The 72089-nt window shown below is 44.2% G+C and overlaps 2 protein-coding genes across 2 annotated transcripts in view; one reads left to right on the top strand and one right to left on the bottom strand.

Annotated features, from left to right (window-relative positions):
* plk3 (polo-like kinase 3) overlaps positions 1-14926 on the top strand; it is a 19322-nt gene extending 4396 nt beyond the window's left edge. Inside the window, exons 7-15 of the mRNA XM_084327324.1 lie at positions 326-524; positions 1174-1300; positions 1589-1704; positions 3145-3265; positions 3807-3890; positions 8667-8829; positions 10377-10506; positions 10933-11043; positions 12449-14926. Coding sequence (XP_084183450.1) covers positions 326-524; positions 1174-1300; positions 1589-1704; positions 3145-3265; positions 3807-3890; positions 8667-8829; positions 10377-10506; positions 10933-11043; positions 12449-12646 — 1249 coding nt within the window. The 3' untranslated portion in view covers positions 12647-14926. The remainder of the gene's footprint in view (positions 1-325; positions 525-1173; positions 1301-1588; positions 1705-3144; positions 3266-3806; positions 3891-8666; positions 8830-10376; positions 10507-10932; positions 11044-12448) is intronic.
* A 4448-nt stretch (positions 14927-19374) lies between these two features.
* dynlt4 (dynein light chain Tctex-type 4) lies at positions 19375-70277 on the bottom strand (the record flags this gene model as incomplete). Its single annotated transcript, XM_084327724.1, has 6 exons — positions 70138-70277; positions 69543-69595; positions 54488-54709; positions 54079-54276; positions 43981-44158; positions 19375-19568 (listed from the first exon to the last, which is right to left on the bottom strand). The coding sequence occupies exons 2-6, from the start codon at positions 69570-69572 to the stop codon at positions 19375-19377; spliced, it is 822 nt and encodes a 273-aa protein (XP_084183850.1). The 5' UTR covers positions 69573-69595; positions 70138-70277.
* Positions 70278-72089: the final 1812 nt, after the last annotated feature.

Here is a 72089-nt window from a genome sequence, read left to right as displayed (position 1 = left end):
CATAATTTTTTATTTTAATTTTTTTTATCTATCAACTCAGTAGATCATCCTCCATGTGTGTGTGGTTTTACAAAGTCTACACAATGGGAAAGCATTAAACCAATCATCTGTCTAAACCTCATAACTCTATTCGCCCTCAAATCTGTGTTTGTTTTTTTCATCTGCTGAAAAGTTGGGTTTTTGAAGTTACAAGGTTTTGTCCCGCCAGCAGCGATATGGTATAAATCTTATCATATTGTCCTGACTCCTGATTGAGTCATAGTTTTAAGGTTAGACTGCATGGTCTTCTCAGCTGACCTACCGACCCCTTCTTGTCCATGCCCAGGTACACGCTCATGTGTGGGAGCCCTCCCTTCGAGACGCTGGACCTGAAAGAGACTTATAAGTGCATAAAGGAGGTTCGGTACAATCTGCCCTCGACCCTCTCTCCCGCCGCCCAGAAACTCATCTCTGGCATCCTGCAGAAAAACCCCTGCGAGCGACTCACCCTCGACCAAATCCTCAGCCACGAGTTCTTCACCAAAGTATGTTCACTGGTTATTCCCTGTAATGCTGAATGATATTTCCTGAAGAATTAAGAGAACGTCTCTGTTAAGCATGAGATGTAAGAGGTCCGTGTGCGTGATTGCATGTGGAAAGCACAATTGGAAAAGGATTTGTCAATGAAATCAACTTAACATGATTCAAGTCAACAGGCCTATGATCATTAAACATTTATTTAGTCCAAGGGAGGCCCCTAGTACAGTACCTTTTTTATTTCTAAATATATTTATGATAGAGTATAAGCTCGACTCAGATTTGACATCTTACTCCAGCCTTTCATTATTAATAGCTCTCGGTCGGTTGTGAATGACGGTCCTTGCCTCTCCGCCTTCTCCGTTTTGGGACATCATGCATTATCCAGTCAGGCTCCTGTGGACGCCGCGTTCCCACTGATCAGCACTGTGACGTTGCACCTGGATTCATCATGCTAAGTGTGGTTGATTAAAATGCAGACCTTGCACCAGCGCTTCTCCATCCTAAACCTCTCTCTCTCTCCACTTTCTTTGATCACCCTTTCCATCTTATCTCTTGCTCTATTTCCATCTGTTCTTCTTTCCCTTCCTCCCTTCTTTGGTCTTCTATTTCCCTCCTATTTATTCCTCCCCTCATCTCCCTCCTCCTTCTATTCAGGGTTTCACCCCAGATAAGCTGCCCCCCAGTAGTTGTGTGATGGTGCCAGAGCTCCACCCTCCCAGCCCTGCCAAGAAATTCTTCACCAAGGTGGCTAAGAGCCTCTTTGGCAAGAAGAAAGCCAAAGGTAAGCAGCAACACTGCTACTGGTTTATATACCTGTGTACATATATTATTTTTCTCTATTCTGTCTCTACTCTGTATCGTCACATAAGCTTGTAGAATATAAGGGTGGGTCGACTGACCTTAAGTGTTTTATACTTATATTTGTTTACCTTTTTGCTGAGCAAAGGCTGTCCTTAAAAAAATATAAAATGTAAATGAGCCAAATGTATTTGTCTGAGCACATCTCCACAACCAGATGGCATTTCTCCCAGCTTGTGTTCATTGAGTGTACGCTGCTTGTTGTCAACAGTGGAGAAAATTCCATGCGAGGAGAAGGATGAGAAGGACATCTCCAAGCTGGTTTCGGGCATCGTCAAATGTTCCATCAGTCGGCAGATCAGCTATAAAACAGTGGGCCCCAACGAAGTACGTCATCTCTATACACGTTTAAATTATTCTTAAATTTAAGAATGTTATCTCCATAGCCTAAAGAGCTAATCAATGTTTGTGAACATGAGCTACTCTCTCCCAAAGCCAGAAACAAGAGATGACTGGATGACTATTGATGAAGTCTGGAGCTGCTCCATTGACTGATGAATGGGGGACGGATTTTGTGGGACCCGCAAAATGGTTTTTCTTCTTTTCATATCCAAATTACCACAAGTGGTCACATGTTCAAAATGGAACATGTACCTATGAACCTCAGTGTCGTCTATGAATTATTTCTCAATTCATTCATTGTAGATATTCCACTGTATCATATGGAGCAGCTTCAGACTTTATACCCAACATCATAAATTAGAGTTTTGGCACTCTATTTTTCGATTTGGATGAGATGTGTTCATTTTCACATTTTGGGACTGTCTTAGACCAAAGGAATAATGTATGAATTCAGAAATGGGGTGTTCCCCTTTGTGACAGCGTTTCAGTATTTCAGTTGGATAGGGTAATCTTTCTGATGACGCTGGCAGATGATGCACCATACTAGAGAGATTTTTTTAATGCAGGATTATAGTCAATCACTGAAAGTCATTGTGGAGTCGACATTGTTTTATTTAGAGAAGGCATTTCTGTAAATTGCATACAGGTATACAATTGACTTTGATGTAAAGGAGAGATTTACTTCATTATTATTCTTTTTGTATTTAACTATCATTGAAAAGGAGCCATTATGTCCCATTCAGGCAACCTTTTAAGGTTTTTAACTGCTGAATTGTATTTCAGTTAGATTAGTTAGTGGTTGAGTCATTTGGATTTTCATCACAGTGAAATTCACTAAGAGTCTATTTGAGGGTAGTACACTGGAGGTCTGAGAATGGTACTGCTCCACGTTTGGCAGAATCCTATTTTCTAGCAACTAAGACTATCTGCATGGAGTAAAGCTCGCTAAGTTAGTGAATGGTCTGACCCATCTTTTTTATTTTATTCTAAATGTTTTTAATAAAAGTTTATTATTCCGGCCTGAGAGCTTTGAACGGCAGGACGTTTATCTGCCAAATCCTTAATCACAATGAACTCGCCTGTTTAGTTAACTATTAAAGAGCTGAATTGATTCCAAGAGGAACTACATTGTTTTCCCCCGATTTTGTATGACTATTTCCTCATCACCACTGAACACCACTAGCGGCGGGGAAGCATGGGACATTGTCTGAAGGACTTTTTTTTATTTACACGCAAGGGACAATTTAGCAGAAATGAAAAGTTCATAAAGTCAAATAAAGATGCAAAGATTAATCTGTAAACAATTCTATCCTTTACATCCAGTATTCTAAATGCATGGAAGGAAGCTGGTCCCTTTTTTTTTTTTTTTATTATTTTTCAAGTCATGCGAAACTGACGTGAACTCTTTCTCTTCTTCCTGTCCAGGTGCCATCGCCGACTGGTCAGCTGGTGAGCTCGGTTCCTCTGGAGGCTACTCCTGCTGAGGAGGAGTCCAGGAAGTCCATCTCGCGCTCCTTCAAAGTCACTGTGGCCAGCAGCACTGAGCGTAGGTTACGCCCAACAAAATGACATTGTACACTCAGCAGTATAACACACTTTGAAAAAATGTACAGTGTAAATGTATTATACTGTAGGGCTGGGTATCGACACTTGATTACCTGATTCGATTTCAATTCACAAGAAAGCGGGTGTTGATTTTGTTCAAGCCGTGATGTGACTTTTTTTTAGCATGACAAATTCTGCTCTTCCACGGTTGGATCAGGGTTACCCCGTCCTCTGGATCTTAATTTCGTTGCCTTCTATTTTAAAGTCTAGCTGCGCCTAGTGTTTGTTTTGGTAAGGGCAGATGTCCTGGGTCTGACTCGTGTGGTTGAGTCATTACTGTAGACTGTCTCTGTGCCTTTCAGTGGTGTAATTCCACATGTGATTTATGGCCTCTCTCTCTACCCATCTGTTTCTCTTGTGCTCTCCCTTCTTTCCCTCCTATGTGCTCCACTCCCTCTCTCCATCTGTTTCTCTGCACTCCTCTTTTTCCTCTACCTTCCAATTCTCGCTCCCCCTCTCTCAATTTTATTTTCTCTCTCTAGCATGTGAAGATGTCCTGACCCCTGCAGCTGTTGCTGAGTCAGCCATGAAAGTCCTCAACAGCTGCCTGGCTACCATGCCTGCAGGTAAGAGTTGGTGAGGCCAGCAGTATCCACCAGTTACACTGGAAACCCAGTCATCGCACAATAAGATCGGCGTGATTTTGCGACAATGGGGAAATTGGCATTCTTATCTTATTTTGACCTATGGCTGTTTTGGATGGCTGTGGTAACAATGTAACAAAGTTTGGAGTCAACAGAGTAGCCATAAAAAAGTGGTCCATGTGACTTTTTTTATGTCCTACACCTGTAATTACAGTAGAGGAATTGCAGTGCTATAGGGCCTCAAATGGGAAAACTCTGCAGCTCTGTTTATACTAAAGATGTACAGAATATGGCTTCAGTTAAGGGCTTTTGTTCTACCGAAGACTTTGTTCTTAAAGGAACACGCCCAAATTGAGGGAAATTGGCTTATTTGCCATCTATCCTGGAGTTAGACAAGCAGATGCATACCCTTTTCTTCTCTGTGCATGAATTAGGCTTAGGGAACAGCCTCATTCACTGGAAGTAGTTGTGCCAGTGTAGCCTAGTTCCCAATAGTCACAAAATACACTCCAAATACAACTCCAAAACTTTCCTGTAAACATGTTGTGACCTGTGTATTTACCATGTGGGGGAAAAAAATTATAATTAGACATTTTCTTTTCTAAGCAGATATATACTCGGAACAATCTGCCTGGGCGCAGTGATTTCATCGCCTCAAATGTCCTGTTTTTTGAAAAGCGGGGCTTTTGAGGTGATGAAATCACTGCGCCCAGGCAGCAGTGGTTCGGCAAAAAAAAATATATATAGAGTATTAGAAAACAAAAGTAAATACAACTTTCTCTTCGTGGTAAATACACGGGTCACAACATGTTTACGAAAAAGTTTTGTTGTGTATTTCGTGACTGTGGGGAACTAGGCTACACTGGCACACCTACTGGCAAATATGCTAATTTCCCCAAAAGTTGGCGTGTTCCTTTAACACTTTCAGTGCCCAGCAGGGGGCGCACATTTAGTGCTTGAATGCCCACCATCCACTTCAATGTTGGCATTAATATCACCTAATCTATGTTTTAAATTATGGCTATGTGTCTAATCTGCCCGTCTCTTATCAATGACTCATTTTCCAGTCAACATTGTCGAAGCGATTGTTTTTTTATCTGTTCATTTCCGTTTTTATAGCATTTTGAAAAGCCCTCGTTTTCAAGGGGGAAAAAAAGAATCTGTGATAAACGCCCTGTACTGTAATATTCTAGAACGTTGTAATTTTTCTGCCTATTTATGAATCGTTTTCAAATAAACGCTAGATTATCGATAGTATGTGTACGTATGCACGCTGGTGACGCAAGCTGAAAATCGATTCTCTTAGTTCCTGATCGCTCGCACAGTCAAACAGCCATATCACATATAGGGGAAAAGCTTATATCTCTGTGAAAACAGGTCTAATTATCCTAAGACTGGTAACATAGATTCCTTACCTGAGATCAGATGGTATCCAAATGGATTATTCCAATTCCTGATCACCATTCCAAAAATCGATCATTTTATTGATCCAACGCGTATACTGTAAAACACATATTACACGCTGTGTTGAGGCTCCACAATGACTGGGATCATCTCCGGTAGGGATGCCCCGATCGATCGGCCACCGATCGTCATCGGCCGATAATCAGTATAAAAATGCGATCGGTGATGCTTTATTTTCGCCCATCGTCAAAACCGATCGAAAAACATGATCCAATTCTGAGCGGAGATCTCACTCGCTGAGTTCTCTCAGACACATGGAAAGAGCTGCGGCGTCTGCTCCTCCTCCAGCCCCTCCCGCACCCGTGTGTAAACACTAGTCTAGTGGGACACTGGGACCTCCGTGAGCTAACGTTAGCTACCGTTACAAAATGACCCAGTCAACTATTCTAATACATGATAAGGCATTGTCTAACGGTATCTAGCCGGCTAGCTACTGATGGCTCCTGATATCAACAAATGCTCCAGCAATAGTCTAGTACTAGTGTATGATACCTCCGTTAGCTCACGTTAGCCCACTGTTCAAAACGAAATGTCCCATTCAACTAAATAGTTCACTGAGGCGTTGTCTTAACGTTATATAGCCGGCTAGCAGTAGCTACAGATAGCTCCTGATATCAATGTCTTATAACAGTGATTCGATGCGTATTCGAGCCCCGGCTTGCATCGCAGTCACAAACGGGGCTAGCTGAGGGAGTAGGGTATATCTGCAGAGCCGCAGATATACCCTGCTGAGGGCATGCTGAATGTGATTTGACCAAAGCAGAGTATACACACAGACAGTGGAGATAGCGAGCATTTTGACTTGTTGAGTGGTGGCGATGTCTCGCAGATAATACAACTACAAGTATAATTATATAATATATATATTTTATATATATAAAAAAATTATATATATATATTTTTTTTAATAAAAAAAGATCGATATCTGATCGGTATCGGCCGATATGGTTCAAGACGATCGGTGATCGGTATCGGTGGCAAAAAACATAATCGATGCATCCCTAATCTCCGGTTACATGCGTGAGAAGTAAAATGTGGATTCCGGAGTTTTTTTTCTCAAACATTTTCATTGAGTCCATTCCAAAAGGGTGCATTACCATCTGGGAGACTATAGGGGGCGCTTTTTTCACATCTGAGCTCCTGGTGGAGCTGGTTTCCCAACGGTAGACTCGGTTGATGAAATATGAATTCAGATCGCTAATAAAAAAAAAATTCACGAGAATTCTCGTGATGGGCATTCAGGGGTCGGGCTGATAACACTTTGAATGCCCATCACGACATAACTCGTTAAGAACAAAGCCTTGGGTAAAACAAAAGCAAGTCTGTCCTAATACTTGATGCTCTCTTATGCTTGTATGCTTATTGCTCCAAATACATTCACCACAGGCCTATGGCTTCAAATAAACTGCATCTTTAATTGTACTGCAGCACTTTCTAAAAGAATGAGTCTGTTCTAGAAATGACTTTAGTTGTATAATTTAGCGCTCTCTAAGGAGACTGTAGATTGCGGCGTGCCGAAAATAGATTGCAACAGTACATTAGTATGAATGCTTTGGGCCAAATCCAGAATAGTGCTTGGCAAGTCGATTCTGATTCTGTTGGAATATAATGCAAACACTGAGCAATATCCTTTGCGTCTCAGTTAGGAGAGATCATCATACCATTGACACCAGGGTTAGAAATTAACATTTTTTTCAGGGGCTTTTTTTGCCCCCTTAATTGATTTTCGGGGGCTTTTTTTTGTATTTCGGGGGCACTGAATTTTTATGATAAACGGTAGGGACAGTTCACAAAATGGACGGTTCGGTTCGTATCACGGTTTTGGGGTCACGGTTTTCGGTTCGGTTCGATATACGTTAATTTTTATTAAAATCTAAACATGCTTCTCATTTATAAAAAAAAATAAATAAAAAGGTTTACAGTGTTACAGTGTTTACAGCCTTAAATAATGTTTGGCACACAAAGACCGAACTGACTGAAAAATATAGGCTACATTTGTCAAAGTATTAACTTAGTGCAAACAAACTATGCTCAGCCAGCACTAGACTTTCCTTTCTTTAATATAAACACAAAAAAAACTGTCAACCATGTTTAAATTCCCTGATTGTCAGTTCTTAATGGAAAGATTCGTTTTCTGCTTGAAATTATTATGCATCTCTCTACATTTATTTAGACTAACATTATTTAAATATTGAGTGCAACTGTGGTGGATTACGTAATTCGGTGAGTTGGAACTATCTATGGGTTGGCGCCGGGTCCCCACGGACATTTTAGCGTGTGGCACCTTCAGCTCCGGTAACGTTAGGAGGAGATCATAACATCAACAAGCGGCACGAAAGCGGCAATAGTCCCGGTTGGAGTTAGTAAAACACAGTTGTATGTTAGCCTTCTTGGATGTTGAATAAACGCCTATCATTGTCTTTAAACACCCCGCCTCTCAGACTCCCATTTCCTCCTCTGCTACAGTAGCTAATAGCTACGGTGACATTTCATTGACTACAGTATTAGCTTGCGGGCTGCGTCGGGCTACCATAGTTAAAACGTGCGTTGTGTTGTACAAACTGCTAACGCTATGGCAAGATGTGTGTAGGCCTATGTAATGTTAATGGCTGTTTTTAAAGTCGTAATGAAGATTGATTTATATTGTGCTTGCCATTTTTACACAAACTGACTAGCACCTGGCTGCAGTGCTGCTGCTGCTGCTGCCTGCAGCCAGTGCTCACCTCTCCCGGCTCCGCCAAATGAATTTTTTTATTTGCGCGTCATCTGAACCGCTCCATCTGACGCTCCATTACCGGATAAATATATATATATATATAATTAGTAAACTGTCGGGGGCATTTTCTGCCCCCCTTAACTTATTTTCGAGGGCATTTTGTCCATTTTCAAGGGCATTATGCCCCAAGCCCCCGTTAATTTCGAACCCTGATTGACACTGAATAAATACTGACTCATAACTTGCTTAAATGCTGACTCATTATAACTTGATGATCTTGGAGCTTGATTCCTTTGTCATGGACCCAAAATGAGTTGCCCCCCTTATTGTGTACTGAAACATCTACTGTTGCTACTGTTGTCATTTGGTGCTACCCACAAGAACGAGGCTTGTGATCCATTTATGTTTTTAAGAAACCAGGTCTTTGAGGTTAGCTGAACAAATAAAGTAACAATCCTGTGTACAAATGTTTTTTTTAAATCATACTACTTAATGTAATATTTTTTTAAATACATTGCATAAATAAAATACATTATTCCTGACGTGCATTTTCTTTGCCCTCTCCCTCTGTCCTCCAGCCACCAGAAACCCTCCGTGTCTGTCCAGGCCTCAGTCCTTTATGTGGGTCACTAAATGGGTCGACTACTCCAACAAATATGGCTTTGGCTACCAGCTCTCCAGCCGCAGCATCGGTGTGCTCTTCAACGAGGGAACACACCTCAGTCTCTGTGACCAGCGCAAGTAAGAAACACGCATGTACTGGGTTACGTTTTATTTACAAAAGGGACAGTGCATATTAATCAACATTAAAATGTAAATACGCCAGAATTAGCCAGAAGGCTAGATTTCATCTGTAGTCCCCAGCCAAGATATTAAAAAAGGCATCAACCTAAAGAGGTTATCACGCATAACATACATCAAATAGGCCTACATAAATACAATTCATCACAATATACACATTTTACCAAAAATACACAAAACAGAATAAAGGTGAATTGCATACAGTTAATGAATTTAGCTGTGTTTTTTAATGTAATGATGCACACATTTTACGATACAAATTTAGATTTGAGGTCCCATCTTATCTTCGTTTCTATGTGCGTTAAAATGTATTCATATAGCAGAACTTGAGATGGGTATTATATAGGGATGCTCGATATTGGCTTTTTTTACCTATACCGATATTGTCCAACTCTTAATTGCCGATACCGATATCAACCGATACCGATATGCAGGGTTTCCCCCCCCCCAAAAAACGGAATAATTTCAGGTAATTAACATTACATATCTCTTGTTGTGGAATTAACACAACATTAAGCATACTTTTGACAATAAATAAAATCAGAATTTGTTCTTACTTGCTTGCCTGGGTAAATAAAGGTTATAGAAATGTAAAAAATAAAAATAAAAAATTACAATTTTTTGAAAGCAGATACCGATATTTTCCGATATCACATTTTAATGCCAATATCGGCCGATAATATCGATAGGCCGATAATATCGGACATCCCTAGTATTATATCTTGTATATGTGCGTGCATGCAGCATACTCTTTCCTCTCTACGCTGATAACAACGCTGGTAGATGCCTAGTTTTAGATGACAAACGGGGTAAATCGCCTATCAAGTTTAAACTGTAAATGTTCTATTCTGTATTTTAGCTGACACTTTTATCCAAAGCAGCAGGAAGGGTACAACTTGAGTAACGATGTTCATCAAACCGTACTGAAACTTGGGTGCTGCAGCGTTGAGTGCATAATAGTAGTAAAGACTTATTGGTATAGTAGGTAGAGGGCATGATGGTATAAGACGGTAAGAAGGTTAGTATTGAGACGGTTAACACCCCCAACACATCTCATCACCACCTTGCTCCACCTCTTTTTTTAATATATATTTGGATATCCATTTATGATGAAATGAATCGGAAATTAAACATAAGTGACTTATTAAAGTAAAAAAATAAATACTTACCGGTATTTGTTATTTAAATGATTAATCACTGATCTTGGAATTTTTGGTTTTATGTGATATTGATATGTGATAACTGATATTGAGACCAAGCATAAGACTTAACTAAACTCCATTCAGAAGTACTTGAGGCATTATGACCAAGAACATTATCTTTCCAAAAGTACTTCACTGAGCCATTGGTTATTTTACCAGCATTGTATTTGTTACAGCTAGCATCGGGTCATTCAGTGCTTTATTGGTGTTCCAAATAGCAATTCCTAGTGTACAGTGAGCTTTGTAACTAAATGGTGTCTTTATTCTCTTAACTCCTCCCAACAGGACGGTCCACTACTGCTTGACCAACAACAAACACTTCACCTTCCAGGCCAGCTCTCTGCCCGAGCAGCTCCGTGGCCAGAAACGGATTGTAGAACTCATGGCTAACTATATGGAGCAGAACCTAATGGAGGTACGGAAGAGCGACGAGGATTTATGGCTTACATTGTTTTTTTAAGTTTGTTTTCACAGCCAGAAAGGGGATATTTTTAAAGTTGATGGCCAACTATAAAACCTCATTGTGGTTGGAAAAAGCAGGAGACTATGGATTATGTTGCGTTTACAAATTCATAATCCAATAGAGAATACTTAGTTTTCATTTTTATAAATTTGGTAGTCATGTTTCAATTAATGTGTTATTCCAAGTACAAATCAAGCAGGGCGTTACTGGAAACAGTCTAGCAACGGACAAATGACACCCAAAAACAAATGAGATAAAAACAAATTGACACCCAACCCAGTGTATTTTTTTTAATATAAAAAGATCCATTAACATCAACAAACCTGCTTATTATTTATTATTTTTGTTGTATATGAAATGTGTGCGTTTTCTCTCCAGGGTGGAGACCTTCAGTGTGAGGAACAGCAGTCCTCCCCTCCCCCTCTGCTGCTTCAGTGGGTGAAGACTGACCATGCTCTGGTCATGCTCTTTAACAATAGCACTCTACAGGTGAGAACAAGCTGCACACGGTGGCCATTTTGCTCTCATAAGAGCAAAATTGCTGACATGTGAATGTGGTCAATAGACATAATACCAGGGGGTTATCTGACGGGGAAATAAAGGGGATGGTGGACCTTAGTTAGCACAAAGTATCGATACTTCCCCCTTTTATTCTGTAGATGAATTTGTACCAGCGTTTCCGTTAGCCGGTAATTACCGGTTTTTGACCGGCAAAATCTGTTGAAGTCCGACTTATTTAATATCTCCGGTCTTAATGTCCGGTGAAAATTATTCCCTGAGTCTAAGCACAATTTGATTATTTGAATTGTATTAAAATAGGCTAAAATTAAATAGCCTATGCGATGAACGAAACGATCATTACATTTGTTTCCTCGTTGCTTCTAATAATGACAACGACGTTGTCGGCGAGAGCTTAGTGCTGGGTGTGCGAGTGCATGTGAAGCTGCAGAGCCAGAGAGGCAACGGCACAATGCAGTATTCCATCAGTACTCCAATTCGGCCATTTTCAGCCAATGTTGGGTGGGGGGCGCTGTTGTGCGGTTCCCAGAAAAGAGCCAATAACAGCTAAATCAGCTTCTCTGCAGCGCCATACTCTTTGCAAATAAGTCGTTGCGAGGTGGAGAGAGTCGTCACGCAAACCACGATAATGTTGCCGTCTCTCTGCTTTCTCAGTTCTTCGCTTGATATAATTAATACAAATGTCCAATATAACGGAATTCGTTAGCTCATAAAAATGTGATTATAACAGACTGCTGTTTAGTGTCGGACCGACTGCCCACATACGCGGTCTATTTTAGTTCAAGTCAGCAGCAGCACGGAGTATCGAGGGACTTATTTTATTTGGAATATATTAATTAATGACTGTATACGCAAAAGTAGCCTAGTTTTAAGTAATAATATTATAAATCTACATGCCTTGAGGATGACATTCTTTATTCTAAACTATGACCGGAATTAATCTCATTTGTCCGGTAGATTGAAATCTTGCAGGTCACGGAGACCGACAACAATTTTTTCTAACGGAAACCCTGATTTGTACATAACAATGCTTTATTTCCCAGCACTAGTCTTGATGAATAAAAAATTCCAGATATGGGTGGAACCTAAAGCTTTGTTCAGTATACTGTATATATTCACCTTGTGTTTGGTTAATTACAGCTCAATGGAATGATAGCAGTCCCTATAAGACCAGGTGTTGCTATTTTGTCATCTACAACACCTTGTCTTATAGGGACTGCTACCTTATCATTTCATTGAGATGTAATCAATGCAACACAAGGGTTCAATGTCCCCCATGACATCACCGGTGGCCATTATTTTTGGTGAAGTATCCCTTTTTAAAGCCTCGTGTTTTCATCGTGACTCGACCACTTCTCCTTCCTCGTCTCTCCAGGTGAACTTCTACACAGACCACACCAAGGTCATCCTGTGCAAGTCCTCTGACGGCTCCTACCTGCTGACCTACATCAGCCGTGAGCGTGTCTCCTACACGTACCTCCTCAGCATGCTCGCCGAGATGGGCTGCTCTGCAGAGCTCCGAAACCGCCTCCGATACGTGGTCCAGCTCCTCCAGCACCATGCTGATGCCTGAGAGGCAGAACCATGCCTTCCAGGCAGCTCAACAAGCTGAGGCCTCCCATGCTGCCTAACTAGGGTGGGTGCCTTCCAGGCAAACTTGACGGGTTGATGCCTTAGGCGGATGTCTGTCCAGTTAATGCCTGTTGCCTTGGAGGTAGGCTTGTTGATGCCTTCCCATGTTTGATGCCCCCCCCCCCCCCCAAATTGATTCCTGGAAAGGCGGTTCTCGCTCAAGTTGATGTCTGAGAGGCTACAGAATCCTGATGGGGCAACATCCTGACTGGTTTATGCCTTAGCGGCAGCTCCTCACCCATTGCCTTGGAGGTGCCCTGACTGGTCTAGGCCAACCCTTCAGAACATCTTCCTCAAGGGCCGACTTCTATCAAGTTGGTGCCTGGAAGGCAGTTTCCCTTGATTGGTTGATTCCTAGGAGACGGCCTTACTGGACTGGTGCCTTGAAGGCAACCGCTTGTTGATGTCTGGAGAGTAGGGGAAAAAAAACACTCCCAACTGGTTTATGCCTTAAGGGTTAATGCCTGTCAAGCTAATGATGCCTCAAAGGCATCTACCTGGAAGGTATTGATGCCTAAAATAATGGACATGTAACAGGCTTGATTGCCTGACAAACTGACATTTGAGGGATGCCTCACAGACACCACCCCAATGACGGACCCACCCTCCTCTCTCTGTTCCTCACTCACTCAAACCACTGCTTCCTGACTGGATCTTTACAACCACCGACCAACCCTGCCGCTTTCTGCTTCTCACTGAGGTCAAACAAACTAGGCCCCATTTCCATCAAGCACCTTGGCACTAAAATAATCTTTTGTTCCATTCACTTGTAATGATGCAAAGATAATCTTACTGGTACGATGCTTTTTGGCCGGGTTTTCCCAAAGCATCTTATATTTCGATATCTTCATCTCATTCACTGCAATGGAACAAAGGATCTTATTGTGAAGCTTATTTGGGGAGAAATGGGCCCCAATATGAGAGACGCCCTTCTACCCTCGGGGTATATTGACCTATCTCAAACCCCACCCTCTTTTCTTGATCCTCCCATCGCAACCGTTTCTTCCCTCAGATAAAGGGAATCAACAGTTGTGATTGGAGGATCTAGAAAAGAGGGTGGGGATTGAGGGGTCAATTATATTTTTCATTGGATTATGGTGCACACATTCTCACTATCTTTTTTCCCCTTTTTTAAGACGAGCCAATTATCCGACTACAGAATCACACTACTGGCTTGACTCCACCTGCCCAAAAAACAATCCTCTCCTTATTTAATTATGATTCTAAGCTAGCATACCAGACCTGGTTTTTACAAGCGACGGAAGGTAATTCCTTCTTTAATGCTTTGACGTAACTTTTTCTTTTATATATATATATATATATATATATATATATATATATATTGGAAAAATCTAGCTTCACTGACTGGTGTACCATATAGAGTGGGAGTGACACAATTTTGCACTATATTTATTTAATGTATTTTCCTCTAAATAAAATCGAATTCTTTTTTTCTTCACTTAGGTTTTATTTCAGTTTTTAATTATTTGGTGTGTATATATATATATATATCAAAATGCCATTTTTTCTTTTCTTTTATTTTTTACTTTGATTCTCTTTTAGATTCAGAGGTGAAGGTGTGTGTGCCGCAGTTGAAAAGAACCGTGCTTTGTATTCAAGGAAATTGTTGGTTGGAGTGGGGTGGATAAAGTGCCTTTCTGAGGGATGTCTGTATATTGTGCAATAACAGCCTTTTGTGAATGTCGAGCTAGATATAAGTGGGATCAGAAGATGGGAGGCAGATATACTTTTTCTACTTTAAAGAGTTTGAGTTAAAAATGTGTCCAATAGCACTACAGCATCACTACCTGATATAAGCTTTTGGTAAAACTGGTATTTTATATATATATATAACATCCCAGTAATATCTAGAATGGAAAAGAGAATTTATTGTACTCCTTTGTACTGTAATCCCTCATCGGTTTACATTGCTTTCTCTGCTCAAAGTTGTATCCTTAAACTGTGATCCTGAATGCAAGTATTATACAAACGTGCAGGTATTGTCTTTTTGAAAAACCCAACATTGTGAAAGCCATCTGCTAGTTCAGAAGACTTTTTCTTTCTTTTTTTGGCACATGTTTGTTTATTTATTTTAATTTATACATTTTTTTTATTTATTGTGTAATTTGTATGGTCTTGACACATGTAAAATGTTCAGTTATGATCACCTTTTTTATGTACTGTATTTGGGCCAATGGGAATAAAGTTTATTGAAGATGAAGTTGTATAGCCTTGACTTGCCGTACACGCCTTTGTGACACACCTTGACGTGACTTGCCCACACATTTGCAAAGCATTTCACACAGCTGATGGGAGCATGCGTATCAATACAAATTAGCTTCTTGTAACGCACTGCATGCAGTAGACTTATTTTCACCATCTAAGCAGTAGTCGTTTCACTTTCTAAGATTTTGGTAGCCTCATCTTAAAAGCGTGTTCCTTCAGAATTTGATCTTACTATGGATCAAGATCGAAAAATGCTAGTGGTTACCTGTGGTCTGAAAAAGCATTATAATTTTAAGTGAGCAGAGAATTGCCTTAAATGGTGATTACCTAATTTACGCCAACGTAACAGGACATGCATGTACCATCTTTCCCAGAGTCGGACAAGAAGATGAGAGACCCATTTCCTCTCTGTGCGATTGGTAGAAAGCTATCTGGCTGAAAGATGGCCTAGCTTAGCACAAATGAATAGAAGCTAATATGCACCACTGGCCTAGCTTAAAACTCTGGGAGGTGTTTTTGGCCAAGAGCTAGCGTAGTGGTCCATAACTGCTTCCATTAATTTGTGCTACAGTAGGCTAGCTTGCAGCCAGATGACTTAAGTCATCTTGTCTGATTCTGTAAGCGCATTTCCCATAATTTTGGCGTGTTCCTTTTAAATGAGAGGACTCCTGTTGTCACCCTGTGACATGATCCAACATGTCTTCATGACTAGCATTACCGCATTTCACAGATAATGGGACTCATCATAGCCCAGTCAGACTTCCAGTGGAACAAACCGGTTTGTTCCGTGTTCCAGGTGGCATACCACACTCTTGTTCTGCCGTGAGTTGTCTCAAGGAATCTGGCTTCCCCAATCTTAACCTGGTTTACCATCAAGGAATGTGGAATTTCCCCTGTCTAACTTGGTTCACCATCAGTTTAACCAACCACCTTCAGTTTGTACAGAAGAAGGCAATGCCTTATCATGGGACAGCTGCAATGATGAACTGGACTCTGTCCATGCCCACTCTTTAGATATGGAAGAGATGCTAAGGCATCATCTAATGGGGATCCTAATAAAACATAACTTAAACTTTGATAATAAACCATGGAGTGTTAAAGGAACATGCCAACATCATGGGACAAGTGCTTACCGTTTTCTTCAGAGTCTGGCAAGAAGATGGATACCAATTAGCTATCTGGCTGAAAGCTAGCCTAGCTTAGCACAAATGAATGAAAGCGGATATAGACCACTAGCTTAAAACTCAGAGGTTGTTTTTGGCCAACAGTTAGGCTAGCTGGTCTATATCCGCTTTCATTCATTTGTGCTAGGTTAGCTTACCGGGGGTCATCCCCTGTTCCCCAGGTCCTATGTTCCCCTTGTGTACACAATCTGAAAGACATTTGGATACTTGAAAATAATTGGTAATTTTCCCTCCCTTGGAAATTATCCTTGATATCCCTCAATAAATGTTTACCCTCAGGAAAAGTTGTAAAAGAGCAGAATAATTTATCATTCCAATGAAGCCCCATCATCTATTTTCTTTGATAAAGCCCTTTATCATCCAGAAAAGATTCTTCACAATATTATTAACAACTTGACAAGACTTGACATGCCTAGAGTACAAGTGCCCCCCGTATTTCACACAGATAATGGACCATGTGGTGTCAGCGCAAATGCATCATATTTCCAACAATGACTGTTATGTTTGCTTTAAGATGAGTCTTGTTTGTCATATAAGGCTTTTATTGTTGAGCTGTAGAAGAGCTAGCAGCTGATATAAATAGCAACTGATGGTTTCTCTGGGCATTTTGAATAAACTCATCAATCAGTCAAATTACTACTAGCATGTGACTGAACTCAAACTAGAAAGAAACAGACTAAGAAATGACGTAACTTACATGATCAAAACTGCAAAAAAAATTTCATCAATGACAAAACTGAGGAAAACAAAAAGAAACCATGTGAACTTTGGAAATTACTCAATAATCAACTAGGCTGCAGTAAAAAACTTAAAACCAGGTTCTCAATCATAAACATAAAGACGGACAACACGCTCATTACAGACAAGCTGGATGTAGCCAATTACTTAAACACTTTCATCACAAACATAGCCACAACACTGGTAAACAAACTACCCTCCCACTCAGGGCATTATACATCCATCTCGAAAGTCATGGAAAAAATAGTATACGAACAGGTCGAAAAGTACCTTGCGGAAAAAAATCGAATCTACAAATTCCAATCTGGCTTCAGAACATCCCACTCCACTGACACATGCCTTCTCTATTTGAACGACCACATCAAACAATAGGTGGACGCGGGCAAATACTGCGGCATGGTCATGCTGGACCTACAAAAGGCCTTCGACACTGTCATCACACCATTCTGATTGACAAGCTAAAAGCAATTGGTTTTGATAGTCTATCAGTGAGCTGGATACAATCCTACCTGGAGGGGAGAGAACAGATGGTGGAGGTAAACGGTACCCTATCCCCCCCCCCCCCCCCCCCCCCCCCCCCCTCCCAGTGAGCTGTGGTGTTCCACAAGGAAGCATACTAGGACCGCTACTGTTCCTAATTTATGCAAATGACATGTCGTCAGCTTGTGACTGCAACTTGTTCCTGTTTGCGGATGACTCAGCCCTTCTGGTCTCTGACAAGAACAAGTTACAGGTTGAAAAAACCCTCAGCTCGGAACTAGGCAAAATCTGCATATGGCTCGCTGATAACAAACTATCATTACACATGGGCAAAACAGAGTCCATTCTCTTCGGTTCAAATAACAAACTCAGCAAGACTGACGGCTTCTCAGTTACAGTGGGTGACAATATTGTCACAAGGAAAGATGAAATTACCTACCTGGGTTCCATCCTAGAGGCTAATCTTTCCTGTGACAAAATGGCATCCAATGTAATAAAAAAAGTCAACCAACGAACTCGATTCTTGTACCGGATCTCCTCTCTGGTAAACAAGAATACCCTGAAGACTCTGGCAGGAGCACTCATTTTCAAGGGTACTACGACTATGCTTGCACCTCATGGTACCAAAGCACCTCAAAGGCACTAAAAACCAAATTACAAACATCTCAAAACAAACTAGTCAGACTACTGCTTGACCTGACTCCTAGAACCCACCTCACCCCTGCCCACTTTGACAACCTAGGATGGCTTAGAGTAGACGACAGAGTACAGCAACTTGCAATGGGCCTGGTCTACAAGATACACTACACGACCAAGGTACCCATGTACATGTCAAAATACTTCCCAAAGGTCAGTGAATACCACGATCACAACACCAGAGGGAGCTCCACAAATCATGTTAAACCCAGATTCGGCTCAAACAAGGGACTAAACACGTTTAGCAATTATGCCACATCAATGTGGAACGCCCTACCCAAAGCTGTAAAGGAATGTGAATCACTACCCACTTTCAAAAACACTCTCAAAGAACACCTACGGGAGACTGCAATTCGAAACTGGCCCCTACAAATGTCCTAACCCAGTTGTACAGTAAATGACCAAGTATGGCTTTGTCAGTATTCCAATGTACAGTGTACAGTGACAAGTCCAGGGCAACATAGGCATGGCCAGATTGGGCCCTTCACAAACTAATTGTATCCCTCCATAGTGTTATAGACTAGAGAATGTAAAATATTCTGAATTTGTCTGTTTTGATTCAGTTTAATAACATCTAAATTATACAGGAAAAAAAATATCACATTACAAGGCATGTTTATAAGCATCCCTGTTCATAAAAAATATAAACTACATATCAGATTATTTTTGACCAGAGGCCCACTGCCCATGTACAATTTTGACCATTGTTCCTCCAGGCTAAATAGTATAGGGCACCAACTACAGTACAACGCTGATTTATAGTATAGCCACCTCACTTTAGCAGTAATACCCACATAGCTCGGACCATAATTCTCATTACTTTGTATGAGAGTTCTCGAGCACGACCAGAGCTAGCATGCCTTTTAGATATACAACTATTCAAAACTCATCACTACTGCAAAGTACCAGTAGGTTAGGGGGAAAGCATTTTGACAGAGTTTTGACTGTCGTTAAAATGAACAGTAAAAAATTACTAACCTCACCTCGTCTGACTTCTGTTTTGCTTGATGCTGGCCTATAGCAAGCCAGTGTACAAACACAGTAAAAGTTTTGTTCACTAAGGGTAGCATCAAGCAAAACAGCAGTCAGACAAAGAGACGCTGGATTAAACATTAACATTTTGACTAAACTTCCTTTGTATGATGCGAAAACCATGCGTTTGTTACCTATACCGTCTATGCTCTGGAAATACTTTGTTGCAGTAGGCTAGTGGAGTTTTTATCTCTAAAAACCATGCTAGCTAGCTACGTTCACAATCCAGAACTCTCATAGAGAATAATAATAAGAGTTCTGGTCCGAGCTAACCAACTTCATCAATCACCTCTACATCCCTGACCATCATCATTCATTCTGAATATATCCCATGAACTATAGCCAAGGCATAGAGTGAATTGTTCTGGAATTCAGCTACAGCAAAGGAATCCAGCTTCTCATTCCAGAGACAGCGACTGACCACCCGTACATCTTGATTCCCCTTCTGGCCAATCACAACCTGGCATACCACCTTGTATCTGGGCGGACAGATCTCTTTTATTTTACCTGTAGGAGAAGAACATTTAATGAATGACTGAATAAATTAATGGATAAATGAATGAATTAATCAATTCAACTTTCTCTGGAAAACAGTTTAGCATTACACATTGATTGGCATTAACGGCTCACCAGGGGCCCGGCAATCATTTCTATGGGGCCCCCTTGACCCCACCATGCCCCAACTTCCCTATGTCACAAACTGCACTTTCCTGTCAATACAAAATGTAAAGTGTTAAGGATGACTCATTGTTAAAGAAACATTCCAACATTATGGGAAGCTATCCGGCTGCAAGCTAGCCTAGCTTAGCACAAATGTATGGAGGCAGATAGCCTACAGGTCAGGCCAAAAACTTTGTTTATTGGAGTTTTTCATTGCAATATGAAATGAGCACAAGGTCAAACTGTACACATATATGCCAGACGTATTGCACATATTATCTACATATAAGTAGTCAAAATATAGGTCTGTTGAATGTAAATAATATATATATATATATATATATATATATATATATATATATATATATATATATATATATATATATATATATATATATATATATATATATATATATATATATATATATATATATATATATATATATGTATATATATACATATATATATATATTGCACAAAGCTACATATAATTAGTCAAAATATAGGTCTGTTGAATGTAAGCAGTATACCTATTGCACAAAGCTATGTATAAGTAGACAAAATATAGGTCTGTTGAATGTAAATAGTATACATATTGCACAAAGCTACGTATAAGTAGTCAAAGTATAGGTCTGTTGAATATAGACTACAGCGAGTACACCACAAAATAAATATATAGATATTGTTTCGGACGTACAGTCAATTGAACAGATATGTACACTCAGGACAAGGACTGTACAGCAGAAAGAGAGGAATGGAAAAAACGTGAGAAGGTAAACATCGGGTTATACCTGCACATGTTGATAGGTCAATCGACCAGACAATGCTAGGCTAGAAGTGAGCATTATTTATGGGGGGTCGATTGAACCTTGTTCCCCAACATAAGTAAAGAAACAACCCCATGTTTTATAAAATCTAGCTGTAGAACCCCTTATGACACACCTTATTTTCTCCATCTTAAGGAAGTGCAGGGTTAGCTGTAATTGGAGCTAGTAAAGAAAAAGATTGTAAACCAAAATGTCGTCTTTAGGCTGCGGTTACATTAGGGCCAGTTTCGTTTTCAGTTTTCAGTTTCAGTTTAGTTTTTCAGAACGCTACGTAATGGCAGGCAAGTTAGACGTCGTTTTGCCTCCTGAGCACCGAGTGATGTATATACATGTAGTACAATGCCAAAGCAGTAGGTGGCGATGTAGTTCAAACATGAAGGCCATTTTCAACCAATCAGAAAGGTTGAACGTGCCACTACACTTCCTGCTAAAAAACAACAGTCCACCATCTTTAAATACCTCGCGTTTAGCCAATGTAGCATTTATTTTTCAGCAAAGAAAGTGCAATAAAAGTGCAATAAACAAAACGGATACATTCACTGTGTGTTCTGCCTCTCATTTGTTGATGAAACAAAACCAACATCAACACAATTTACCACCAAGAGCGGATAGTTTAGTCTCACAAAAAGATCTCCGGTGTTGTTAGCTACATGCTAATGTGAATGGCATTCTCCATGTATATAGTTAGCATCAAGGCTATTAACGTAGTAACGTTAACGCTAGTAGAAATGGATGAAAACTTTATTTAACAGATTGCAGAATGGGTACAAATTACAATACGGCTCAATACACACAATTTTTAAGGGTATGCAGACTGTATGCAGACTGTAGTTTTGGACTGGGCTTGTTAGGGTTTGTAACCGACCTCAAACGCAACGGCACAGAGAGAGTTGTTCAGAGTTAGCCAAAGCAAGGGCGTATTTATTTTCAGAGTTACAAGATGGAATGAAGTTGAGCAACCGAACAAACGGGGAATCTGGCATGTGAAGGTTGTTGCGGCTCTGCAGATACTCCCAGTAGGTGGTGGTGAGGAATTGGCTTGTGACGTCTGAAGCGGCTCTGCAGATCCTCCCAGCTTTCACTCCCGGTGGAAACGGAGAGAGAGAGACATCTGAGTTAGCCCAGCACACAACAGAAACAGAGAGGTGACTGATCCAGTATATATCCAAGTGACTTGATCTTCGGTGTACCACACACAGTTAGCAGAGTCCAGAGAAAAAACAATACGGTAATCCAAAGTGTAAATCCAACACAAAAATAGGTGAGAACAGTACAAACAAAAACGGGATCTCTTCGGTGTTTCACAAACACACAAAAAACTGATGATCCAAAAGAACTGTTTCCAAAAACTCACCAGAGCGGAACGCGTAAAGCGGGCAGATAACGAGGCGCAGCTCAGAACGGGAAACCAGGTTCTCCACAGGGATTCTCCACGAAAGTCCTGGAGAGCAAAAGACAGCAAACAGCGACGGGGAAGGCAGGCAAATGCAGGAGTATTCAGAACGATCCAACATCGATAGTAGGGGGATCAGGGTATATAAAGCCACAGGGCGCTGATTACAAGCTGTGACAGCTGCGGGATGAAATTGATACTTGCTCCAGAAGCGTGTGGCGGGGAGAGCACCAATCAACACGGCACCTTACAGGAACGGAGCGTGTGGCGGGGAATGCAATTAATCAACAAAGTACCTTAAAGGAACGGAGCGTGTGGCGGGGAGCGGACCAAACCTCACAGTACCCCCCCCTCCACGGGAGCCACCCGGCGACCAGGCCGACCCGGCTCGCCCGGATGGGCACGATGGAAGTCGGTGATCAGGCCGGGATTCACAATGAGCTGGCGGGAGACCCAGCTCCGTTCTTCCGGACCGTACCCCTCCCAGTCCACCAGGTACTGGAACCCCCGACCCCGCCGTCGAACGCCCATCAACCGGCGGACCTGCCACTGGGGGTGACCGTCCACCATCTCGGGAGGAGGTGGTTCCGGAGCAGGAGGCATCAGGGGACTGAGAGAGACAGGCTTAACCCGGGACACATGGAAAACGGGGTGAATGTGCATGGACGCAGGAAGCTTAAGACTCACCGCCGCCGGACTGAGTACCTTCAGAACCTCAAAAGGTCAGACGAACCGGGGTTTAAGCTTCTTGGCCGAGGACCGAAGTGGAAGGTCCCTTGCGGAAAGCCACACCCTCTGCCCAGGGTGGTACGTCGGCGCAGGAACCCGGCGCCGGTCAGCCCCATGACAGGCGCGCTCTGATGACCGGAGCAGCGCGGTCCTGGTGATCTCCCAGACCCGACGGCACCAGTCGAGGTGGTCCTGTACGGAGGGAACTGCCACCTCCGTCTCCTGTGCAGGGAAAAGAGGGGGTTGGTAGCCCAGGGATACCTCAAAGGGTGAGAGGCCGGTGGCGGAACTGACCATGGAGTTGATGGAGTACTCGACCCAGGGAAGGAAACGGCTCCAAGAAGCTGGTCTCTCGGCAGCCACACACCGAAGAGCAGACTCCACACTCTGGTTCATCCTCTCCGTTTGTCCGTTAGTCTGGGGATGATAACCAGAGGAAAGACTGACCGTTGCCCCCAATCCCTTGCAAAAAGCCCGCCATACCTGGGAAGTGAACTGGGGCCCCCGGTCCGAGACGACGTCCTGGGGAAAACCATGGAGGCGAAACACGTGGCGTGTCAGGAGGTCCGCCGTCTCGGCCGCTGAGGGAAGCTTGGGAAGGGCCACGAGTAGGGATGCCCCCCGGACCCCGGTTTTGAACGGGAACCGGTACTATATTAGAAAATACCGGAGTATTTATAAGCTCCAACGTCCTCGGTACTGCTATCGATACTCTAGAGAAATTATTATTATTATTATTATTATTATTTAAAAGTTGCGATCGATCCTCTCTCTGTCTCTGCACGAGAAGCGAGCCAAAGCCAGCGAGTCAATTATTACACACACTCCTCGCGAGTCGCTCGCTAGTGCTACACATAGACATACGGGTACTACATACGGGTACTCCTTAATGAAAGTGCCCCGACGCCCCGTGCTATAGCGCGCTGCACACAGACAGCAGCTCTGCATGCACTGAGTCGTGATCATGGCGGATAGAGCGAAGCGTTCTAAAGTATGGATATACTTTACAAGGGTCAATGCCGACAATGCACGTTGCCACAAGTGCAACAAAACATTTGCCAGTAAGGGTGGCAATACGAGCAACCTATCAAAACATTTGTTGGCAAAACATGATATTAGCGTGCAGAAATGCGCCGTATTCGACTGCCTTGCGCGCAGTGGTCCATCTGCATCCACGTCCACTGCAGCCGGTAAGCCAAGATACGGAGTTTCCTAGGCTAATAACGAATTATTACAAATAGGCTAATAAACAAAATAATTGTTTAGCTACAAATACTACAATCTAAAAACTTTTTATAGATCGTCAAGCTGAGGCGTCAGCCACCAATGTGTCCCAGGCCAGTGAGCCCAGGGCCACCACACATCCTCCCTCTACCTCCCTCCACCACCCAAAGTCCTTTCTCCCTACAGTAGCAGCTAGAGGAAGGATGACAGAGGATAGGGTGAACGAGTGTCACAGTTCTGTTAGCCTTTTGCATTTGTTGTTTATTATAAAAAGTCTATAATTCAGAGTCAGACACATTTAAAACATTGTTGCTGCTGTTGCTGAAGAAATTATATTAATTTATTATATTTATTTATAAAGTTATATAAAAGAACATTGCTGCTGCTGTTGCTGAAGAAATTATATTTATTTATAATACTTATTTATAAAGTATTAAGTTGTATAAATAATAAAGCAATGTCGATTCTGTTCTTAATTAATTGTCTTGCAAAAGAAATAATCAAAAAGAACCGATAAGAGTATCGATAAAGTACCGAACCGTTAAGCAGTATCGATAAGAGTAGTAGTATCGATAAAATCCTAACGATACCCATCCCTAGCCACGAGGTGAACCCCCTTGCTGAACCGATCCACCACGGTCAGTAGGCACGTGTTCCCCTGGGAGGAGGGAAGACCCGTGACGAAGTCCAGCGCCACATGTGACCAAGGACGGCTCGGAATGGGAAGCGGCTGTAATAGCCCGGAAGGTGCCTGGTGGGAGGCCTTGCTGCGGGCGCAGACTGCGCAGGCCAGTACGAACTCCTTGACGTCGTTCCTCATGGTGGGCCACCAGAATCGACGAGCCAGGAAGGAGAACGTGCGATGAACGCCCGGGTGGCAGGCGAACCGGCTGGTATGGCCCCACTGGAGGACCCGGGACCGGACCGAGTCGGGGACGAAGAGACGATGAACCGGTACATTGCCTGGAGCGCGATGGAAGCGTAGGGCACGCCTTACCACCCCCTCGATGCCCAAGGTGACGACTCCTACCACCCTGGCCTCTGGGAGGATGGGAGTCGGGTCCTCAGTGGTTGGAGCCCCCTTGGAGTGTAACCGGGACAGGGAGTCGGCCTTCGTGTTGCGGGAACCAGGGCGAAACGTCAGCGAGAAGTCGAACCGACTGAGGAAGCTGGCCCATCTTGCCTGCCGGCCATTGAGCCGCTTGGAAGCACGGATGTACGTCAGGTTCTTGTGGTCCGTCCAAATGGTAAACGGCTCCTCGGCCCCCTCTAGCCAATGACGCCACTCCTCCAAGGCAGCCACAACCGCCAGCAGCTCCCGATTGCCGATGTCATAGTTCCTCTCGGCAGGGAGCAACCGACGCGAGTAGAAGGCGCACGGATGTACCTTCTGGTCTGTTGCCGACCGCTGGGATAAGATAGCTCCCAGTCCAGTATCCGAGGCGCCCACCTCAACGATGAACTGTCTCTTGGGGTCTGGATGGAGCAAGATCGGGGCGGAAGTGAACCTCTTCTTGAGGGAGCGGAACGCAGCACACGCCGCTGGGGACCAGTCGAACGGCAGGGCGGGAGAGGTCAGTCTGGTAAGCGGTTCCGCCACTTGACTGTAGTTCCGGATGAACCTTCGGTAGAAGTTGGCGAACCCGAGGAAGCTCTGTAACTCCTTCCGAGAGGTGGGTTCCGGCCACTCCTCCACGGCCTGGATCTTGCGAGGATCAGCTCGGGTCAAGCCTCTCTCCACAATGAAGCCCAGGTAATCGACGGAGTCGGAGTGGAATCGGCACTTCTCCGCCTTGACGAAGAGCCGATTGTGGAGGAGGCGCTCCAGCACACGGCGGACATGCTGGATGTGTTCCTCGAGGGTCTTGGAGAAGATGAGGATGTCGTCTAGGTATACTACCACAAACTCCTCCAGCATGTCACGAAGGACGTCGTTCATGAGCGCCTGGAATACCGCCGGAGCGTTGGTGAGGCCGAACGGCATCACCAGGTACTCGTAGTGGCCCCTGGGAGTCTTGAAGGCGGTCTTCCATTCATCGCCCTCTCGGATACGGACTAGATGGTAGGCACTCCGGAGGTCCAGCTTGGTAAAGACGGTAGCCTGGGTGAGAGGCTCGAAGGTGGAGTTCATGAGAGGTAGAGGATACTTGTTCTTAATGGTGATCTCGTTGAGCTGGCGATAGTCGATGCAGGGTCGAAGGTCTCCGTCCTTCTTCCCAACAAAGAAGAAACCGGCCGCCACAGGAGAGGAGGAAGGCCGAATGAGTCCTGCTTCCAAGGACTCAGAGATGTATTGATCCATCGCTGCCTTCTCCGGGACGGTCAGACTGTAGAGGCGGCTGCCGGGAAGGGGAGCCCCTGAGCGGAGGTCGATGGCACAGTCGTAAGGCCGGTGAGGCGGAAGGGCCTGAGCCCTGGACTTACTGAAAACCTCCATGAGGTCGTGGTACTCGGGGGGTATGGTCGAGAGGTCCGGAGGCGGCTCACCAACGGATCTCCGGAGCGAGGGACAGGACGCCGCCTGAAGACACTGGGCATGACAGGAGGAGCTCCAACCCTTGATGGTACCGGAGGACCAGGCGATGTGGGGCTCGTGCAGCGCGAGCCAGGGCCGGCCCAGGACTACTGGGACAAGAGGGGATCTGGTGATAAAAAACTGGAGTCTCTCAACGTGGTTACCAGCAATGGTGAGCAGGACAGGGCAGGTGCGTTGAGTGATGTCAGCCAGGCGGTGTTGGTCCAATGCGAATACCTCCAATGGCCTCACTAGGTCCTCAAGTGGAATGTTGGCCCGGGTAGCAAACTCGAAGTCTAGGAAACTCTCGTCAGCCCCCGAGTCAATGAGTGCCTCCACCGTGGCCCGTTGGTCCGCCCAGGCCAGGGTGACGCTCATCAAACGGCTAGGTGGTGCACGGCTCTGGGAACGAGAAAAACGGCTCACCAGGCTCCCGGCGAGCCTGGTCTTTTGGCCGGGTGGGGCAGTTGGCGATACGGTGTCCATCCCGACCGCAGTAGAGGCAAAGGCCGGACCTGAACCTCGCCTCCCGTTCAGCTTGGCTAAGATGAGAACGTCCCAGCTGCATGGGTTCCTCCTCGGGCACCGAACGGGAGGGAAAAGAGCCACCAGTCGTGTTGGGAGCAGGGCGACCAGCAGTACCGTCACGAGTACGGGGGGTCCGGAGTACCTCTGGAGGTCCCTGTCGGGTTCTCTCACGTCTTCTCTCCTGGAGGCGTCCGTCGATGCGAATGGCGAGGCTGAACAGGTCCTCGAGGGACACAGGTTCCTCACGGGTCGCGAGCTGGTCCCTGACTGCGTCGTTGAGCCCCCTCATGAAGGTGAGACGAAGTGCTTGATCGTTCCAACCGTTCTCCGTTGCCGCCAGTCTGAACTCCAGCACGTAGTCGGTGACCCCACCACTGCCCTGCCGGAAGGTACCCAACCGGGCTCCAGGGTCCTGGCCACGGGCTGGGTGGTGGAAAACCCTGCGGAGCTCAGCCACGAAGTCAGGGTAGGAAAAACAGAAATCTGCCCCCATTGCCCAGGAGGCAGTGACCCACTGGGCTGCCCGGCCTGAGAGCAAGTTAGTCATGTAAGCCACTTGGGCTCCCCCTGAAGTGAATCGACTGGGTTGATGACGAAAAACCAACTCACATTGCATGATGAATGTGGCACAATCCTCGAAGTTACCGTCGAACAACCGTGGTTCGGAGAGACGGGGCTCCCGAGGTGCGGGATCGGGAGGCGCGGGGCCTGCCAGGGCTGCGGGTGATGCTCCGGCCGAGGCTCCTGAAGTAAGTGGGGTTACAAGCAAGGTGTTAACGGTTTCACTCAGCGCTTGTAAATGGAGGAGAATATTAGACTGCTGGCTAGCCAGAGAGCCCAGGGACCCCTGAATAGGCAGGACCTGCTCTCGGAGTTCCTGTACAGCAGCCGCAGCCGCATCTAGCTGTAGGCTGTGGTCGTTGGTTAACTCCATCTGGACTGCCAACGCTGTTCTGACTCTCTCTGTGTCGGCTGTGGTCGTCATGGTTGGATCGTAATGTTAGGGTTTGTAACCGACCTCAAACGCAACGGCACAGAGAGAGTTGTTCAGAGTTAGCCAAAGCAAGGGCGTATTTATTTTCAGAGTTACAAGATGGAATGAAGTTGAGCAACCGAACAAACGGGGAATCTGGCATGTGAAGGTTGTTGCGGCTCTGCAGATACTCCCAGTAGGTGGTGGTGAGGAATTGGCTTGTGACGTCTGAAGCGGCTCTGCAGATCCTCCCAGCTTTCACTCCCGTTGGAAACGGAGAGAGAGAGAAATCTGAGTTAGCCCAGCGCACAACAGAAACAGAGAGGTGACTGATCCAGTATATATCCAAGTGACTTGCTCTTCGGTGTACCACACACAGTTAGCAGAGTCCAGAGAAAAAACAATACGGTAATCCAAAGTGTAAATCCAACACAAAAATAGGTGAGAACAGTACAAACAAAAACGGGTTCTCTTCGGTGTTTCACAAACTCACAAAAAACTGATGATCCAAAAGAACTGTTTCGAAAAACTCACCAGAGCGCAACACGTAAAGCAGGCAGATAACGAGGCGCAGCTCAGAACGGGAAACCAGGTTCTCCACAGGGATTCTCCACGAAAGTCCTGGAGAGCAAAAGACAGCAAACAGCGACGGGGAAGGCAGGCAAATGCAGGAGTATTCAGAACGATCCAACATCGATAGTAGGGGGATCAGGGTATATAAAGCCACAGGGCGCTGATTACAAGCTGTGACAGCTGCGGGATGAAATTGATACTTGCTCCAGAAGCGTGTGGCGGGGAGAGCACCAATCAACACGGCACCTTACAGGAACGGAGCGTGTGGCGGGGAATGCAATTAATCAACAAAGTACCTTAAAGGAACGGAGCGTGTGGCGGGGAGCGGACCAAACCTCACAGGGCTCCTTATAACAATAACTTGACAACACGTTGGTAGCCGCAGCTACTTGGGACAGCTCTGCTGTAAACACTGGAAATAACTGTGTGTGTTACACATGAATAAGCAATCTGAGGAGGACAGCAAATTATATTAATTATAGCGCGATATTGCAAGTGACTCCCAGAAATAGTTCTGATGTTTGGACTAATGGACGGAGTCGAGGTCCAGCCAGGGGAGAATTTGGCGTCGGTCTCTGCTGCGCATGGCCATTGGGCAGAACGGCTCCGTATCCGGCTTGCGCAAATTACATGGCACCATTGTCAGCGAGTTTCGGCGAGTTTCCAAAACTAAAACACCCTTTCAGCGTTGCCGCTCGAAAAACGTGTTTTCTTGCCAAAACTGCGTTTCTTTTTAACTTGGACATGCAAACGTAATCATTCGAAAAAAGAACGTTGCTGTTTTACCCCAGTGTAACCATGGCCTGATTCCATATCCTAAGGCTGCGGTTACACTAGGGCCATTTCATTTAGTTTCATTTCGCTTTTCAGAACGCTGCGTATTGGCAGGCAATTAAGAGTTAAGTTAGACGTCATTTTGTCTCCTCTACTATATACATGTAGTACAATGCCAAAGCAGTAGGTGGCGATGTAGTTCAAACATGAAGGCCATTTTCAACCAATCAGAAAAGGTTGAATGCATCACTACACTTCCTGCTAAAAAACAACAAAGTCACTATCTTTAAATACCTCACGTGAGCCATTTAGCCAACGTAGCATTTATTTTTCAGCAAGAAAACAAAGTGCAATAAAAGTACAATAAACAAAAAACGGATACATTCACTGTGTGTTCTGCCTCTCATTTGTTGATGAAACAAAACCAACATTAACATAATTTACCACCAAGAGCGGATAGTTTAGTCTCACAAAAAAATCTCCGGTGTTGTTAGCTACATGCTAATGTGAATGGCATTCTCCATGTACATAGTTAGCATCGAGGCTATTAACGTAGTAACGTTAACGCTAGTAGAAATGAAAACTTTATTTAACAGATTGCAGAATGGGTACAATCAGGGGCGTAACTTGCGGGGGGGTCCCCGTAAAATGTCCCCCGCATGATTTCAGAATGCAGTATTTGTCCCCCCCATGTTTCAAACCGCTGCAACTGCGCGGCCTGGCGGCCAGCACTGTGACTCGCTACTACACAGTGCCGGCACTGCAGATTTACCCTACTCTTGGAATTCATTGCCACTCAAAGTCATAGGGGCGCTGTCTCGATAATGCAGTGTTATTAAAGCAGCGTGTAGCCGACGCATGAACCAGTTGGGATTCGAATAGACGCGGCTTGGAAGCGTCAACGCGGAACTGGAAATCCGTTGGTAAAGAAATAGCGGCCAGTAGATATATGAATATTCAGATGACGGAAATGGGAATTACAGACGTTTGGAGGGGGATGCACGCCATGGACAGGGAATACACACATTACTCACACCCACACGTGACATATGCGAGAATAGACTACTTTTTGATGACGACGGGGGACAGTTACAGGGCACGGGAGAGCAGTATAGGAGTGGCGGACATATCGGATCACAGTGCCATATATCTGACAGTAGATCTAGAAGGGAGACGGAGGAACACGATTTGGAGACTAAATGTAGGAATATTAAATAACAAAGGGGTGGTGAGTCAGATCAAGGAGGAGATAGCCAGATATAAGGAAGAAAATGACAACGGGGCGGTAGACCGGAACATTCTATGGGACACACTGAAGGTAGTGATAAGGGGGAAATTGATGGAAAAAACAGCAATGCTGAAGAAGGCCAGAACGGAGACATATCACAATCTGATAGGGAAGCTGAAGAAGCTAGAGGGGAGACACCAGATATCAAAAGAACAGGAAACGCTCGGAGAAATCAAAGAAGTAAAGGCCAGGATAAATAGGGAATTATTGACGGAAATAGAAAAGAAAGCGAGGTTCATGAAACAAACGTACTATGAAGGGGGACCAAAAGCGACCAGACTGTTGGCTAGGAGAATTAGAACGCAACAGAAGTTGAACACGATACACACAATAAGGGATACAAAGACTAATGAAAAATTGAGGGACCCAGCTGAAATAGAGAGGACATTTAGAGAATACTATGAGAAATTATACACACAGCCAAAAGCAGCGGGAGAAGAGGAAATAGAAACATATCTGGAGAAGCTAGAGTTACCATCGATAGGGAAAGAACAGAATGAAGAATTAAATAAAATAATTACGGAACAAGAACTGGAAGATGCAATTAGTAGAGCTAAAAACAACAAGTATCCGGGGAGCGACGGATTCCCATCGGAATTCTACAAGACATTTAGAACTGAATTAGCACCCATGTTAGGGGCGGCGTTCAGACACACGATGGAAGAGGGGAAAATGCCCCCCCCCCCCCCGTGGAAGGAAGCCATAATCACCACGATACCGAAGGAAGGGAAGGATAGGGAATTATGTAGTAGTTTCAGACCTGTGTCCATACTCAACGTAGATTACAAGATGTATACATCGATAATATCAAAAAGATTTGAGACGTTTATGCCAGACATTATAGATGAAGATCAAACTGGATTTATTAAAGGGAGACAGACACAGGACAACGTGAGAAAGACATTACACATAGTAGAGGAGATACAAAAACAAGGGGGTAGCGCGGTACTGATTAGCCTAGATGCAGAAAAAGCGTTCGACAGTGTGAGCTGGACATTTTTATATAAAACATTGATGAGGTTCGGACTGAACGGGAGGGCGATGAAGATGATCAAGGCGCTATATCAAGAGCCGACAGCGAGGGTTAAGGTGAATGGCAGCTTGACGGATAGAATCAGATTAGAGAGGGCTACCAGACAGGGATGTTGTCTCTCACCGACGCTCTTCGCCGTTTTCATAGAACCACTGGCACAACTGATCAGACAGACCGAGGACATCAAGGGAGTAAGGATAAAGGGAACGGAATATAAACTAGGCCTATTTGCAGACGACGTGATAGTATACATGAGGCAACCAGAAAAGAGCTTCCCGGCACTGATGGATCTACTGAAGGAATATGGCCACTACTCAGGATACAAACTAAACGTGACAAAGACACAGACCTTAGCATGGAACTATTCTCCAACGACGGAAATTAGAAAACAGTACGGGATAAGATGGGACATGGACAAGATTAAATACTTAGGGGTGAACATCACGAGAGGGGTGGAGAAACTGTTTGAGGCGAATTATACACAGATAAATCAGAACATCAAGAGAGACCTAGAGAGATGGACAGTAATGCCCTTGGACTTCAATTCAAGAATAGAGGTCATTAAAATGAACATACTATCAAGGTTACTGTACCTATTCCAGTCACTACCGATACAAATACCACAGAATCAATTCAGGGAGTGGGACAGACTGATATCGAGGTTCATATGGGCGGGGAGAAGACCACGGGTCAGATATAAAACACTACAACTACCAAAGGAAGAGGGAGGGATGGCAGTACCCAGCCTACAAGATTATTACTATGCAGCACAACTGAGAGCAGTGACGTGCTGGTGTAACGACAGATATGAGGCAAGATGGAAAGACATTGAAAAAGAAGGGGAGGGATACAAGGTACAAGCTCTGGTGGGGGATAGGGAACTATTTAAAGAAAAAGAGGGACTATTAGATCCAATCACCAAATGCACCTTGACCATATGGAACAGAGTAGTAAAAACACACAAATTGGAGAAGCAGGCAGGGGTCCTGAGATGGGTAGCACATGACAAGAGATTCAAACCAGGGAGGTTAGACCATGGATTCAGAAGGTGGGAGAGGGGGGGGGGGGGGGGCAACAGCGATATGCAAAATGATAGAGAAGGGAGAAATGCAGACACTACAAAAATTAAAGGAGAAATTTGGACTAGAAAACAGGGACCACTTCAGATATCTACAGGTTAGAGATTACTACAACAAAGAAATAAGGGGGGCCAAAGACGAGGGACAGAATGGAATAATAAAGATGATAGTATGGGCATACGAAGGGGGGCAAGGAAGAGTAATATCAGCAATATACCGGGCTATAATGACCAGCAAGGGACACACGACCGATTATATAAGGGAGAAATGGGAGAGAGAACTAGAGATAGGAATAACAGGGAAGGAATGGGGGAACATATGTGAGATACAACATTCAACAACAGGATCGAGAATATGGAAAGAATTTGGATGGAAAAACATAATCAGATTCTTTATAACCCCAGAGCTGAAGGGAAAATATGCACCAACACAAAAAGCATGCTGGAGGATGTGTGGGAAGGAGGGGGCAAATCACACGCACATATTCTGGGGATGTCAGAAGCTGAAGGGGTATTGGGAGGAGATAGGGGAAGCAATGATCAGAATATTAGGATACGGGCTACCACAAACAGGACTGGTGCTTTACTTAGGAGACCTGACACACGAGGGAATACAAGGGGGGGACAAATATTTAATAAAGATAATGTTGATAGCGGCCAGAAAAGCAATAACGAGACTGTGGTACAAGGAAGACCCACCGACAATAGCAAAATGGGTAGGAATAGTGGAAGAAATACAGGATATGGAAAGGATAACACACATGCTGAGGTTACAGGAAGATAAATTTGGGGAAAGATGGGGAAAGTGGGAGGATTATAAAAGGAACGAGAACGACATCACAGAGGAAGAACCAAATGCAACACAAGAGAGCGAAGGGTAAAGGAGGAAAGATGTTCAAGCAGGGTCTATGAACCCATGTCACACACCTGTACTTTAGTTAATATTTTCTATTTTGTTTTTGGGATATTACAATTGCTGAATGCTTTTATACCTATTATTTATGTCTGTTTAACGGTGTGATATTAAATATTCAGGGATGATGTGGTTTGTGTATGGGTGAACCAAAAGGCAAAGTGAAAGTTAATAAACAAGAGAAAAAAAAAAGAAAGGACGAAGGAGAAGGGAAGAAAGAAGCTCAAGGAGGGTCTCTGGACCCAGATCACACATACAAACCTTAGTCAGCATTTATTGTCTTTGAGTAGGAATTACCTGTTTATGCCTGTTTAAGGGAGATACACAATCAGCCTTTGTATCAAATACCTAGAAAACAACAGTAGGGGAACCAGACAACTAACCATGTGATACCCATGTAAATATTTATGTACACTGTTTTTTCTTTTTGTTTTTATTGTGATGCTAGTCTCTTCATTTTTTATTATTTATTTTTTGTAAGTGCTGTCTGTCTAAATAACTGTTAATAAAAAATTTAAGTTTAAAAAAAAAAAAAAAAAAAATAGCGGCCTGGAATAATTTTTGGGACGCTCTCAATTCGCAGTAAAGGCATATATCTGCGGTTTCCCTGGCAGATGGCGAACAAGCCAGCCGATTCTACTATGAGTCATGACATTTGACATAGTCTATGACATCATACTTAACTTAAACTTGAACACGGAGGCAGTTACAAGAACTATCCGAGCCCCCGGGAGGGTGGTCGAATACCTTTTGCGATGTATGCAGGGAACGAATTGCAGAGGGAAGTGGAGAGCTGCCTGTCGCCCATTCTAACGCAGGAGTCCTGGACCCCCGACAGGTAAGGTAAGCGATTTTAGATGTATCACTTTAAGTGTGCGGCTGTTGTCCGAATACTAGTGAATATTGAAAAATAAAGGCATGACATTTAGAGACGTCCCCGTCGTAGCGTTCTGGTGCGGGGATATGGGTCTCTCTGTGCGGGGGCGCAACAGCAACAGGTGGGGTAGGCTGGGCAGAGATGTATGCATCAAAACGATTACATTGTTTGTCTCGCATACATTCGATTTATAATGCGAGCACCTGCATTACAATCTTCTGTTATGTGTTATGGACCCGAGTCTCGAGAGGCACTTTATAATAGGAAAAAGACAGTGCAAACATGTATATGTCGCTTACAGTTTATTATGCCTATGCAGCTCGTTTATTTTGACAGAGTTAAAAAAAATTCACTAGTATCATTATATTAACACTTTGATTGCCTAAGGCTAAATTCATGATATACCATAGGTTGCCAGCTCTATTTGTCTATGGAGAAATTCCCCTTCTTTGCAGGGCTATAACTTTTTAAATTCTATTGCTAAATTGCCATTATTAGGGCCCATTCAATGTCCTATATGTATTGTTCAGGGTGTATGAACGTTAAACTTTTTCATTCACATATTCATACTAAAATATGAACTAAAGTATAAGTATGTTTTCATCTCTTTCTGCAGCTTTCTCCAGAACGTGATTTATAGCCCCAAATGCATTATATTGATGATCAAATACAGTTTGATAGCAATCGGCGCGATATAAAAAAATCCAACTGGACGGACTTCTGGAAGTTACTACACGTCATATGATGTTGACCGGATGGGTGAGGGGGCGTTTATAATTCCGTGGGCAGCGTTATACCATTCATCTAATGTGGGTCAAATGTTCATCAGATCAGTTAGTATAGAAGATATTGAAAAATAACGCTGAATCTTACCGTATCTTCCTCGCGCCGTTGGGCGATGAGCGTGGAGTATACATTTTCCTATTATGGGATGTTGGAATACCCGGTCCATTTCCAGGTTGTATAATGGTATATACGTCCAAATCATGTTGTTTATCGAGTTATTGGCAACGGATCGCTATGTATTGTGACGAGCTAGAGTGCCGGGACCTTTACCGAGTGCCCGGAAGTAATATGGGAGAACAGCACATCGTCCAAGTAACTTCCTGTTAGGCGATTGCGCCGATCGGCCACCAGATGGCGCTCTTGAACCGCTAGAGGGTTCAGTGGGGCTTTTTGGTGGGTCTCAGGCCAGCGGATGGGAAATATGATTCCGATCACAGATTTTTGAAATATTGATATCAAAGACGAGTTACGGCGTCTTCGGCAACTTGAGCATGGCGGGGAAGGACGCCTTAACACGTCTTCCGGCAGTTAAAGTGTTAAATTAGCGGACGTGCAGCTGGACAAGCCCTGGCTCCACGATGACCACTTCTTACAAGAGGCGCCACCGCCTGTGAAAATGCATATTGCACACCTGGTATTAGAAAAAATAAATGGGAAGGGGGGGCGTCCCCCCCTACCCCCCCCCCCCCCCCCCCCCCTGCGACGTCACTGACCACGCCCCCTAATATGTCCCCCCCACCGCTAGGAACAAAGTTCCGCGCCTGGGTACAATACAATACGGCTCAATACACACAATTGTTAAGGGTATGCAGACTGTTGTAGTTTTGGACTGGGCTCCTTATAACAATAACTTGACAACAAGTTAGCCGCAGCTACTTGGGACAGCTCTGCTGTAAACACTGGAAATAACCGTGCAGGTCTCTACTGCGCATGGGCATTGGGCAGAACGGCTCCGTATCCGGCTTGCGCAAATTACATGGCACCATTGTCGGCGAGTTTCCAAAACAAAAACACCCTTTCAGCGTTGCCGCTATAAAAACGTGTTTTCCTGCCAAAACTGCGTTTCTTTTTAACACTTTCTTCGCCAGGCTTATGTACATCATTATACCATCCTCTGCCAGCTCTATTTGTCTATGGAGAAGTTCCCCTTCTTTGCAGGGCTATAACTTTTTAAATTGTATTGCTAAATTGACATTACTATGGCCCATTCAACATCAAGTATCTATTGTTCAGGGTGTAGCAACGTTATACTTTTTCATTCACATATTCATACTAAAATACGGTCTAAAGTATAAGTATGTTTTTATAGTTTTCTGCAGCTTTCTGCAGAACGTGATTTATAGCCCTAAATGCATTATATTGATGATTGTATACAGTTTGATAGCGATCGGCGCGAGATAAAACATTTCAAATGGACGTGCTTCTAGAAGTTACTACTTATCATCTTATGTTGACCGGATGGGGGGGGGGGGGGTCGTTTATAATTCCGTGGCCAACGTTAGATGATTCATCTAGTGTGGGTGATATGATCATTAGAGCAGTTTGTATCGAACACGAAAAACGCTGAAACTCACCGTAGCTTCCTCGTAGCGTTGGGCGATGAGTGTGGAGCAAAAATATTCCTATTATGGGATGTTGAAATATGCGATCCATCTCCAGGTTGTATAATAGTATATACGTCCAAATCATGTTGTTTATCGAGTTATTGGTAACGGATTGCTATCCATTGTGTCTAGCTCGAGTCCCGGGACTATTAGCGAGTGATCGGACCGAATTGGAATGAGCACCAGCTTCCGTTTCCGGTTTCCGGTTTGGGCGATCCGCCGATCGGCCACCAGATGGCGCTCTTGAACCGTTGGAGAGTTGAGAGGGGATCAACAGTAGATCTCAAGTCTCCGGGGGAGAAATATGATTGCGATCACAGATTTTTGAAATATTGATCTCAATGATGTGTTACGGCGTCATTGGCAGAATTAGCATGGCGGGGAATGACGAGTTTAGGTGTCCTTGGCAGAGAAAGTGTTAACTTGGACATGCAAACGTAATCATTCGAAAATAGAACGTTGCTGTTTTAGCCCAGTGTAACCATGGCCTAAGTGTTGATTTGACAATAATATTTTTAGAGTAGGGAGAGGCAGTAAAAAGTAGAGGTGCATGAGCAAGAGCAGCCAGTGAGGCAGGGCTGGAAGAGGAGGATTCCAAAAGCAACCATACAGGAGATGAAGGTGTGTTTTCAAACCGTGCCCAATGTTGTAATACTCTAAAGTTGGCTGCCCAATAATATAATTATAAATTGGGCAGAGCCATCCCTCCCAGGGGTTTTGGTCTTTGTAGGAGGGCTTTACAGAGCCTAGGGACTCTCCTATTCCAGATGAACTGCGACACTAAACTGTTGTAAGAAAGATGGGTAAACACTGAAAAAGGTATGACAATTTTGGCAGGGAGTTCATCTTAACTGAGTTGACTTGCGCAGTTAAGGACAGGGATAATAGCGACCATCGTTCAAAGTCTTTATGTAGTTTGCTTAACAAAGGGGAGAAGTTACAAATCTGGTATGTCATAAATGTATAGATGTAGCAGTACTGTCTATCTGTATGTCGTGTGTGTCATATATGTTATGATGAATTGAAAATGGGGGACCCTGATGTAAACAAGACGAAAGTCTTTCTCTGGTCTGCATCCCCTTAACAATTGTATGATGATCACATCACACCAGTTTTGTCTGCCCTACACTGGCTTCCTATTCAAGCCCGATCTGACTTTAAAGTGCTACTCCTCACCTACAAAATTTTAAATGGGCTTGCACCGTTCTATCTATCGGATCTCATCTCCCGATACTCGCCCGCTCGTGCTCTGCGCTCACAAAATGCGGGGCTTCTATCGATTCCTAGGGTTAAAAAGAAATCCGCCGGCCACAGAGCCTTTGTCTACCGCGCTCCCTACCTGTGGAACAAATTACCTGCCGTCATCAGGGGCGCCTGCTCTGTCGAAGCTTTTAAATCCCTGCTTAAGACCCATCTTTTCTCTCTCTCCTTCAACCTACCCTGATCTCACCTGGTCGGGGACTGACCTTTAGATTAATCTGTCTAGTTTAGTTAGGATGTCTATTTTCCCCCATGTCTGCTTTTTTGCAGCACCACAAACATGGGAACTCTCTAACTCCTCCGCCCACCCCCCCTCCCTCCCCCATCTCTCTGAGTGCCTGTCTCCTAGTGCTGACTAATGCCCGCTCTTAACTGGGCGATTTCGGCCGTCCCAGACGAAAGAGGACCAATCGTGGCATAATCTGTGGTCGTGGGCGAAATCGTGGCTCCAAGACGCTGGTCGTACGTCGCACAGTGAGAGAGGTTCAAAGATGACCGACGTGCAAGTCTTGCGATCAAAGATGCCTGCGACAAATATCTGACAGTGCTTGATATTCTACGACCAGCGTCAGCTACCAACCAATAGAAATGCAGCATGATGACGTGTGATCAGTGCGACCGCACATGTGCGTTTATGTGCGACTGTACAAATACAATATGCCACCCCGCAAAAGGACGCCAATTGTGTGGAGTCGTAACAAAGAGGAGAGACTCGTTGAGTTGTGGCAACAGAAGCCTTGTCTGTACGATGTGTCCTCCAGCTGTTACCTGTTACCATGACCGTGTACAGAAGGACAAAGAATGGAAGGAAATAGCGGAGGAATTGCAGCTCCCGGGTGAGTTTAACGTTAGCGGCTAGCGGATAACGCTTTATGATGATGCTACGCTTTATTATGACGCTACGTAGTCTGCGTCGTAGCCTACGATTATCATCGCACAGTGTACATGCATCAGATTGATGGTCGTACCCAAGATTATTCAATTCGTGTCGCAGTGTGGCTTGCAAGGAACTTATAAGTTGCAAAATATCTCACAGTTAAGAGCGGGCATAAGGTGATGGATGCCTCGGGGTCTTGGCCAAGATTGCAGTGACTGCTCTACACGCACCACCGAGGCCATGGATCAGCTACTTACCGTCGTCTGTCCGTGGTCTTGTCAACTGGCCTGTCAACGCGGTTTCATTGCTGGGTTAAGTACTTCTATTCTATTCACATAATATGCTTACTTCATATATCTACTCTATTCACATATATGCTTACCACTTGTATCTATTGCTATGTCCGCCCACTACAATCACGCTAGCTGTCTAACGCCTGTCCCGTCTCCCTGTCTCCCTGTGAGTTGCTGTCCTGGAATGCTGACCGGAGTGTCGGACGTCCCGTGATGAAGGCCGGGAGGATGCGACCCTCTCTGCGTGCCCTCCTGTCTCCCTGTCTCCGGCGGCCTCGTAGTGGTGACCGGAGTGCTGGACGTCCCGCAATGATGTCGGGGAGGTTGCGACCCTCTCTGCACCGCCCCCTATCTCCCTGTCTCCGGCTGTCTCGGAGCAATGACCGGAGTGTTGAATGTCCCGTGATTAAGACGGGGAGGACGCGACCCTCTTTGCGCCGCCCCTGTGCCTCAAATAGATTCGCTATCAGCTCTATCTTTAATCTTTCAAAATGTTCAGTTGCTATCGCTATCAGCTCTATCTTTAATCTTTCAAAATGTTCAGTTGCTATTGCATGCACTCATCTGTGTTTCACTACACACTTGAGGGCATGCTTACCAACTGTTAGTCTGCAACACTACTATCACCGACATCTAAGAAGGGAGATCCCCCCTTGAATGGCCCTTCTAAGGTTTCTCTCCTCCACAATGCCTGTGGAGCATTTTTCCCTATTGTTAGGTTTTAGTGAGTTTTTCCCTTACCTTCACGTGGGGTATGTCTGGGAGTGCTTGCATTCTTTCATTTATTTGCATTTATTTTAAATTTGTTGGACCTTATGGTGTTCTTGTTCTGTTCTTGACTTATTGTTATGTTTCTTCTTGACTTGTTTAAAGAAGACGTGTACGGCCCATGGGGACATTAACGTGTGTTGTCGGGCCTTACAAATACATTTGATTTGATTTGATTTATGTATTTGAGCTGTACTGTACCCATTCTGCAATCTGTTAATAAAGTTTTCAATCAATCAATCAAAACATGCACAAATCTACCATTTGGGTCAGAAAAAACATCTGAGCAAATACAATTTATTGATTTGTGAATAAAAATTGCCACACCTCGGGCGGCTAAGTGGCGCAGTGGGCAAGGCGCTCGCCACTAATGCAGGAGATGCTGGGTTCGAGCCCAGCTCTCGGCATTGCTACCAGCTTGGCTGGTTGTTCATACTAACACAATTGGCAGTGTTAGGGGTGGGAAGCTGGTGGGTGGGGATCGGACGTTGTGGACAGCGACTCCTACAGGTCGGTTGGTGCGCCTGCGCAGCAGAATCAGGAAGCAACGGGGGCGGCGTGTCCCTCCCACGCAGACCCTCGCCGCTGAGAGATCGCGCTGTGCAGGTGAAAAGATGCGACGGCTGCCTCCTCGTGTACCGGAGGGGACACGTGATGCAAGGCTTCGTCCACATTGCAGCCGGCCTGTGGGAGGCATGGCCTAACAGCGTTCGAGACAGGGGAGGGTAGAATTGGACAATACGAAATTGGGATGGGAGAAAAATTGAAAAAAAAATTAAAAATTAAAAATATTAAATAAATATTGCCACACCTCTAGCTCTGCTCTGAAATTATGAGTGGTACACTTGTCCAACCCATCGTTTACGTAGTCTGGTATAATCAGATAGCTTGAAATGAGTTTCCTGGAGGAAAGCTATATGAACCCCCAAATTCTGAAGATGCCCCAGTACTTTACTACGTTTAATTGGCTGATTTAAGCCCTTACAATTCCAACTAGTAAATGTTACCACTCCTCCAATCTGCTGTGAGGTTTTAGGTTGGGTCATAAACTGGTGTTGAGTGTACAATGAGTAACATCGAAAAGTATGTCCTGATAGTATTTTTATGTGCAGTAGCCAAGCCATAGAAAAAACAACAACAGTATAAACATCGCACAAAAATAACTGTAAATATAAACAAACCCTTCCCTCCCCCTCCCCCTCCCTCCCATGCTGATGCGTCTCCTCAAATTGGACGCGCGCATAACCCACTATTACTAACTCTTAACACACCCCTAAGAGAAACGAGAAAGGGAGATAAACACCACCCCTTCCGTTAAGTGACAAATGTTAATATTGTAAGATATCGTAGTCCCAAAGTGAAATATATTCTGTATAGGCCGGGGCCCATGTGGACATGAATTATGAACTTGCCGTTCAGCTGAGGGTTACAGTCTGGGGAACCGCTTTTCTGAGTTTAGTGTTTATGAAAGTCGAGGTGGCAGCCGGGTCTTCAAACGTGTGCGTTGAACCACTCGACAGAGTGATTTTCAGAACCGCATGAAACATCAGCCCAAACTTGATACCAGGACAGGCATGGAGTTCACGTTTCACTCCTCCAAACGCAGCCCTCTTCTTGGAAACAGCGACGGTGTAATCAGGGAAAATGGAGAGCCTTTTGCCTTGAAAGAGTAGAGGGGTGTCAGTAGGTTCTTGAGTAAGCGGCCGATTAATTCCGTTGGGCGCGGCCGCGCGGACCCTCCGAGCCCTCAGGTATCCCCACGAGTCGAAGGTTGTTCCTCCTGGATATCCCCTCTAGGTCCTCACATTTGTCTGTTAATAATTTCACCTGTGACGTGAGCTCCCAGTGTAGTCAAGCGAGGAGAGCTGGTCACTGTGATTGCTCATCGCACGTTCCAACTAGCCCGTGTTCATTTATTTTCAGCAGCAATGGTTCGGTAATATTCTCCAGCTCTGTGCGCACTGCATGGATTTCAGCTCTCAAGTTAGTTGCCAATGAGTCAATTCTGTCACAAATATCTTCCTTCTGCGAGTTCAGCATCGATTGTAAGGCCCCTAGATCAGATGCGCTGTCCATGTTAGCAGCTGGCGCGTGCGGTGAGGGTGGCTGATCAATCAATTGAAAGATTGTTTGTTGTCCTGCACGTGTGGTCCTTAATTTAGGTTTAACAGGAGACATGGACGATTTAAAGTGTAGAAAAGTACCTATGTCCGACTGGTGAACATACGTTGTCCAGTGTCCAAAGTCCAAAAAAGAAAAAACTTTGTTAAGGACTATTTATAATTGAAATTTGTCACAAAACGATAGAGCGGCGAAAAGCGCGTCTTACATGCTCGGTGTCAAAACTCCTCTCCCAGAGTTTTAAGCTAGTGGTCCGTATAAACTTCCATTCATTTGTACTAAGCTAGGCTAGCTTGCAGCTGGGTAGCTTTCTACTGAACGCACAGAGAGGAAATTAGTATCTATCTTGTCTGACTCTGGAGAAGACGGAAAGTGCATTTTCCATAATTTTGCCTCTTTAATGCCATAGCCATTTTGTTTTGAAGGGCCAGATTAAAGCTGAGAATCTACGTTTTATTGTTTTATATAACTTGTATATTATTTATATATATAAGCTATACTCATTTAGGCCTGCGTTTGAATCCTAGTAATATTCACTTTCCTCATTGGATAATGCCCTTGACGTTCTCGGCGCCAGGCAACGCGCCCCTGAAGTCAGGTTCAAAGGCGAGTCTGGGCATGTTGGAACATGCCTGGTGCCGGCGCATTGATTCGAGACGAGAGCTGAGGCTTGGCACTAGAAAGCCACTTAAGTATATATATCGTGGAAGGCGCAGCAGCAGTAGTGTGATTCTAATGTAGTGTGAAGCAGTTCGTCTAAACAGAGTGTTGTGAACCTAACGTGCGAAGTGAATAGTAAAAGTGTCAGAGTTAATGCAGTAACGTCAAGTTCGACTTAGCTTAATGTGAAGTAAAGAGTCGTCATTTAGTGTGAATCGTGTTACAGCAGTTCGTTCGGTATGTAGCATTACAAGCAGTTTGTTCGTTTAGTAACTAGTGAAACCTTAGCAAGTGTGCGTGGACTTAGTAATTAGTGCCAGTACACGAGGAGGGCCTAGTCGTGGAACTACTGGACATGTGCATATTGGAACCTACGGCGGCGATTGCAGAACCAGTATTGGTTGGATTATAGTGATTGTGGAACATACTACCGTGGAGAAGAGCCTCGTTAATACCCACTGTCGTTTGGATTTAACCACCTTGAAGATCTTACCTCGGGCTAGCTTCGAGGACCGAAGCTAGCTGGCTATCGTCATTGCTATCGAGCAATTGGATTACAGCTATTGCTTTGCTGCTGAGCATTTGGATTATAAGGACTGGATTCCGTACGAGAACCCCCTTTCTTCAAGTGAACAGACTGAGTATCCGAATATTCTTCCTTCCTCCAGAGCTTACATCTCTGGGAGGACACCCCCTGTCTCCAGCGGTACCATTGTTTGCCCACTATAGTGCCATCCTACGCCAGGCGGCGTTTAGTCTAGTATCCCAGCTTAGGAATTATTCATTCCAACTGACTTTGCTACTGACTGACTTTATTCATATTCTTCGCCATACAAGCGCGACCCTTAATTCCCATTCTGTACAATTACTGCATAATAATAAATACTATAAATGATATTTCTTTGTCACCGTGCCGTCTTATTCTGAGTGTCTGCCATATTATAACTGTACTTTCTGGCAAGTAATAATAATAATAATTAGCAGTGGTTTAATCTATCACAATCTTTAATACAGTCAGGGTTTTGTAACCCCTCAGTTACACATTTCATAGGTTGGCGGTATTCACTTTTGGCAGAGGCCTTTCTTTGGAGCCTCCCTATCACCTATCACCATGGGCCCATATGCTGTGAATTAACACCCCTGAAAATATTGCCCAACACCTTACCCCTCAACATGTCTGCCAGGACTTGTCCAAGATGGCTGCAGGAGGCGGGGTTATAGCAGGCTCCGTTCAGGGTGCTCTCCAGCGTGGTCTGGAGGAGTTTCTGGACTGCAGACGTTGCAAAGCAACAGTGCTGTTCCGGTTCTGTTCGATAGGTGTTCTCCAGCTTTTGCCGTGGAGTCTGGTCGAGGGTCAGAAATACAGAAAGCACACCAGGGTATCATATGCTGCCTATTGACCTATCTGGTGGAGGTAAACGGTACCCTACCCCCCCCCCCCCCCCCCCTCACAGTGAGCTGTGGTGTTCCACAAGGAAGCATACTAGGACCGCTACTGTTCCTAATTTATGCAAATGACATGTCATCAGCTTGTGACTGCAACTTGTTCTTGTTCGCGGACGACTCAGCCCTGCTGGTCTCTGACAAGAACAAGTTACAGGTTGAAAAAACCCTCAGCTCAGAACTCGGCAGAATCTGCACCTGGCTCGCTGATAACAAACTATCATTACACCTGGGTAAAACAGAGTCCATTCTCTTCTGATCAAATAACAAACTCAGCAAGACCGACGGCTTCTTAGTTACAGTGGGTGACAATATTGTTTTTTTACATACCTAGGTTCCATCCTAGAGGCAAATCTTTCCTGTGACAAAATGGCATCCAATGTAATCAAAAAAGTCAACCAACGAACTAGATTCTTGTACCGGATCTCCTCTCTGGTAAACAAGAATACCCTGAAGACTCTGGCAGGAGCACTCATTCAAGGGTACTATGACTATGCTTGCACCTCATGGTACCTGTAACTGAGGGGTTACAAAACCCTGACTATATTAAAGATTGTGATAGATTAAACCACTGCTAATTATTATTATTATTACTTGCCAGAAAGTACAGTTATAATATGGCAGACACTCAGAATAAGACGGCACGGTGACAAAGAAATATCATTTATAGTATTTATTATTATGCAGTAATTGTACAGAATGGGAATTAATGGTCGCGCTTGTATGGCGAAGAATATGAATAAAGTCAGTCAGTAGCAAAGTCAGTTGGAATGAATAATTCCTAAGCTGGGATACTAGACTAAACGCCGCCTGGCGTAGGATGGCACTATAGTGGGCAAACGATGGTACCGCTGGAGACAGGGGGTATCCTCCCAGAGATGTAAGCTCTGGAGGAAAGAAGAATGTTCGGATACTCAGTCTGTTCACTTGAAGAAAAGGGGGTTCTCGTACGGAATCCAGTCCTTATAATCCAAATGCTCAGCAACAAAGCAATAACTGTAATCCAATTGCTCGATAGCAATGACGATAGCCAGCTAGCTTCGGTCCTCGAAGCTAGCCCGAGGTAAGATCTTCAAGGTGGTTAAATCCAAACGACAGTGGGTATTAACGAGGCTCTTCTCCACGGTAGTACGTTCCACAATCACTATAATCCAACCAATACTGGTTCTGCAATCGCCGCCGTAGGTTCCAATATGCACATGTCCAGTAGTTCCACGACTAGGCCCTCCTCGTGTACTGGCACTAATTACTAAGTCCACGCACACTTGCTAAGGTTTCACTAGTTACTAAACGAACAAACTGCTGGGTAATGCCGCACACGAACGAACTGCTGTAACACGATTCACACTAAATAACGACTCTTTACTTCACATTAAGCTAAGTCGAACTTGACGTTACTGCATTAACTCTGACACTTTTACTTATTCACTTTAGGTTCACAACACTCTGTTTAGACGAACTGCTTCACACTACATTAGAATCACACTACTGCTGCTGCGCCTTCCACGATATATATACTTAAGTGGCTTTCTAGTGCCAAGCCTCAGCTCTCGTCTCGAATCAATGCGCCTGCACCAGGCATGTTCCAACATGCCCAGACTCGCCTTTGAACCTGACTTCAGGGGCGCGTTGCCTGGCGCCGAGAACGTCAAGGGCATTATCCAATGAGGAAAGTGAATATTACTAGGATTCAAATGCAGGCTTAAAGGGATATAGCTTATATATATAAATAATATACAAGGTATATAAAACAATAAAAACGTAGATTCTCAGCTTTAATCTGGCCCTTCACAACAGCCGCCTCCTAATTAGTCCGCACCTAATTAGTTAAAGGGGAACTCCACTTTTTTTGGAAATTAGCTTATTTAACATCTTCCCTGGAGTTAGACAAGAAGATGCATACCTTTTTTGTCTCTGTGCGTGCATTTTAGCTTTGGGAATAGACGCTCCGTTAGCATAGCTTAGCTTCATCACTGGAAGTGAGGCAGGACAGTAGCCTTACAGTGCCTTACAGTGTATTGCAAGGTCTGACATTGACCAAACTTGATATGCATGACCTTGGTGGGCTCTAGGTCAACTCCTGAAAAGGGGGTCAATGTCAGACCTTGCAATCAAAAGTTAGGGGGCGCACTGAAATTATGGCAAGGGTTATTAGCCCCCTAACTTTTGATTGCAAAGTCTGACATTGACCCCCTTTTCAGGAGTTGACCTAGAGCCCACCAAGGTCATGCATATCAAGTTTGGTCAATGTCAGACCTTGCAATACACTGTAAGGCACTGTAAGGCTACTGTCCTGCCTCACTTCCAGTGATGAAGCTAAGCTATGCTAACGGAGCGTCTATTCCCAAAGCTAAAATGCACGCACAGAGACAAAAAAGGTATGCATCTTCTTGTCTAACTCCGGGGAAGATGTTAAATAAGCTAATTTCCAAAAAAAGTGGAGTTCCCCTTTAAGGGAGACAGATTAATTGCTCCATACTTGTTGTGAGGAGTAGGTCAATCTACAAAGTCAGTGGGTCATGGTCGTCATCAGGGGAGTCAGGGAGCTTCGGCAACTCTATCAGCTTCGCCACAGGTCGGGTGTAAGTCCGCCCTTGGACTATGACTTCTGCCGCTCTGACCTTCCCGTCGGCACCAGTAATCACTCTGCTCACGCGGCCGGCCGGCCACGTAGCTCGGGGTAGTGACTGGTCTATGATCATAACGACTGTGTCCACCTTCAGGTTGTCCCTGTCCTTTACCCACTTTTGACGGGCTGGAAGGGATGGTAGGTAGCTTAGGAGGAAGCGGGCCCAAGACTGGTCGATCTGTGCTTGGTTGTGTCTCCACATCCTCCGTCCGTTCCTCTCGTTCTGTCTGTACACCGTCTGAGGAGGGGCCGGGTCCGGCCGCCCCATCAAGAGGTAGTTTGGGGTGCTGGGTTCGAGGTCAGCTACGTTGCTTGGAGCGTAGCTGAGGGGGGTGGAGTTCGGAACTCCCTCTTCTTGAGCCCACGGTTCTCTCACAGGCATCGCGTCTAATGTCCATAGCCTCTCAACGGGCTGTACGAGAGAGTGGCCTGTGTCGCTCACCTTTGTGTAAAGGCAGCGTGTGGACGTTGGTTGGCTGGCAGGTCCGTAGAGGGGGCCCTGGAGCGTCCACGCCAGTTGGGTCTTAACCGCGGCTGGGCATCCTTTGGGTCCGATGTGGGCCGCCTCGATTGGGACAATGAGGTCCGCGTGGTCGGAGCCTATGAGCAGGGTCGGTGTGGCGCCGTCGATGAGCGGTATAGGCAGTTTGCGTAGGTGCGCGTACTTCTCCATCAGCTGTGGGATGGGGTAGTCGTAGCTTGACAGACCTATGTCATGGCTTGTAAATGCATTAGTGATGCTGTACCGCTTCTCGGGCTGCTCGACCGCTGCTATTGTGAATGAGACGTTTTCGCCCTTTATGGTCTTTAGGTCTCGCTGAATAGTACGGATTGTCATTGTTTCCTCGGTACCCCGCAGGCCCAACTGGGTTGCGGCGGAAGCGAGGAGGAGAGTCTTTTCTGACCCGTCGTCGAGGACGGCGTAAGTGTCCAGGACCTTGTCCTCGTAGCTCAGGAGCACTCTGACCACCTTGATGAGCACTCGGGGGCTCCCATTATACGTGGGGTCGATGTGGAGCACTCCTGTTGGTGAGTTGCCTGGTAGGGCTAGTCTTCTCTTGTGGGCCTCGCGCAGTGTATCGCAGTAAGCGTGGTCCTGTGTGTTCGTCTTACTCCACTGATCCATTTCGGCGGGGGTCAGTTTCTGGTATGCGTCGCACCGTAACTTGGAGTGTCCGCTGCGGCAGTAAGTACACCAGGGGGGGGGCCAATGGATCTTCTGTAGTGGTGGGTAAATATTCCCTTCCTCTGTGGCGGGGGAGTTGTGACTCGTCTGTGATGATACCGCCTCGGCCTGGTACATCACCGTGATGGGCCTACTTTGGTTTCCTGGTGGCCGTTTGTTGCTCTCATGCAGGACTTCTAGGTGGGCGCCGTCACACTTGCCGCACCTTTTCTTGAGGCGGCACTCGGCTGCCATGTGGCCGCGCGCGCAGCGGAAGCAGCGGCGTTTATCCTTAAGCCACTGACCTATTTCGGCTGTAGTTAGGTCTTTGAAGGCGTCGCACTGTGACAGCTGGTGTTCACTGTCACAGTACTGACAGACAGCCTTCCACTTCTCCTTGGCGTGGGGGTTGTGGCTCGTCTGCCGTGACACAGCCTCGGCCTGGTGCATCACGGTGACGGGCCGGCGGTTGTCGTTGAACCTTCTCGGTCCATCTTTAGGGTTAGAGCCACCCCACGCGAATGTGTCTATTCGTAGACTGCTGACCTCCCTGGCTAGGAAGTCAGCAAGGTCTAGGAGGGATGGTTCTGGGCCGTGGGGGTCACGGTGGTCTCTCTGCCGCCGAAAACGCTCTTGATGGGCTGGGGGGAGCTTCTCCAGTATCAGCTCCACGTTGGAATTGGCATATAGTTCATGTATCCCCTTCTCTCCTTGTGACCCGAGCATCCCTACCAGGGATTGCACTTGTATAGATAGGTCATCTAGGGCTCTATTGTCTTTAGCCTGGGGGAAGCGGTCGATCTCCCGTATTTCTTGAATTACGTAGTCCCATACGCGTCCATAGCGCGCGTCGAGGGCCACCAGGGCATCAGAATAGGGGGTTCTTGAGTTAGCATATGCCAGCGCTATGTTATGCGCTCTGGGTACTTTAAGGTGCTTGAGGAGGATGGCATATTTATAGGACTCGTCATGTACCTCGGACATGATAGTCTCTAAACACATGCGTAGTTCAGTATACTGTGCTCTGTCCTCACGCGTAAAGTCTGGGAATGTGGGTGTCCCAAGGTAAGATGCCATGGATGGCTGGGACACCGATGCGCGTAGGGGGAGAGGCCTCCTTGGCGAGTCTCCCCGTACGTGGGGTCGTGGGTTAGTGCTGGGTGGGAACCAGAGGCCGGGACCCCAGGTACTGCTCCTCGGTGCTGACTGTTGGTTAAACTCACCCCTGGGTTGGGTCGGGGGTTCGTAACGCAGCGTCTCGGGGCTGAGGTCGAGGCTGTACTGTTCCTCCTGGTCCGAGATGGGTTCGTGCGTGTGGGCTTGATGTCCTCCCTCGTCCTCCGCTAAGTCTTGAAGTCTCTTAGTTAGTTTCTCGGCGACGTAGGCGGGATCTTCCCGTTGGCTGGGTCCCGTATAGACTGGTCGGGGAGGGGGCTCGGCAACGTAAGCAGGTTCTTCCTGTTGGCTGGGTCCCGTATAGACTGGTCGGGGAGGGGGCTCAGCGACGTAAGCAGGTTCTTCCTGTTGGCTGGGTCCCGTGTAGATTTGTCGGGGAGGGGAAGGTGCCCTCGACCCGTGTCGTGATGATCTCCGGGAGCTCCGGGTGGAGGAGTGGGGGGTCGCCCTCTGGAGCAATTGCTCCATCATCTGCGCCTGCAGCCGGTCTCGCTCCGCTTCGCGCTGTGCATTGGCGGCGTCGCGCTGTGCATCGCGTTGCGCGTTGGTGCGGTCTCGCTGAATGTTTTCTTCAACCTGGAGGCGCCTCTCTTCCAGTCGGATGTGTTCGCGCTCGTTCTGTTGTTGCGCTTGGAGACGTTCTCTTTCCACTGCCGAATGTTCGCGCTCACTCTGTAGGCGGTTACGCTCACTCTCTTGTTGCGCCTGGAGACGTTCACGCTCACCCTGGAGGCGGTCTCTTTCGGTTGAAGCTGTCAGCGTGGCGATCAGGGCTTGCGCTAGTCTCTGGTCAGCCTCGCTGGGGGATGACGCTGATGAGGGTGATCTGGCGTTGATAGGACTTGGTGGTGACCTGTTCTCTTTACGCGCTCCGAGGTCCATCTCTGGAGCGCTGCTTCTTATTGTCTCCCGCGCCCCGAGGTCCATCTCTGAGACGCGGTACTCTTTATCCTTTGGCGCTCCGGGGTCCATCCCGGTGGTGTTGTCTTTATCCTTTGGCGCTCCGGGGTCTATCCCGGTGGCGCTGTCTTTATCCCCCGGCGCTCCGAGGTCCATCTCGGTGGCGCTGTGGTCGTTGGGCATAGTCAAGTCATGTCCCGCTTGTCCCCCCCCCGTGAGCTAAGTCGGTTTCGCTTAGACCCGCTTGGGTCTCTACTTGTGGGGCCGACAAGTCGATCAGGTTGGGCATGCTTAAGCTATTAGTTTTATCCGTGCTTAACGTCTTTTTAGATAAGCTAGGAGGTAGAACGACAGCATAGTCCTCCAAGTGTGGAGGGGGCTGACGTTGGCGCCTAGGGTGCTCTAGTTTGGGAGAGCCGTTTGGAGAGTGTCCGCCGCTGGCCATATCACTATTAATATGATATTAAGATTACTGATACCCTCCGGCTCGAAGGACCAATTGTAACTGAGGGGTTACAAAACCCTGACTGTATTAAAGATTGTGATAGATTAAACCACTGCTAATTATTATTATTATTATTACTTGCCAGAAAGTACAGTTATAATATGGCAGACACTCAGAATAAGACGGCACGGTGACAAAGAAATATCATTTATAGTATTTATTATTATGCAGTAATTGTACAGAATGGGAATTAATGGTCGCGCTTGTATGGCGAAGAATATGAATAAAGTCAGTCAGTAGCAAAGTCAGTTGGAATGAATAATTCCTAAGCTGGGATACTAGACTAAATGCCGCCTGGCATAGGATGGCACTATAGTGGGCAAACGATGGTACCGCTGGAGACAGGGGGTATCCTCCCAGAGATGTAAGCTCTGGAGGAAAGAAGAATGTTCGGATACTCAGTCTGTTCACTTGAAGAAAAGGGGGTTCTCGTACGGAATCCAGTCCTTATAATCCAAATGCTCAGCAACAAAGCAATAACTGTAATCCAATTGCTCGATAGCAATGACGATAGCCAGCTAGCTTCGGTCCTCGAAGCTAGCCCGAGGTAAGATCTTCAAGGTGGTTAAATCCAAACGACAGTGGGTATTAACGAGGCTCTTCTCCACGGTAGTACGTTCCACAATCACTATAATCCAACCAATACTGGTTCTGCAATCGCCGCCGTAGGTTCCAATATGCACATGTCCAGTAGTTCCACGACTAGGCCCTCCTCGTGTACTGGCACTAATTACTAAGTCCACGCACACTTGCTAAGGTTTCACGAGTTACTAAACGAACGAACTGCTGGGTAATGCCGCACACGAACGAACTGCTGTAACACGATTCACACTAAATAACGACTCTTTACTTCACATTAAGCTAAGTCGAACTTGACGTTACTGCATTAACTCTGACACTTTTACTTATTCACTTTAGGTTCACAACACTCTGTTTAGACGAACTGCTTCACACTACATTAGAATCACACTACTGCTGCTGCGCCTTCCACGATATATATACTTAAGTGGCTTTCTAGTGCCAAGCCTCAGCTCTCGTCTCGAATCAATGCGCCGGCACCAGGCATGTTCCAACATGCCCAGACTCGCCTTTGAACCTGACTTCAGGGGCGCGTTGCCTGGCGCCGAGAACGTCAAGGGCATTATCCAATGAGGAAAGTGAATATTACTAGGATTTAAACGCAGGCTTAATATAGCTTATATATATAAATAATATACAAGGTATATAAAACAATAAAAACGTAGATTCTCAGCTTTAATCTGGCCCTTCACAACAGTACCAAAGTACCTCAAAGGCGCTAAAAACAAGATTACAAACATCACAAAACAAACTGGTCAGACTACTACTTGACCTTACTCCTAGAACCCACCTCACCCCTGCCCACTTTGACTACCTAGGATGGCTTAGAGTAGAAGACAGAGTACAGCAACTTGCAATGGGCCTGGTCTATAAGATACACTACACGACTAAGATACCCATGTACATGTCAAAATACTTCCCAAAGGTCAGTGAATACCACGACCACAACACCAGAGGGAGCTCCACAAATCATGTTAAACCCAGATTCGGCTCAAACAAGGGACTAAACACGTTTCGCAATTATGCCACATCAATGTGGAACGCCTTACACAAAGCTGTAAAGGAATGTGAATCACTACCCACCTTCAAAACCACTCTCAAAGAACACCTATGGGAGACTGCAATTCGAAACTGGCCCCTGTAAATGTCCTAACCCAACCCCCTCCAATGTACAGTAAATGACCTAACCCAAGAATACATGAGACCCTCCTCTTGGAACCAAGTATGGTTTCGTCGATATTCCAATGTACAGTTTTGCTTGTACAGTTGTACAGTTTTTATTTCTCAATAATTCACAGCTGTCATGGGCAACGCACAATAATGACCGCTGTTAGGGGCAACAGAGCGCTATTGACCAATCACAATCAAGAATTTTGATCGCAGTCACGAAATCTAAGCATTACCATTATGCACAGCTGCACTACATCAGTGCAATCAAGTCCACACACCTGCCGGCTGCCGGCGATAACAGAGGAGCCACAGAACAACTGCTTCTGCATTTGATCTCGTCTTGTCGATGGTGTAAAATTAATTAGGTATATTGTTAATAAGTTAGCCATGTAATAAGTAATGGATTATGTATAGCTATACTCTGTCATTGTCGCAAAATAATTGACCTTCACTGCGTTTAGAACAGAACGCAGTGTCGGTCAATTATTTTGCGACAATGACCTCGTAGCTATACATTATCCCGTACTTAACGAGAAGAGAGAGACAATACTACTAATACTAGACAATACTCTTTGATAGTCAATTTAAACATTTAGAGCATTTTCTTGCTAAATAGAAATTTTGGTTATATTGTAGTTGAAATACATTTATTTACATAATACATACAAAATACATTTACATTACTCATTTTCATTTAATTTAAACTTTTTCTCTCAGTGTAACTGGTGGTATCTGCTATTTGCATAATGTTTAAGGTTAATTTGTATTGTTTACAATTTTGACATAAATACAATAATTCTGAGCCAAACCAACCTGCGTAGTGTATGTATGTGTATATATATGTAACGGATGGTACCGCGAAGCGCAGTCACGATGGACTTCAGATGTTGTGAAGTGACTGGGGCGAGTAGCGGTGCTATGGGTTAACCTTCTTGGTATAGCGGTCTGTGCTGTCGATCCGTGGTGCAGCAGACCACGGGTTCAAAACTCCCTCGGGGCATTGAAGTTTAAGGTCACGACGATATGACAACCGCTACATTGGTGCCGAATGACCCGGATGCCTTGGGTGGAGTGGAGTGAGTTTAAGGGGGGTGAGTGTAACGGATGGTACCGCGAAGCGCAGTCACGATGGACTTCAGATGTTATGAAGTGACTGGGGCGAGTAGCGGTGCTATGGGTTAAACTCACTCTCACCCTTAAAAGACACATCGACACGTTGCAAAGCAGTGAGTTCACTTCTTGGTATACTATAGCGGTCTGTGCTGTTGCCCGCGGTGTGGGAGACCACGGGTTCGAAACTCCCTCGGGGCATCGAAATTTAAGGTGACGATGTCACAACGTTACACATATATATATTATATATATATATATATATATATATATATATATAAATATATACTTAAATTCTTTTTATCAAATACAGACAATACGTGTGACAATACATATAAAATACATCTTGACAAATGTCCCACATTTATAGGCCTACTGTATACACATACATGCATACATATATACATACTGTACATATACAGTACATACACTCAATTAATAAATGCGAAGAGGGTGCTTGTATACTGCTGCTGGGAAATCAGTGTGCGTGTGTGTATGTTTGTGCGTGCGTGTGAGTGGATGAGTGCGTGAGTGGATGAGTGCATGAGTAGATGAGAAGAGCAACAGTGTTCTACAGTTCTACTACCTGAGGGAGTGTGAGCCCAGAGAAGCTGGTCCTGCCACCCAGCAGCCAACCTCCAAAGGAGAACCTCTTGCTCAGTACGGAGGACTCTCGCCGTACCAAGGGGGAGTTTGGGTTGCTGACAGCCGGGCTACGGAACGGGGAGTCAGGGAGTCCAGCCGGCACACACATCCTCAAGGGCAGTGGTTGGTGACGTGATCGCTGCAGATGTTTTAAAATGTTATTTATTGAACTTTGATCATATAAAAGTAAAACATAAACATAAAATCACACCAGCCAAAGAAATTTTGATTATAATCTTTGTATTGCTCATATATTGGATTGCATTGTTTACATATTAGCCAACATGTTTTACATTGTATTCATGTGAAAACTTATAAAAGTGTCAATACTTAAGTAAACTCTAGCTTACAGGATATTGTTGTTGTTGTTGTTGTTGTTGTTGTTGTTGTTGTTGTTGTTGTTGTTGTTGTTGTTGTTGTTGATGGGGATCTCTGGACTGGGAGCTTCTTCGTGTGGAGATTGAAGCCCTATGTCGATGCTTTGTCAACCCCTCTAGTTCAGTTGACTGATTAAACTTGGCCAACACCTCTTGAGAGAGAGGGGACTGCTGGGCAGCCATATTTGAGCCTTGCTGGAACGAGATGTACGGTAATAACAATCAGATTATTACCGTTCGTAGCAATCAGATGAATGCTTAAAGGGTCCAATTTGACCAATTTCAATAATCTCAATGACACTGTGAATAAATTACATTGGATGAAAGTGAGATTGATGTGGTTACACATCATTGTTTTCATTTTGACAAATACAGCAGGACAAAACACAGGACAGTCATACACAAGAAACATTAAGGTGATCTACTCGGTGGTGGAAAGTAACTAAGTATTTCTACTCAAGTATTGTACTTTGAGCTACTTGTACTCTACGTGAGTATTTTCATTTTAGGGAACTTTATACTTTTACTATACTTTATACTTACCTAAATTAGTATATAACTGGATCACACACCACTTTAACATAACCTTTAGAAGTCAATGGAGTGCTCACACACAATTTCTCTCAAAGTCTGCCCAACCCAGATTTAGGACAGAGTGGTGGTGATATGTTCACTAGTAACCTTCTTGGGACACAGGAACAACATATGTAAATTGTTGAAATGAGTGTCATTCCCACTTTTAAGATTACATCTGGGTCACATGGGGGGAAAGATAAAATGTTTATCTGGAGTGTACGTCAGACACTCCACAGTTCATGTATGCATAAACAGAAGGTCCACCCACAGTAGTGGTGGAGAAAAATGACTTTCGGGGGAAAACGGTTTTGAAGTGTGATGTCAAGATGTGATTCACATCATTGTTTGAAACTTGTTAAGAAGGTCCAGCTTGTCTCTGTGCTAGTGACGAGGAAAAATAACACATTTTCCCTTTTGTCTGTACACACAAAGTCTCTTCAGTCGTATATGTGTTTGATAAATTAAATCATACAGTATACATGGATTTCAGGTACTGTATTGTACCCATTCTGCAATCTGTTAATAAAGTTTTCAATCAATCAATCAATCAGGTAACATGTACTGTGTGAGAGACGACGACGCTCTTGGTTATGCTAGCCATACATCAGGATATATACACGCGGTTCTTGTAACTAAGTAGAATGGTACCATACCATCCAGAGGGCAATTGACCTACAGCAGTGGTTCCCAAACTGTGGTGCGCGCACCCCTTGTGGTGCGCGAGCGGCCTCTAGGTGGTGCGTGACATGAAAAGGCTAATGGTGGTCAATAAAAATAAAAATAAAAATTACAATAAAATTTCATGAAAATCTTAGTCAAACCTTTAGTATTATGGATATTAAACATGCTGGCAGAGTACATGCATCCATGTTGTCGTGAACATTTTAATTAAATAAAGAAATGCCCTATCCATAGTCGCCGTGGGAAGAGATAAAATAAAAAATAAAATCTGTGCACGGAGACCAGCAACAATTTTTTCTAACAGAAACCCATTGGGGGGGTGCGTCAGCTAGGTCGGGAGGTGACAGGGGGTGCACGGCCAAAAAAGTTTGGGAACCGCTGACCTACAGTATCTCAAACCCTGTCCTCTTTTCTTGATCCTCAAGAAATAGGAGCTCGGCTTGATACGAGTCCATCCAGTCAGTCCAAACAAGGACGATGGAGACGAGAGGAGCTGGACGATGGAGGTAAAATATTGTTTTCCTCATTTCATTAATACGGAAATGTGTTCAACATTTTGTGTTAACAGAAGGGATTGGTATTCCCATTTAATTTGCCCCCTAAACAAATTCTTCATACATCCCAACACAGATTGAACAGTTCTTTAAACGTCCCAACACAGATTAAACAGTTCTTTAGACATCCCAACACAAACTGTTCTTTACACACCCTAACACAAACAAAATAGTTCTTAAGACGTCCCAACACAAACTAAACAGTTCTTTAGACGTACAGTACCAACACAAACTAAACAGTTCTTTAGACGTTCCAACACAAAATAAACAGTTCTTTAGACGTTCCAACACCTTTAGATGTCCCAACACAAACAAAATAATTCTTAAGACGTCCCAACACAAACTAAACAGTTCTTTAGACGTACAGTACCAACACAAACTAAACAGTTCTTTAGACGTTCCAACACAAAATAAACAGTTAGACGTTCCACCACCTTTAGATGTCCCAACACAAACAAAATAGTTCTTAAGACGTCCCAACACAAACTAAACAGTTCTTTAGACGTACAGTACCAACACAAACTAAACAGTTCTTTAGACGTTCCAACACAAAATAAACAGTTAGACGTTCCAACACCTTTAGATGTCCCAACACAAACAAAATAGTTCTTAAGACGTCCCAACACAAACTAAACAGTTCTTTAGACATACCAACCAGTGGCGAATATTCATGGGAGCCAAGGGAAGCCAAGCTTCCCCAAAAATATAAACAGTAAAAAAAAATTAAATAAAAAATTTAAAAAATAAATGTATTTAATTTTTTTTATAGTTTACAATAATAAAAAAATCATAATTTTTCATCTCTGTGTTATAATAATTTTCTCCCTCCTGGAGAAATTAACCGAACGAGCGAAACTGCGCCCACTCTCTCTAACACTGTCACTGACTGAGGCAGCCCATACACACTGACTCAGAGTCTGCCAGCCTGGAGGCTCACGAGATAAAGCTGGGAATGAGTTTATTTTTATTTTTTTTATCCTATAGCTTAATTATTAGCCAATAAGATTTGAGCTGGGTTGGGCTTAGCTCCTAAATGCGCTCCCATAGTCCAGCAGACTGTACACAGAGCAGACTCCGCGGATGTCCGCGCGGCTCTTTGAGCTTTCATAGTCCAGCAGATCTCAGCGGACGTCCGCGGTCTATTTCCTACATTTCTCGCTCCAGTTTTACTACATTTCCCACAATTCTGTCTGTTCTACTGTACTGGCAGATCAGAGGGAACATTATCAGCGGGAGAGAGAGAGAGGGAGAGAGAGAGAGAGAGAGACAGAGAGAGAGAGAGAGAGAGAGAGAGAGAGAGAGAGCGCGCTTCACGGGCTCATCTCTCTCCTCGCGCCACCAATCGCTCGCGCGGCGTCACATTAAATGCAGTTCGATGTCAACCAAAAACTCCGAGCAGCGTTTTGTGTGACACCAAGTCAGCGGCGCGGATGTCCGCGCCTCAGAAAATAGGAGCGTCGCACCTGTGGGTCTGCTGTCCGCTGAGATCAAAGCTCAAGAGTCCGCGCGGACATCCGCGGAGTCTGCTCTGTGTACAGTCTGCTGGACTATGGGAGCGCCTTAAGCCTTAACACGGCCCAGCTTGGTTCTAGGTAGGGGAATATATGCTAATTTCACGTCTGGCCAATCAAATCACATTAAAAGCAAATGTGACCAAACGTCTTCGCCTCGCGGGCACTTTGGAATATGCAATGAAGCATATAGCACTTTATTAGCAACTTATTTTTCGCCGGCGGGGCCCGGGACCTTTACTGAGGACCAGCACAGCACACCACTGTGGATATTGTGATTTAACAAATCTATCTGTCCAGGAGGAGGACCACATTATTGGCCAGGTAAGCAGCCTACATAGGCTAGCTTGGTTTCTAACTAACGTTATCAGGCTAGCTTGGTTGCTAACTAACGTAACCAGCTTGGTTGTAGCCCCTTTCGTGACTGCAATGCAAGCCAGGGGCTCGAATACGCAGTCACTTATTCCTCCGTAGTAGCCAGGTTAATTTGCACCACCAAGCACTGCTTAAAAGCTAGCGGTAGGTCCAAAATATATCAGATATAAATATCAAAGGTACCCAGCATTCCATTAGGGTTTTCACACACACACACGCGGCGGGGTTTGAAAGCTCGGCGTTGCCAATAAACATTTTAAATCATTTTTATAAACGAGTAAAAAAATCACTGAGCTAGCCTTCGCTAAAATAACTGCTTCCGCATTTTACAGTAGGAGCGCTGTGATTTCTGGGCGCACCAGACACGTGACAAAGCAGCCAGCAATCACAGCACGTAAGTTTCACCACGGACATATGGACCTGTGATGTTTGTTTGGTTTATTTAATTCTTTTTGAGGCGTGCTGTCCTATAAATGCCAAGTAATAGTTGTTTCATGGACCAATACCACAACAGTCTCCTCTCCTATAGTGTCAAATGTTTTATCTGCTGACAAAGCACAATAGCTGTTGGTTTTTAGTTCACTCATTGTTCAGGGAAACACATTGTTAATGACATTGACGGATTGTGAATTTTGTGATTGACTCAAATTATATTTATTTGGAAAAATAAATATAGTTACTTTATTTGAAGAGTCAAAACTGTTCTCTTGGCTTTGTTTTGTTCATAGTAGTAATGCTCATGTCATGATAAATCGAGTTAGGTCAAAACTACAGGAATATACATAAAAAAAAAAGTATTATAATACAATAAATATATATATATTATCGGTTATCGGTATCGACCTTGAGGAGCAGAAAGTTATCGGTATCGATATCGGGGTCAAAAAATCAATATCGTGCACCCCTATAAGGTAGTAGTAGTTATGATTACAGTGTAAGGTAGTAGTAGTTATGATTACAGTGTAAGGTAGTAGTTGTTATGATTACAGTGCATTGCAGTCACGAAAGGGGCTAGGTGACTGCTTGGTTTGACTGTCCGCCGAGCCATACTGTACATCAGGGAGGGGCAACTGGCGGCCCGCGGGCCGCATGCGGCCCTCACCGACGTTCCATGCGGCCCCAGGCCAATATATTAAAAAAAATATATATATATATATATAATATTTTTTTATTTTTTTTATTTTTTTTTATTGTATTCGACTAAGAAGAGTTGGCAGTCAACTATGGCTCCTTTCGATCGATTAGTCGACTATTTGACTAATAGGGGTCAGCCCTAGTGTGCACATATTCAACGCTGTTGAAAGTGCCGTGCAGCAATATGGGGGTTTTGATAAACTGTCGGCTGTTGTTACCGATGGATTCGCCAGGCTTCTAAGGCAGAGTGGCGTTGAGTGTCCAATGCTGCACTGCATTATACATCAGGTAAGTTCGCTAACATAATTTCCATCTATTGTGCGTCACTATAATGACCAATGCGAGTCGAGTGTAGTCAAATTATATGCGAGAGTCGTTAAATCGTTTTTCTTTTTTTTTATCTGATATAGGAGGCTCTCTGTGCCAAGAAGCTTGAATACAGCCATGTTATGGATTTGGTTACCAAGGTTACCAATCTAATTCGTGGAGGCAACAGGTCACTAAACCATCGAAAGTTTGTCTCCTTTTTGGAAGAGATGGACACTGATTATGGCGACTTGCAGCTACACACAGAAATCCGATGGCTGAGCCGTCGGAAAGTACAGGAGCGACATTGAAACACTGCAAATGCAATTCAATGATCGGTTTGAAGATTTCAACGGCATGCAGTCACAGATAGCGCTGTTTGCCGGCCCCCTCACCGCTACGGTGTCAGAGCAGCCCCCACCGTTGCAGCTTGAACTGTACGAGCTACAGTCAGATCCTTTTTTTCAAGCAAAGAGAAATGAGAGGGGAATTTCGTTTTGGAAACTGCTACCTGAGCCCCGCTTCCCACTCCTCAGGGACTTTGCCCTCTCTATGGCCAGTATGTTTGGGAGCACATACATACGTGAGAGCAATTTCTCAAACATGAAGCACATCAAGTCAAAGGAGAGAAACAGGCTGTCGGATGAAACATTATTTCATCTGATACAGATTGCATGCACAAACATTGAAGTTGACATTCCTGCTATTGTGCGCCAAATGGAGAGACCACAAGTGTCTCATTAAAGACAGGGGGGGGGAGGAGATGATGAAGAGGTGTAGAGGGGGGGAAGGAGATGATGAAGAGGTGTAGAGAGGGGGGGGAGAGATGATGAAGAGGTGTAGAGAGGGGGGGAGATGATGGAGAGGTGTAGAGAGGGGACCATTATTATTATTATTATAACCATTATTGACCCACTGTGGGGCGAGGGTGCATGTCATGCCAGTTTGATAAAGGGTCAATGGGAGGCATGTAGTATTGCACTTTACTTTACTTGCACTTTACTTGTTTACTTTTGTAGTGTTCAGATAACACTAATAACACAAACACAAAGCAGCATTCCTGCTGCATTTCACTACAACAGTAAATCAAAAGTGCAATAATAAATGATTTTGTTAAATGTATAAACTTGTATCCTGCTACTAAACAAAACATTCCTGAGTGCTTCATATCCATAACATGCATTTCAGTGTTATAATGTTTTGTTTAGTAGCAGGATAAAAGTTTATACATTTAACAAAATCATTTATTATTGCACTTTTGATTTACTGTTGTAGTGAAATGCAGCAGGAATGCTGCTTTGTGTTTGTTGAGCAGTGGGCTTTAAGTTCATACATTTATTTTATTAGAAGCCTTAATTATAATTGATCATTTTTGTATATATTTGGGGTTACAGCAATACTTTTAAATTCAGCTGTTTATAAATTCATAAAGTTGAAATTGCATTACTAAATGCATTTGAAATGGAATAAAAACAAAGTTACAACACATTATAATTGTTTATATACCTTATTTATCACATCTGTGACTATTATGGGCTATTTGAGTGATGGGGTACTACTGGCGGGACTGCCGATAAACAATGCGGCCCCCCAGATTGATTGTGGACATTTTGTGGCCCTCACCATATACAAAGTTGCCCACCCCTGCTGTACATGTTCACTGCTTGGTTTGACTGGCCGCCGAGCCATACTGTACATGGTGACTGCTTGGTTTGACTGGCCACCGAGCCATACTGTACATGGTGACTGCTTGGCTTAAATATATATATATATATATATATATTTTTTAATATTAATTTAAAAAAAAGTATAATTTCTTTTTTAATAACTATTTTTTTTGGCATCCTTTTGGTTATTTTACCCACGCGACGCCACTGACCAACACAAACTAAACAGTTATTTAGATGTACCAACACAAACTAAACAGTTCTTTAGACGTTCCAACACAAAATAAACAGTTCTTTAGATGTTCCAACACCTTTAGACGTCCCAACACAACTGTCGAGAGTCCGGGGTGGCCATTTGATGCGCACGTGTAAAAAGACGCTTGCCTGACGATCAACGGATTTGGTCGAGTGAGGCGGCGTTCGAACGGCAACAAATATATCTTTAATTCGGTCATTTATATGTTTGGCGAAAAATGCAGCCCGAGCCGCTATGCTTGCAAAGTGCCGTGACTTTGTGTGTTCCGCCCACGTGCACGTTGGTCCGAATACGGGCCGTTGCATGTATGAAGACCAACCGGCCTTACCATAAAGAATACAGTGGTGAGTGTAGTAGTAATACATCTCAGGGCAGAGTGCTAAACAGAGCCATGGGCCTGAGTATGAAGGCTGCAGCATTGCAGTCTGTAAATTGCATCCCCATAGTCCAGAATTGCCAGGAAAGTTCATTCAACAATCCTCTTTCTACAGAACAAATGTCACAGTTTGCTAGTAAGGTTCCCGATATGATACTTAAATGTGAATTTGTCATCAAACCAGATTCCAAGATATTTGTATTTTGTGACCCTATATCTATATTTGAGCCATTGACAGTTGAGATGTGTAGGTTATCGTAGTCTATGTTTTTGGATCTTGAGAAGCCATGCATTTAGTTTTATTTGCATTCAGGACCAGTTTGAAATTTACAAGACCATTCTAGAGGGCATTAAAAGAAGGCTGCAGCTTCTCCATAGCTAGCTCAGCAGTGTCAGCAAAACAGTATATAATTGTGTCATGTGCATATAAATGGGCCTGACACTCATTCAATAAGGAGACAATATAATTTATATAAATGGTGCTTTATATAAAGAGTTACTGGCCCTAGGGGCGACTGGGTGGCGTAGCGGAGATTGTGCTCGTCACCAATGTAAGAGGCTGCGGTCTCGACTCCCGGAGTCAGCATTGCCTGCGGCTTGGGCCAGTCGTCATACTATCTCAATTGGCAGAGGTAGCGGGTGGAAAGTCGATGGGTGGGGATTGGACGTTGTGGACAGCGACTCCTACAGGTCGGTTTGGTGACGCCTGTACAGCAGAGTCAGGAAGTATCGGGGGCAGCGTGAGCCTCCCATGCGTTACTCCTCGCCACTGAGAGACCGTGCTGAGACAGGCTGCCTCCTTGTGTACCGGAGGCAACACGTGATGCAAGGCTTCTATCCTCACTACAGCCGACCAGTGGGAGGCATAGTCTAGCAACCTTCAATAAGGGGAGAATTGGCGACACAAAATTGGGATGGGAGAAAAATTTAAAAATAAGGAGAAAAAGTGGAAGAGTTACTGGCCCCAGGATTGAACCGTGTGGGACATCCTTTGTTAACTGTTAACTTTGTTCCAGATTTTACACACTGACATATCTCAAACAAGAAATTCTGAAACCAGTTAGGCCTTTCTACCCAAACCAATATTATGTAGTTTCTGTAAGAGCATGATCAACTGAGCCAAATGCTTTAGTTTAGACAGATCTACAAAAAGAGCAGCACAATTTTGATCTTAAACTAGTTTTAAATGCAAAGAAAATGCAAAATTACTGTATTACCCTGTATTATACTGTCATACACTTTTACTATCATGTAGACTATTCTGTTTTGTGTTTTGTGTTTTCATGTGATGTATTGTATATTGTATACATGCACTTTTATTATGTTCTTGTGTGATGTATCGCGCAAATTTAATTGATGTGTGATGTATCGCAAATGTTATTGCTGTTATCTTGGCCAGGTCTCCCTTGCAAAAGAGATCTTGTATCTCAATGGGACTTCCTGGTTAAATAAATGTAAAAAAAAAAAATAATAAATTATTCTTATTATTTAATGCAGATTTAATGTATTTCGTAATTAATGTAACAGCTGAAATAGTACCGTAAAGCCAGATTGGTGCAGATGTAACGGAGTGCCGTGTATCTATCCTACAGTCACAATGGACAGCTGGCTGCCATCCTGGAGAACCCCTACCACCCCCTCTACAACGAGCTAGTCAAGATGAGAAGCACGTTCAGCCACAGACTCATACCCCCCCCGACACTCAACTAACCGCCTCGGACAGTCCTTCATACCAGCGGCCATCAGGCTCCACAACAGTGGGCAGCGACTGCTGCCAGACATTGACCTAGAACTAATAGGAACCCAAGGAGGACAATAACACTACCTTAGGCATATGGCACCTTATGTGGATACTGTGATACTGTGAATAATGTATATTTCAGTTAGTTAGATAGTAAATTATAACACTACCTTATGCATACTGCACCTTATGTGACACTGTGAATACTGTGAATATATATTTCAGTTAGTTAGATAGTACATTATATTGACCTATTTGTTTACACTGCTTGTGTTGTTTTTACTACCTGTACCCCCCCCCCCCCTTCCCCCATGCTGCTATGATGCCTGAATTTCCCCAAGGGGATCAATAAAGGAATATCTTATCTTATCTTGTGAAGTGATTGTGGACGGCAGCGGTACTGCAAGTAAACTCACTCCCCAGAGGCGTCCAGACCCATTACTTAGAAGTGAATTCACCTCTTGGTCTAGTGGTCTGTGATGCCGCCCGCAGCGCGGGAGACCGGGGTTCAACTTCCACTCGGGGCATGTCCGAACCGATCGGTTACACTGGTGCCGCGACCCGGATGCCTTGGGTGGTGTGAGTTTAGGGGGGTGAGTGTAACGGAGTGCCGTGTGTCTATCCTACAGTCACGATGGACAGTGTTGTGAAGTGACTGTGGACGGCAGCGGTACTGCAAGTAAACTGAATGAATGAATGAATGAAAACTTTATTTAACAGATTGCAGAATGGGCACAATACAGTACGGTTCAATACATACAATTGTTAAGGGGATGCAGACCTGAGAAAGATGTTTGTCTTGTTTCCATCAGGGTCCCCCATTTTCAATTCATATAGACATTTATGACATACACAACATACATGACATTTATGGCATAGGGACATATAGGTATTTAGTACTGATACATTTGTGACATAAGCGGTATTCAAATATACAGTACTGTTACCCCTAGATCCTGACAGAGTATATACATATGATGGGGAGGGGAATGTACATTAGGAGGGGGTGGGTGGGTGGGAGAGAAATATACATACGGCGGGGAGGGAATATATACATGCTGTGGGGAGGAGACTGTCTATTAGGAGGTGGTGGGGGTTTTGGGCATTTACGGTGGCCAGTTTCGAATTGCAGCCTCCCGTAGGTGCTCTTTAAGAGCGGTTTTGAATGTGGGCAGGGATTCACATTCCTTTACAGCTTTGGGTAGGGCGTTCCACATTGTTGTGGCATAATTGCGAAACGTGTTTAGTCCCTTGTTTGAGCCGAATCTGGGTTTAACATGATTTGTTGAGCTTCCTCTGGTGTAGTGGTTGTGGTATTCACTGACCTTTGGGAAGTATTTTGACATGTACATGGGCACCCCGGTCGTATAGTGTATCTTGTAGACCAGGGCCCTCATTCATCAACGTGTCTTACGCACAGATTTGTGCTTACCCTGTGCGTACGATCATTTCTAAGCAAAGAGTGGGATTCATCAATTTCAACTTGAACTTGACTCCGTGCTTACGTGTACGCACAGGTCAGAGCACACTTAGCTGACGCCCAGTGGTAGAATATCGTTACTACGCACAAGCGCTCCTCAGTACATGCATTCATTCCAACACGGAAATAAAGACACTGGCCGTGTTCTGTATGACCCCCCGTAATTCATTATAGTTCATTGTGAAATAGCGATATTAGTGTAATTATTGTCAAACCCTAAATAGCATGTGGAATAGGTCTTTCTCTCCGAATGAATGCAGGTTTATATATATAGCGTTATGGGCAGCGTTGCGTTGTTATTATGGGCTGAGCCGCCACGCAGGATAATGACGCCGCGCGCACGCGCGCGCGCACACGCACGCGCGGCCCCGCGCGCATGCGCATATGTTCCCTCGCGCACAATAATACACTTTGTTTGTATAGCCTTTCATACAGAAACTGCAGCTCAAAGTGCTTCACAACAGAATTAAGACAGGCATAAAATGAGCACATAAAGTGCAGACATATAAAATCAGTTTTTCACATTAGGATCTAACATCCCAACAGGCAACCTTGTTTATGGTTTGATTCAGTTTTAATATAAATAATAAAAATAAAGAGAAGATTAATTAATTATCTACTCAGTCCCGAAGTTTGTGATGTAGATATGGAATGTCCCGGGTTGCTGCTGTTTGCAGAGTGTGTTGTTGTCCGGGGGTGAGTGGTGGTGGGTGGGGGTCTGTGGGCAGCGGCAACTTGGGACGTTCCATATTTACATCACAAAGAGTCCCAGACTGGTTGAAGACACCAGCCTATAGCGGCTATTGTTATGATAATGCGAGGTAGCGCTGGGGCCCGGGACTCGGAAGGTAAACTCGAGCCGAGCCGAGCGCAGCGCGTTCTCGCGAGCGCGTGCATGTGCGTGCACGCGCTTCTGCTCAAATATTTAATACTCAGTGAGGTACCACTGAGTGGTACCCCGTGCCATGAACAACGCATGCCTGGTTATGGGGTGCACTGACTGCGCTAGCAGGAACTGTTTTCAGAGATAGCATCAGATAGGGATGAATAAGGGGCAGTCTAATTGCAGAGAGAACATAATATTAACTAGAGTCCACTACCCGAGACACCTCCTTCATTTGTACCGCAATTTGGGACCCAAATTGGAGCTACGAGCTTAAAAGCTTTTCCGTGCTTATTTGATCAAGGTCCAGCTGCAGAGCCGGAGAGACAGACAGCAGAGAGACAGACAGACAGACAGACAGATAGACACTGTTCCACAGTGTGTGTGTGTGACCACTAGTCTCCTAGTAGAGACCCCCCCCATCTGGACCACCTCCCAGTAGAGACCCCCCCCCCCCCTCTGGACCACCTCCTAGTAGAGACAAGTTTTCTGAAATTTATGTTTATATATGCAAATGAGGCACTTCCCCATTAAATATGTGGACATTTATGGATGCAATAAGGCAAAATGAAGTAAAATGAACAACTAAATGTGTGTTATTGACGTTTTATTGTCACTAGTTTCATAGAAGACATGTTTAGGAAGCAAAATATAACAGAATCTCAAAATCAACAAAAAAGGTATATTTGCCTATTCACCTGCAGTGTCTCGCCTTAATCCTCATCTTCGTCTTCTTCCTAGAGAAGTCTCTACTAGGAGGTGGTCCAGAGGGGGGGGGGGGCTGAGTCTCTACTATTAGACTAGTAGTCACACACACGCACGCACACACACACACACACACACACACACACACACACACACACACACACACACACACACACACACACACACACACACTGTGGAACACTGTCTGTCTGTCTGTCTGTCTCTCTGCTGTCTGTCTCTCTGCTGTCTCTCTCAAAATAGTATAAGTGCTATCTTGGCCCTGAGAGTTGCTCTCCGGCTCTGCAGCTGGACCCTCTCAAATCAGCACGAAAAAAGCTATAAGCTTATAAAACGATTTAATATGCTAAACTTCGTTTTAAATTCCTTAATTCACTTTTGTTTATTTCATAAAGATTTTCCCGACATAATGATACCTGCCCCGACCAGATCCGTGACTCTGTTGCGATACAGATGAATTATCTACTCAGAAAGCTTATAAAACAATTTAATATGCTAAACTTTGTTTTTAAATTCTTTAATTCACTTTTGTTTATTTCATAAGGATTTTCCCGACATAATGATACCTGCCCCGACCAGATCCGTGACTCTGTTGCGATACACATGAATTATCTACTCAGAATAGTATTATAAAGTGGCTATCTTTTATGCTGTAGATCACTGCTGGTATGTGTGCAGAACCTTTATTTCAGCGGGGACTGTAGTATTTATTTGACATTACTGTACAATATATGTGTATTAAAAGACGGAGCTGTCTTTTATTGTATTATAATAATTATTAATATTAAAAATAGATTAAGAAAGGCATTCTTATTCCAGCATGCATTAATGACACTAACGGGCAACGGCAAAACAGTGGTTAATGGTCTTTATTAGTGTTTGCGGTGTCCAGGCAGCAATGGTCTTTTAGGAAGTTAATAGGTATAATATCCGACAGTGTACAACACCCTCGGTTTAGTCCATTCTTCCACATTTCATGGGGGTGTCCATTACCGTATATGGTTAATCGGGCGGTTTTGGTATGCAAATACGTGAAAGTGTGCACGAGCCTCGGCGCAGGGCCAAGGTGAGATTCATCATGACAGGTGTGCGTAGAACCTGCGTACGCACGGTTGATGAATCCCGATTTTCCTGTGCGTACACTGATTCTACATTCTGTGCTTATGTGTGGAAATAGAACATATTCTACGCACACGTTGATGAATGAGGGCCCAGGCCCATTGCAAGTTGCTGTACTCTGTTGTCTACTCTAAGCCATCCTAGGTTGTCAAAGTGGGCAGGGGTGAGGTGGGTTCTGGGGTTCAGGTCAAGTAGTAGTCTGACCAGTTTGTTTTGTGATGTTTGTAATTTTGTTTTAAGCGCCTTTGAGGTGCTTTGGTACCATGAGGTGCAAGCATAGTCATAGTACCCTTGAATGAGTGCTCCTGCCAGAGTCTTCAGGGTATTCTTGTTTACCAGAGAGGAGATCCGGTACAAGAATCTAGTTCGTTGGTTGACTTTTTTTATTACATTGGATGCCATTTTGTCACAGGAAAGATTTGCCTCTAGGATGGAACCCAGGTAGGTAATTTCGTCTTTCCTTGTGACAATATTGTCACCCACTGTAACTGAGAAGCCGTCGGTCTTGCTGAGTTTGTTATTTGAACCGAAGATAATGGACTCTGTTTTGCCCATGTGTAATGATAGTTTGTTATCAGCGAGCCATATGCAGATTTTGCCTAGTTCCGAGCTGAGGGTTTTTTCAACCTGCAACTTGTTCTTGTCAGAGACCAGCAGGGCTGAGTCGTCCGCAAACAGGAACAAGTTGCAGTCACAGGCTGACGACATGTAATTTGCATAAATTAGGAACTCACTCCCCAGAGGCGTCCAGACCCATTACTTAGAAGTGAATTCACCTCTTGGTCTAGTGGTCTGTGATGCTGCCCGCAGCGCGGGAGACCGGGGTTCAACTCCCACTCGGGCATGTCCGAACTGATCTGTTACACAGACTTAAAACTGAGTGAGTTGAAAAGAATTAAATTGGTTGTTTACCAAGGATGGCTGCCATGATTTTAGCCAAGCATGGTAGTTTGGATATTGGGTGGTAATTAGTTAAGTCATATGGCAATTCTCCTGTTGAAATAGAAAATATTAAATATATGTGTTAACAGCTTAACAACATAACTTGGGTGGCCAATACATTTTTTTTTATAATAATAATAATAATAATAATAATAATAATAATAAGCATCAAACCCATCCACGATGGAGCACCTGGAGTCAATGGACCCTCAAGAACATTCCCATGAGAAAAATAATAGAAATCTAACTGAGAAGCATGGCTCATATCAAATATATATTTATGGTCATTATTAAAATGGGGGCCTGGGTGCTAGAAAAATGTTTGTTGAATGCAAGGCAGATCTCATTTTGATAAAAAAATTAAAAAAAACAGTCACCATATTCAATCCATGTAGACAGAGACTCAGTGGTCATGTTTTTGTTTGAATTTCTTTCCAAAATGTTGCTGGATTTGTGTATGAATTAATTATTTGGTCCAAATAATAGCCAGACTTTTGACATCCCAACACAGCACACTCCTACACAGAGCTGTCTCTATACCTGTACGTCACTGCCTCCAAAACACCTATTTAAGTGTACTGTATACAGAGTATCACAAATAACCAAAGATTACGTTTGTCTAAACATGAGTTATACAGTGATGTAGTTATCAGAAAGATAAACGGACTATAGTTATATGGCTATTCTGCACAAGGAAACCATACCTTTATGGCTGCATTCATCGTTGTTTCCATGGACCTGCAGTGAATAAACAAGGCTGCACAGACGCAGTGAAATTAAATAATTTAACTCCTTTCAACAAATGTTCAGTTTTTACTTATAAAAGAGATAAAAAGATATGAGGGGAACAATAATATAATATTATTTATTCAATATGTTAAGGGATAATAATAAGAGAATAACACTGGTTAGTTTACTTCCTGTTTGGACAGAGATGTTTGACAATGTCAGCAGGCTGTACAACACAATTTAAAATATTTTATGAACCACTTTTAAGATGGCGGTTATTCTTGTGTAGCCGAATGATTAATGGGACAGGCTCTTTCTGGAAAAAAGCTATCTAACTACCTTGGGTAAAGAGAAGTAAAAATGTATTAATAAATAAGCAACATCCCTATCAAGCAAGATCATACAGTACAATCAAAACATTAACAACACTAATCCTATGAGCAACAAGTGAGCATCATTATACAGCACATTGTTATTTACCAAATCTAAAAACAGCATCCATCTGCATCAAACAAAAGCACTAAAAGCCTAATTTACAGGATTAACACACGCCGTCTAGCCAACACTTACCTGATACAATCACCTCAGATGACACTGCTGTGCTAAAAGGCTGATAATTCCTTTCAACATGTACTGAAACGTTGATTTTCACAGACAGGGTTGGAAAAGCAAAAGGGGACTCCTGGAAGATACAAAATAAATAAAGAATGTAAAAGTTCCCACAATTTACTCTTGGCATCCAAAGTGTCTTACAGCTGATATCGTATGTTCCTAAAGCCTTTCCAAAGTATAGCCTGAAAAATACTGTCAACTAGCAAGTTTCCTATAAAAACCTGCCTTAAAACAGGGTAATTTTCTTTTGTTTTGGTGTTTCAAGAACAGATTTAGAAAATCTGTGTTCTGAAGAGCAGATAGTAGCTAGTGGCTCCAGAGAGCAGGAATGGGTTTGTTCCTCAGTAGGCTTCAGGATAAATGATTGTCTAGAGACGGGCTATGGTGTGGGACAGCAGATACTACAACACACATGCACTCACACACACACACACACACACACACACACACACACACACACACACACACACACACACACACACACACACACACACACACACACACACACACACACACACACACACACAAACTTGCACACACACATGTGCACGGATGAATGCAGTACGTTGCACATACAGATGTTCAGATTACAATAAACATATACAAACACACACACATACACACACATACACAGATAGTTGCACATACACAAATTATGCACATTACAACGCACTTGTACACACACACAAGTACACACATGGCTGAGAGCAGGGCAATCATTCTTTCAGTGATGTGTAGCACTTACTGTCTCTGGCAAACACTCTTGGACACACACACACACACACACACACACACACACACACACACACACACACACACACACACACACACACACACACACACACACACACACACACACACACAAACACCCACAGTCTGGCTCTTTGCCATGTGTTGTCATGGTGAAGCACTGCTCTCTCCAAGCCCAAACAGTCAGACAGAGAGGCAGTAGAAAGTAGTGTGTGTAGGTGTGTGTGTGTGTGTGCCTGTGTGTGTGTGTGTGTGTGTGTGTGTGTGTGTGTGTGTGTGTGTGTGTGTGTGTGTGTGTGTGTGTGTGCCTTTGTGTGTGCCTTTGTGTGTGTGGGTAACTATGTGGGTATGTGTGTTTAAGTACTGTATGTGCGTATCAGTGGAACTGCTGCTGTATTATGCACCCCTAAAGGGAATTGTTTGGAAACTTATAATTGTCAAAGAATGACAACCAGTGATTTGAGAGAGACAGACCTTGTGATAAAGTAAGCTATTCAGTTCTAAAAACAACAGAGAAAGAATGAGCCTAATTTAAAACGTATACTATGTGTGTGTTGTGTGTGTGTGTGTGTGTGTGTGTGTGTGTGTGTGTGTGTGTGTGTGTGTGTGTGTGTGTGTGTGTGTGTGTGTGTGTGTGTGTGTGTGTGTGTGTGTGTGTGTGGCAAATGGGTATCCCCAGTCCCCACCACCAAAAAAAGTAAATAAAAAAGCAACGTAAACAGGTACACATTTTATTCTCTAATTGAGCTCTTGATATAAGGACAGTAGACAACAGGTAAGTGGGTTTTCTATTGTCTTTGCTGCATTCTGTGGCTCTAACAGGTTTATGTTGGTAATGTTTGTACATTTTAGAGTGAAATATACCTATTATTCTGCTTTATGATGTGTTCAGAAAGCTCCAAAGAAACGTATGTTCTATTTGACAGATCATACTCTTTTTGCAGGTGGTTTTTAACATCAATATAGTCAAATACATTTGAATTGCTTGTTATAATTACCAGGAACACGCCAACTTTTTGGGAAATTCACTTATTTGTCATCTACCCTGTAGATGCAGACAAGCAGATACCCTTTTCTTCTCTGTGCATGTATTAGGCTTAGGGAACAGCCGCGCTGTTAGCCTAGCTTAGCGTCATTGAACTAGGCTATACTGGCACACC

The sequence above is a fragment of the Notolepis coatsorum genome (genome assembly GCF_963971535.1).
Source record: "Notolepis coatsorum genome assembly, chromosome: 13".
Classification (NCBI taxonomy): domain Eukaryota; kingdom Metazoa; phylum Chordata; class Actinopteri; order Aulopiformes; family Paralepididae; genus Notolepis; species Notolepis coatsorum.
This window is presented reverse-complemented; position numbering and strand designations above follow the sequence as displayed.